The sequence below is a fragment of the Ranitomeya variabilis genome, chromosome 4, assembly GCF_051348905.1.
Source record: "Ranitomeya variabilis isolate aRanVar5 chromosome 4, aRanVar5.hap1, whole genome shotgun sequence".
Taxonomy (NCBI): Eukaryota; Metazoa; Chordata; class Amphibia; order Anura; family Dendrobatidae; genus Ranitomeya; species Ranitomeya variabilis.
Genome location: NC_135235.1, coordinates 462,471,974 through 462,544,062, shown reverse-complemented (window position 1 = coordinate 462,544,062; position 72,089 = coordinate 462,471,974). Strand labels below are relative to the sequence as shown.

The window sequence follows — 72,089 nt, the reverse complement described above, 5'->3', positions numbered from 1 at the left end:
GAACGTCAAACATTTCAGGATTTACTGGCACTACTAGAGGAAAATGAAACGGGGTCCATGAGAAGGAAGTTTCCATACCGGAATAAATCTGTTAAAACACCGTCCTTTTCCCTGGTGCCGGCTATAAAGATATTCTTTGAGGTGGTCAAGCGGGACATTTTGGCCATGCCAACCCAGGTAAGTGGCCCTTCTAATCTAAAAGCAGAAGAAAAACGAGCTTTAACTGCGCTACAAAACAACAGTGGGTTTACCATTAAAGAGGCAGATAAAGGGGGCAATGTGGTGTTGTGGTCTATCCAATTGTATGAGGTCGAAGCCAAACGGCAACTTAATAATGTCTAGTATTATCAAAGGCTTCCCTCTGACCCCACATCCGTGTTCCTCCTAAAATTTGAACGACTCCTTTGCAGGGCCCTACAGCTTGCCATCATTACCCCACAAGAGAAGCAGTACCTGTGGGTGGAAAACCCAGTCACGGCAACATTTTATATGTTGCCGAAGATACACAAAGACAGCACAAGGCCTCCTGGTAGACCTATAGTTTCAAGTGTCGGCAGCATGTGTGAAAGGGCGGGTGAGTACTTGGACTTCTTTCTTCAGCCCATTGCCTCTTCTCTACCTTCATATGTTCGCGATTCCTCACACTTTATTGAATTATGTGATCAGGTTGAACTCCCGGAGGATTTCCTATTAATAACGTGCGATGTAGAATCGTTGTATTCTAACATTGGTCATAAAGATGGGACGGAGGCGGTAGCTTATTTTTTGAACAAGAACAATTCTACAGATAGGGGGCACGACTCTTTTTTACTTGACCTGTTGACATTTGTCCTTCATCACAATTGTTTTCTCTTCGACAGGGTCTATTATTTGCAGCGATCAGGCGTGGCGATGGGCGCGAAATGTGCACCAGCCTATGCTAACATCTTTTGGGGCTGGTGGGAGGAGAAATTTGTCTACCCTTTACCCTCTTTCGTTGCCCACGTACACGCCTGGTTTCGCTTTATTGATGACATTTTTATCCTTTGGAGGGGTACAGAAGAGGAGTGTATTGAATTTTTCAATGTTTTGAATTCTAACCCCTACAACATCTTCCTTACTTATTCTATTTCTGCCAGAGAAATTACCTTTCTGGACCTGAGGATTTTTCCTTATGAGAATCGCCTGGCGACGAATCTATTCCGAAAACCTACGGCAACCAATGCACTTCTGGAGTTCTCTAGTTTCCACCCCTGGCACACCAAGGTGGGTGTGCCCACAGGGCAATTTTTACGTGTGAGACGTAATTGTACCCGTGACTGTGATTTTTCGGTCCAGGCTCGGGACCTGTCGATTCGTTTTAAACAAAGGGGCTACCCCCAACGTGTCATTTCTACAGCTTACCAAAGAGCAAGAGGACAGGATCAGAAGTCACTCTTATCATCTGGAAGACAACGTCAGGAGACACAGACTAGATTCATCACCGATTTCAATAACAGCTGGAAGCAGGTCAGTGATATTTTATCTAAACACTGGCAAATCTTACGAGCAGACCAACAAACGGTGGAAGTTACGAGTGACAGACCTCTTATGACAGCAAGACGGGCACCGAACTTGAGAGATATACTCACGAGGAGCCACTTTAAGAGACCTACGGTTAGGTTGAATAGAGGCATCATTCTTAGAGGTTCATTTCCATGTTGGGGGTGTAACATCTGTCCGCACATGGTCCCGACTCGTGACTTTTTTGTCCATCCTACACTCCTTAGCAGACACCCTTTAAAAGCATATATCAACTGTAGATCTAAGGATGTAATCTATGCCCTCATCTGCCCGTGTAAATTGGTGTACGTTGGGCAGACCTCGCAAGAGCTGAGGAAACGTACACAGAAACATATTTCAACGATACATCTAGCGACCTCAGATCTAAAGAAGGGCAGGACCCTTACCCCAGTGGCGGAGCATTTTTTAACTAAACATGGGGGTTCCTCGACTAATCTTAGGATGGTGGGCTTGCAAAAACTCACCTCCAACGAGAGGGGAGGGGATAGTCGTAAACTTCTCTTACAAATTGAGTCCAGATGGATTTTTGAATTACGATCAGTGGCTCCCTCTGGCTTGAATGAGGAACTTCTCTTCACGGGATTTTTGGGTAGTTGAACATTTACAGGAATGTTCATTGTCTCATTCTTGTTGAAATAATTCTACTCTTCCCTATATTTGTATCATTTTTCAGCTCGCTCTGGAAGGTACACTCGTCATTCGGATTTATAGTTCTGCATGCCGGATATCACGTGCTTTCCTGTACATGACCTGTGGACAATCTTGCTTTTGGACTATTTCATCAGTAAGGAGGATGAATCACGGACCCCTATGAGCCTGAATATGGAAGGACGCGTTTATTGGATGTGTTTTTGCGGGGATAACCCACTTGAAGGGACCAACGGAACAGGGAATTGGAACATCTTTCTATCTTATGGACAGTGGATATATTCCCATGGACTTTTTTATGTGTATTTGTTTGCTCTACCACAAGAGGACTCATTGCACATTTTGTTTAGCTTTATCTGTGCATTCTGTGAGCTCCCTGTCCAAGGGAGACAATATTTTATTTTAATTATTTTGCTGCTCTTTAAAACATATTATATTATCCACCCTTATGCTGTTTCTTCCATATCTCATTTATGAAGAACTATTTGGTGGCCATCCGGCTTATATATGTCTTTGTCTGTTTTTTCATGTATTAATCATATAATTTATTCCTCGGTTATACAGGTAATCTCATGTCTCCCACTCTCAGGGCAACACAACGGTGGGCACTTAAGGTAATTATGCTTCACATATAACGTGGGCAGTTCATCACACAACCTACTTCCCCTGACGAAGCTGCTGCGGCAGCGATACGCGTGGGGCCAGTTCCTCACACCCCATCTGCATTCCATGCTGATTATCTTCGGTATATGGACTTATATGACACGTGCAGCCATATACTTCTGTGGCTCCAGCTTGCTCCTGTTCTAGTTGAGTATCTATGGCGTGATGCCGGACTCTTGTATATTTAGGAGCTTTTTCTTGCCATTTTGAACTTCTTTTCATTTGGACACCATTTGGTGAGCCCTATACAGGATATTCACATCAGAGTTATTTCTCTTTTCTTTTCCTTGTTACAGCAAAGGGACCAATTATATATTGTCTTGGACTTATATTATCATCGTTGGGTTCACTCTGTGGGTCCGTTCGGATTTTGGCAAACAATGCTGGTATATATGTGTTGTTATATACATAATAACTAGTTCCATTTAGCACATTAGTGTTACATATATATATTCAATTTTGCAGTTATATTTGAATAGGGGTGTTGTGCACATAATTGTTGCATTTTAAATGTTTTTATGTTGTCTGTTGTGGTGTTCAATAAACGTTTTATATTTTTCTATATTATGTGGTTGTGCGGGCCTGTTTTAGTCCAATCTTCTTTCTTTGTTGTAGCCATATATCATTGGACCATTGGACTACGCACTGCACCCCTCCCAATATTTGGTATACAGCTAGGGTGCACCCTTTTTCTATATTCTCATGCCAATTGTCTAGCCCTGTGTTCCAGGGCAATTTTCCAAGGGTTGCACACACCGATTTAGGTGGTGCTGTGAGGTATTTATTTATGATTTCGATACATTTGCCTTGTGTGGCTTAATTGTTAGTTGTTGCCATGGATTGGAAGGCTAGAGAGGCGTCTTGGCGGGCTAAATCCTCCAGCATTTTTGAGGGAGCAGGAGTTTCCGTGGCCCATGTGGAAAGTGGTTTTTCTGCACTCTGTTCCGATTTAACCAGGGCTCACAAAATGTGTGTTAGACTCTGGTGGAACATGAGGAGTCTAGAGGAGTACATTAAACCTGGCTATATCCCTAGGGGATTACGTATACCGATTTTTCCGGCCTGGGAACCTTCTGATATGTTCCAACAGCATTGGGAACAGGGACTTACACGTTGCTCCATTATTCTGATGAATCTATTACTTGAACATGACAGAACGCTATTTGCATCCACTAAAACTTTAGTTAAAGATCTGGAAACTAAATTGACAGCGTTTGATGAAGGTCAAATTATGACCTTCAAGAGTAAATTGAAGGACACACTAGATAAATATGAAACTGAAGTGACGCAATGTAAATGTAAAAAATTCCAGAGGGATAAGACAGATTTTGAACAAAAGATGGCATACAAGTGGAGACATACGGGTAATGCCCGTCGTCCAAGGATGAGTAGGGACAATGTTTCATCGCTAGTTACTACGTCCCCTCGCAGGGAGGAGAGTTCTAGTGATTTTTTATCCTCAACCGGAAGCGAGGTAGACCACGGACCAGATGGGGAGGAAAGCATAAGAAACATGCAAAGAAGGTCAACCCGCTACAGGGGTCACAGATCTCCCTATCGTCACAAGTATCCCACCAGGCGGAAGTAGCAGATGTGGCTGTTCCCTGTGGGAATATATCAGAACATGATTCCAGCTCCACGACATTACAGGTAATTAATCTTTCCGATCATGTTCTTACAGCTACTGAGTTGTCTGTTCTCCAGAAGGGCTTATCGTTCGTGCCCACACATTCCGCAGATAAGTTTACTTTTATAAAAGATCTTTATCTCTTCTGCAGAAAACTTACTTTCCAGGTCATGTACAGGAGACACGATATTTTGCAGACAATTTCCATGGATGAACGTCAAACATTTCAGGATTTACTGGCACTACTAGAGGAAAATGAAACGGGGTCCATGAGAAGGAAGTTTCCATACCGGAATAAATCTGTTAAAACACCGTCCTTTTCCCTGGTGCCGGCTATAAAGATATTCTTTGAGGTGGTCAAGCGGGACATTTTGGCCATGCCAACCCAGGTAAGTGGCCCTTCTAATCTAAAAGCAGAAGAAAAACGAGCTTTAACTGCCCTACAAAACAACAGTGGGTTTACCATTAAAGAGGCAGATAAAGGGGGCAATGTGGTGTTGTGGTCTATCCAATTGTATGAGGTCGAAGCCAAACGGCAACTTAATAATGTCCAGTATTATCAAAGGCTTCCCTCTGACCCCACATCCGTGTTCCTCCTAAAATTTGAACGACTCCTTTGCAGGGCCCTACAGCTTGCCATCATTACCCCACAAGAGAAGCAGTACCTGTGGGTGGAAAACCCAGTCACGGCAACATTTTATATGTTGCCGAAGATACACAAAGACAGCACAAGGCCTCCCGGTAGACCTATAGTTTCAAGTGTCGGCAGCATGTGTGAAAGGGCGGGTGAGTACTTGGACTTCTTTCTTCAGCCCATTGCCTCTTCTCTACCTTCATATGTTCGCGATTCCTCACACTTTATTGAATTATGTGATCAGGTTGAACTCCCGGAGGATTTCCTATTAATAACGTGCGATGTAGAATCGTTGTATTCTAACATTGGTCATAAAGATGGGACGGAGGCGGTAGCTTATTTTTTGAACAAGAACAATTCTACAGATAGGGGGCACGACTCTTTTTTACTTGACCTGTTGACATTTGTCCTTCATCACAATTGTTTTCTCTTCGACAGGGTCTATTATTTGCAGCGATCAGGCGTGGCGATGGGCGCGAAATTTGCACCAGCCTATGCTAACATCTTTTGGGGCTGGTGGGAGGAGAAATTTGTCTACCCTTTACCCTCTTTCGTTGCCCACGTACACGCCTGGTTTCGCTTTATTGATGACATTTTTATCCTTTGGAGGGGTACAGAAGAGGAGTGTATTGAATTTTTCAATGTTTTGAATTCTAACCCCTACAACATCTTCCTTACTTATTCTATTTCTGCCAGAGAAATTACCTTTCTGGACCTGAGGATTTTTCCTTATGAGAATCGCCTGGCGACGAATCTATTCCGAAAACCTACGGCAACCAATGCACTTCTGGAGTTCTCTAGTTTCCACCCCTGGCACACCAAGGTGGGTGTGCCCACAGGGCAATTTTTACGTGTGAGACGTAATTGTACCCGTGACTGTGATTTTTCGGTCCAGGCTCGGGACCTGTCGATTCGTTTTAAACAAAGGGGCTACCCCCAACGTGTCATTTCTACAGCTTACCAAAGAGCAAGAGGACAGGATCAGAAGTCACTCTTATCATCTGGAAGACAACGTCAGGAGACACAGACTAGATTAATCACCGATTTCAATAACAGCTGGAAGCAGGTCAGTGATATTTTATCTAAACACTGGCAAATCTTACGAGCAGACCAACAAACGGTGGAAGTTACGAGTGACAGACCTCTTATGACAGCAAGACGGGCACCGAACTTGAGAGATATACTCACGAGGAGCCACTTTAAGAGACCTACGGTTAGGTTGAATAGAGGCATCATTCTTAGAGGTTCATTTCCATGTTGGGGGTGTAACATCTGTCCGCACATGGTCCCGACTCGTGACTTTTTTGTCCATCCTACACTCCTTAGCAGACACCCTTTAAAAGCATATATCAACTGTAGATCTAAGGATGTAATCTATGCCCTCATCTGCCCGTGTAAATTGGTGTACGTTGGGCAGACCTCGCAAGAGCTGAGGAAACGTACACAGAAACATATTTCAACGATACATCTAGCGACCTCAGATCTAAAGAAGGGCAGGACCCTTACCCCAGTGGCGGAGCATTTTTTAACTAAACATGGGGGTTCCTCGACTAATCTTAGGATGGTGGGCTTGCAAAAACTCACCTCCAACGAGAGGGGAGGGGATAGTCGTAAACTTCTCTTACAAATTGAGTCCAGATGGATTTTTGAATTACGATCAGTGGCTCCCTCTGGCTTGAATGAGGAACTTCTCTTCACGGGATTTTTGGGTAGTTGAACATTTACAGGAATGTTCATTGTCTCATTCTTGTTGAAATAATTCTACTCTTCCCTATATTTGTATCATTTTTCAGCTCGCTCTGGAAGGTACACTCGTCATTCGGATTTATAGTTCTGCATGCCGGATATCACGTGCTTTCCTGTACATGACCTGTGGACAATCTTGCTTTTGGACTATTTCATCAGTAAGGAGGATGAATCACGGACCCCTATGAGCCTGAATATGGAAGGACGCGTTTATTGGATGTGTTTTTGCGGGGATAACCCACTTGAAGGGACCAACGGAACAGGGAATTGGAACATCTTTCTATCTTATGGACAGTGGATATATTCCCATGGACTTTTTTATGTGTATTTGTTTGCTCTACCACAAGAGGACTCATTGCACATTTTGTTTAGCTTTATCTGTGCATTCTGTGAGCTCCCTGTCCAAGGGAGACAATATTTTATTTTAATTATTTTGCTGCTCTTTAAAACATATTATATTATCCACCCTTATGCTGTTTCTTCCATATCTCATTTATGAAGAACTATTTGGTGGCCATCCGGCTTATATATGTCTTTGTCTGTTTTTTCATGTATTAATCATATAATTTATTCCTCGGTTATACAGGTAATCTCATGTCTCCCACTCTCAGGGCAACACAACGGTGGGCACTTAAGGTAATTATGCTTCACATATAACGTGGGCAGTTCATCACACAACCTACTTCCCCTGACGAAGCTGCTGCGGCAGCGATACGCGTGGGGCCAGTTCCTCACACCCCATCTGCATTCCATGCTGATTATCTTCGGTATATGGACTTATATGACACGTGCAGCCATATACTTCTGTGGCTCCAGCTTGCTCCTGTTCTAGTTGAGTATCTATGGCGTGATGCCGGACTCTTGTATATTTAGGAGCTTTTTCTTGCCATTTTGAACTTCTTTTCATTTGGACACCATTTGGTGAGCCCTATACAGGATATTCACATCAGAGTTATTTCTCTTTTCTTTTCCTTGTTACAGCAAAGGGACCAATTATATATTGTCTTGGACTTATATTATCATCGTTGGGTTCACTCTGTGGGTCCGTTCGGATTTTGGCAAACAATGCTGGTATATATGTGTTGTTATATACATAATAACTAGTTCCATTTAGCACATTAGTGTTACATATATATATTCAATTTTGCAGTTATATTTGAATAGGGGTGTTGTGCACATAATTGTTGCATTTTAAATGTTTTTATGTTGTCTGTTGTGGTGTTCAATAAACGTTTTATATTTTTCTATATTATGTGGTTGTGCGGGCCTGTTTTAGTCCAATCTTCTTTCTTTGTTGTAGCCATATATCATTGGACCATTGGACTACGCACTGCACCCCTCCCAATATTTGGTATACAGCTAGGGTGCACCCTTTTTCTATATTCTCATGCCAATTGTCTAGCCCTGTGTTCCAGGGCAATTTTCCAAGGGTTGCACACACCGATTTAGGTGGTGCTGTGAGGTATTTATTTATGATTTCGATACATTTGCCTTGTGTGGCTTAATTGTTAGTTGTTGCCATGGATTGGAAGGCTAGAGAGGCGTCTTGGCGGGCTAAATCCTCCAGCATTTTTGAGGGAGCAGGAGTTTCCGTGGCCCATGTGGAAAGTGGTTTTTCTGCACTCTGTTCCGATTTAACCAGGGCTCACAAAATGTGTGTTAGACTCTGGTGGAACATGAGGAGTCTAGAGGAGTACATTAAACCTGGCTATATCCCTAGGGGATTACGTATACCGATTTTTCCGGCCTGGGAACCTTCTGATATGTTCCAACAGCATTGGGAACAGGGACTTACACGTTGCTCCATTATTCTGATGAATCTATTACTTGAACATGACAGAACGCTATTTGCATCCACTAAAACTTTAGTTAAAGATCTGGAAACTAAATTGACAGCGTTTGATGAAGGTCAAATTATGACCTTCAAGAGTAAATTGAAGGACACACTAGATAAATATGAAACTGAAGTGACGCAATGTAAATGTAAAAAATTCCAGAGGGATAAGACAGATTTTGAACAAAAGATGGCATACAAGTGGAGACATACGGGTAATGCCCGTCGTCCAAGGATGAGTAGGGACAATGTTTCATCGCTAGTTACTACGTCCCCTCGCAGGGAGGAGAGTTCTAGTGATTTTTTATCCTCAACCGGAAGCGAGGTAGACCACGGACCAGACGGGGAGGAAAGCATAAGAAACATGCAAAGAAGGTCAACCCGCTACAGGGGTCACAGATCTCCCTATCGTCACAAGTATCCCACCAGGCGGAAGTAGCAGATGTGGCTGTTCCCTGTGGGAATATATCAGAACATGATTCCAGCTCCACGACATTACAGGTAATTAATCTTTCCGATCATGTTCTTACAGCTACTGAGTTGTCTGTTCTCCAGAAGGGCTTATCGTTCGTGCCCACACATTCCGCAGATAAGTTTACTCTTATAAAAGATCTTTATCTCTTCTGCAGAAAACTTACTTTCCAGGTCATGTACAGGAGACACGATATTTTGCAGACAATTTCCATGGATGAACGTCAAACATTTCAGGATTTACTGGCACTACTAGAGGAAAATGAAACGGGGTCCATGAGAAGGAAGTTTCCATACCGGAATAAATCTGTTAAAACACCGTCCTTTTCCCTGGTGCCGGCTATAAAGATATTCTTTGAGGTGGTCAAGCGGGACATTTTGGCCATGCCAACCCAGGTAAGTGGCCCTTCTAATCTAAAAGCAGAAGAAAAACGAGCTTTAACTGCGCTACAAAACAACAGTGGGTTTACCATTAAAGAGGCAGATAAAGGGGGCAATGTGGTGTTGTGGTCTATCCAATTGTATGAGGTCGAAGCCAAACGGCAACTTAATAATGTCTAGTATTATCAAAGGCTTCCCTCTGACCCCACATCCGTGTTCCTCCTAAAATTTGAACGACTCCTTTGCAGGGCCCTACAGCTTGCCATCATTACCCCACAAGAGAAGCAGTACCTGTGGGTGGAAAACCCAGTCACGGCAACATTTTATATGTTGCCGAAGATACACAAAGACAGCACAAGGCCTCCTGGTAGACCTATAGTTTCAAGTGTCGGCAGCATGTGTGAAAGGGCGGGTGAGTACTTGGACTTCTTTCTTCAGCCCATTGCCTCTTCTCTACCTTCATATGTTCGCGATTCCTCACACTTTATTGAATTATGTGATCAGGTTGAACTCCCGGAGGATTTCCTATTAATAACGTGCGATGTAGAATCGTTGTATTCTAACATTGGTCATAAAGATGGGACGGAGGCGGTAGCTTATTTTTTGAACAAGAACAATTCTACAGATAGGGGGCACGACTCTTTTTTACTTGACCTGTTGACATTTGTCCTTCATCACAATTGTTTTCTCTTCGACAGGGTCTATTATTTGCAGCGATCAGGCGTGGCGATGGGCGCGAAATGTGCACCAGCCTATGCTAACATCTTTTGGGGCTGGTGGGAGGAGAAATTTGTCTACCCTTTACCCTCTTTCGTTGCCCACGTACACGCCTGGTTTCGCTTTATTGATGACATTTTTATCCTTTGGAGGGGTACAGAAGAGGAGTGTATTGAATTTTTCAATGTTTTGAATTCTAACCCCTACAACATCTTCCTTACTTATTCTATTTCTGCCAGAGAAATTACCTTTCTGGACCTGAGGATTTTTCCTTATGAGAATCGCCTGGCGACGAATCTATTCCGAAAACCTACGGCAACCAATGCACTTCTGGAGTTCTCTAGTTTCCACCCCTGGCACACCAAGGTGGGTGTGCCCACAGGGCAATTTTTACGTGTGAGACGTAATTGTACCCGTGACTGTGATTTTTCGGTCCAGGCTCGGGACCTGTCGACTCGTTTTAAACAAAGGGGCTACCCCCAACGTGTCATTTCTACAGCTTACCAAAGAGCAAGAGGACAGGATCAGAAGTCACTCTTATCATCTGGAAGACAACGTCAGGAGACACAGACTAGATTCATCACCGATTTCAATAACAGCTGGAAGCAGGTCAGTGATATTTTATCTAAACACTGGCAAATCTTACGAGCAGACCAACAAACGGTGGAAGTTACGAGTGACAGACCTCTTATGACAGCAAGACGGGCACCGAACTTGAGAGATATACTCACGAGGAGCCACTTTAAGAGACCTACGGTTAGGTTGAATAGAGGCATCATTCTTAGAGGTTCATTTCCATGTGGGGGGTGTAACATCTGTCCGCACATGGTCCCGACTCGTGACTTTTTTGTCCATCCTACACTCCTTAGCAGACACCCCTTAAAAGCATATATCAACTGTAGATCTAAGGATGTAATCTATGCCCTCATCTGCCCGTGTAAATTGGTGTACGTTGGGCAGACCTCGCAAGAGCTGAGGAAACGTACACAGAAACATATTTCAACGATACATCTAGCGACCTCAGATCTAAAGAAGGGCAGGACCCTTACCCCAGTGGCGGAGCATTTTTTAACTAAACATGGGGGTTCCTCGACTAATCTTAGGATGGTGGGCTTGCAAAAACTCACCTCCAACGAGAGGGGAGGGGATAGTCGTAAACTTCTCGTACAAATTGAGTCCAGATGGATTTTTGAATTACGATCAGTGGCTCCCTCTGGCTTGAATGAGGAACTTCTCTTCACGGGATTTTTGGGTAGTTGAACATTTACAGGAATGTTCATTGTCTCATTCTTGTTGAAATAATTCTACTCTTCCCTATATTTGTATCATTTTTCAGCTCGCTCTGGAAGGTACACTCGTCATTCGGATTTATAGTTCTGCATGCCGGATATCACGTGCTTTCCTGTACATGACCTGTGGACAATCTTGCTTTTGGACTATTTCATCAGTAAGGAGGATGAATCACGGACCCCTATGAGCCTGAATATGGAAGGACGCGTTTATTGGATGTGTTTTTGTGGGGATAACCCACTTGAAGGGACCAACGGAACAGGGAATTGGAACATCTTTCTATCTTATGGACAGTGGATATATTCCCATGGACTTTTTTATGTGTATTTGTTTGCTCTACCACAAGAGGACTCATTGCACATTTTGTTTAGCTTTATCTGTGCATTCTGTGAGCTCCCTGTCCAAGGGAGACAATATTTTATTTTAATTATTTTGCTGCTCTTTATAACATATTATATTATCCACCCTTATGCTGTTTCTTCCATATCTCATTTATGAAGAACTATTTGGTGGCCATCCGGCTTATATATGTCTTTGTCTGTTTTTTCATGTATTAATCATATAATTTATTCCTCGGTTATACAGGTAATCTCATGTCTCCCACTCTCAGGGCAACACAACGGTGGGCACTTAAGGTAATTATGCTTCACATATAACGTGGGCAGTTCATCACACAACCTACTTCCCCTGACGAAGCTGCTGCGGCAGCGATACGCGTGGGGCCAGTTCCTCACACCCCATCTGCATTCCATGCTGATTATCTTCGGTATATGGACTTATATGACACGTGCAGCCATATACTTCTGTGGCTCCAGCTTGCTCCTGTTCTAGTTGAGTATCTATGGCGTGATGCCGGACTCTTGTATATTTAGGAGCTTTTTCTTGCCATTTTGAACTTCTTTTCATTTGGACACCATTTGGTGAGCCCTATACAGGATATTCACATCAGAGTTATTTCTCTTTTCTTTTCCTTGTTACAGCAAAGGGACCAATTATATATTGTCTTGGACTTATATTATCATCGTTGGGTTCACTCTGTGGGTCCGTTCGGATTTTGGCAAACAATGCTGGTATATATGTGTTGTTATATACATAATAACTAGTTCCATTTAGCACATTAGTGTTACATATATATATTCAATTTTGCAGTTATATTTGAATAGGGGTGTTGTGCACATAATTGTTGCATTTTAAATGTTTTTATGTTGTCTGTTGTGGTGTTCAATAAACGTTTTATATTTTTCTATATTATGTGGTTGTGCGGGCCTGTTTTAGTCCAATCTTCTTTCTTTGTTGTAGCCATATATCATTGGACCATTGGACTACGCACTGCACCCCTCCCAATATTTGGTATACAGCTAGGGTGCACCCTTTTTCTATATTCTCATGCCAATTGTCTAGCCCTGTGTCCCAGGGCAATTTTCCAAGGGTTGCACACACCGATTTAGGTGGTGCTGTGAGGTATTTATTTATGATTTCGATACATTTGCCTTGTGTGGCTTAATTGTTAGTTGTTGCCATGGATTGGAAGGCTAGAGAGGCGTCTTGGCGGGCTAAATCCTCCAGCATTTTTGAGGGAGCAGGAGTTTCCGTGGCCCATGTGGAAAGTGTTTTTTCTGCACTCTGTTCCGATTTAACCAGGGCTCACAAAACGTGTGTTAGACTCTGGTGGAACATGAGGAGTCTAGAGGAGTACATTAAACCTGGCTATATCCCTAGGGGATTACGTATACCGATTTTTCCGGCCTGGGAACCTTCTGATATGTTCCAACAGCATTGGGAACAGGGACTTACACGTTGCTCCATTATTCTGATGAATCTATTACTTGAACATGACAGAACGCTATTTGCATCCACTAAAACTTTAGTTAAAGATCTGGAAACTAAATTGACAGCGTTTGATGAAGGTCAAATTATGACCTTCAAGAGTAAATTGAAGGACACACTAGATAAATATGAAACTGAAGTGACGCAATGTAAATGTAAAAAATTCCAGAGGGATAAGACAGATTTTGAACAAAAGATGGCATACAAGTGGAGACATACGGGTAATGCCCGTCGTCCAAGGATGAGTAGGGACAATGTTTCATCGCTAGTTACTACGTCCCCTCGCAGGGAGGAGAGTTCTAGTGATTTTTTATCCTCAACCGGAAGCGAGGTAGACCACGGACCAGACGGGGAGGAAAGCGTAAGAAACATGCAAAGAAGGTCAACCCGCTACAGGGGTCACAGATCTCCCTATCGTCACAAGTATCCCACCAGGCGGAAGTAGCAGATGTGGCTGTTCCCTGTGGGAATATATCAGAACATGATTCCAGCTCCACGACATTACAGGTAATTAATCTTTCCGATCATGTTCTTACAGCTACTGAGTTGTCTGTTCTCCAGAAGGGCTTATCGTTCGTGCCCACACATTCCGCAGATAAGTTTACTCTTATAAAAGATCTTTATCTCTTCTGCAGAAAACTTACTTTCCAGGTCAAGTACAGGAGACACGATATTTTGCAGACAATTTCCATGGATGAACGTCAAACATTTCAGGATTTACTGGCACTACTAGAGGAAAATGAAACGGGGTCCATGAGAAGGAAGTTTCCATACCGGAATAAATCTGTTAAAACACCGTCCTTTTCCCTGGTGCCGGCTATAAAGATATTCTTTGAGGTGGTCAAGCGGGACATTTTGGCCATGCCAACCCGGGTAAGTGGCCCTTCTAATCTAAAAGCAGAAGAAAAACGAGCTTTAACTGCCCTACAAAACAACAGTGGGTTTACCATTAAAGAGGCAGATAAAGGGGGCAATGTGGTGTTGTGGTCTATCCAATTGTATGAGGTCAAAGCCAAACGGCAACTTAATAATGTCCAGTATTATCAAAGGCTTCCCTCTGACCCCACATCCGTGTTCCTCCTAAAATTTGAACGACTCCTTTGCAGGGCCCTACAGCTTGCCATCATTACCCCACAAGAGAAGCAGTACCTGTGGGTGGAAAACCCAGTCACGGCAACATTTTATGTTGCCGAAGATACACAAAGACAGCACAAGGCCTCCCGGTAGACCTATAGTTTCAAGTGTCGGCAGCATGTGTGAAAGGGCGGGTGAGTACTTGGACTTCTTTCTTCAGCCCATTGCCTCTTCTCTACCTTCATATGTTCGCGATTCCTCACACTTTATTGAATTATGTGATCAGGTTGAACTTCCGGAGGATTTCCTATTAATAACGTGCGATGTAGAATCGTTGTATTCTAACATTGGTCATAAAGATGGGACGGAGGCGGTAGCTTATTTTTTGAACAAGAACAATTCTACAGATAGGGGGCACGACTCTTTTTTACTTGACCTGTTGACATTTGTCCTTCATCACAATTGTTTTCTCTTCGACAGGGTCTATTATTTGCAGCGATCAGGCGTGGCGATGGGCGCGAAATGTGCACCAGCCTATGCTAACATCTTTTGGGGCTGGTGGGAGGAGAAATTTGTCTACCCTTTACCCTCTTTCGTTGCCCACGTACACGCCTGGTTTCGCTTTATTGATGACATTTTTATCCTTTGGAGGGGTACAGAAGAGGAGTGTATTGAATTTTTCAATGTTTTGAATTCTAACCCCTACAACATCTTCCTTACTTATTCTATTTCTGCCAGAGAAATTACCTTTCTGGACCTGAGGATTTTTCCTTATGAGAATCGCCTGGCGACGAATCTATTCCGAAAACCTACGGCAACCAATGCACTTCTGGAGTTCTCTAGTTTCCACCCCTGGCACACCAAGGTGGGTGTGCCCACAGGGCAATTTTTACGTGTGAGACGTAATTGTACCCGTGACTGTGATTTTTCGGTCCAGGCTCGGGACCTGTCGATTCGTTTTAAACAAAGGGGCTACCCCCAACGTGTCATTTCTACAGCTTACCAAAGAGCAAGAGGACAGGATCAGAAGTCACTCTTATCATCTGGAAGACAACGTCAGGAGACACAGACTAGATTAATCACCGATTTCAATAACAGCTGGAAGCAGGTCAGTGATATTTTATCTAAACACTGGCAAATCTTACGAGCAGACCAACAAACGGTGGAAGTTACGAGTGACAGACCTCTTATGACAGCAAGACGGGCACCGAACTTGAGAGATATACTCACGAGGAGCCACTTTAAGAGACCTACGGTTAGGTTGAATAGAGGCATCATTCTTAGAGGTTCATTTCCATGTTGGGGGTGTAACATCTGTCCGCACATGGTCCCGACTCGTGACTTTTTTGTCCATCCTACACTCCTTAGCAGACACCCTTTAAAAGCATATATCAACTGTAGATCTAAGGATGTAATCTATGCCCTCATCTGCCCGTGTAAATTGGTGTACGTTGGGCAGACCTCGCAAGAGCTGAGGAAACGTACACAGAAACATATTTCAACGATACATCTAGCGACCTCAGATCTAAAGAAGGGCAGGACCCTTACCCCAGTGGCGGAGCATTTTTTAACTAAACATGGGGGTTCCTCGACTAATCTTAGGATGGTGGGCTTGCAAAAACTCACCTCCAACGAGAGGGGAGGGGATAGTCGTAAACTTCTCTTACAAATTGAGTCCAGATGGATTTTTGAATTACGATCAGTGGCTCCCTCTGGCTTGAATGAGGAACTTCTCTTCACGGGATTTTTGGGTAGTTGAACATTTACAGGAATGTTCATTGTCTCATTCTTGTTGAAATAATTCTACTCTTCCCTATATTTGTATCATTTTTCAGCTCGCTCTGGAAGGTACACTCGTCATTCGGATTTATAGTTCTGCATGCCGGATATCACGTGCTTTCCTGTACATGACCTGTGGACAATCTTGCTTTTGGACTATTTCATCAGTAAGGAGGATGAATCACGGACCCCTATGAGCCTGAATATGGAAGGACGCGTTTATTGGATGTGTTTTTGCGGGGATAACCCACTTGAAGGGACCAACGGAACAGGGAATTGGAACATCTTTCTATCTTATGGACAGTGGATATATTCCCATGGACTTTTTTATGTGTATTTGTTTGCTCTACCACAAGAGGACTCATTGCACATTTTGTTTAGCTTTATCTGTGCATTCTGTGAGCTCCCTGTCCAAGGGAGACAATATTTTATTTTAATTATTTTGCTGCTCTTTAAAACATATTATATTATCCACCCTTATGCTGTTTCTTCCATATCTCATTTATGAAGAACTATTTGGTGGCCACCCGGCTTATATATGTCTTTGTCTGTTTTTTCATGTATTAATCATATAATTTATTCCTCGGTTATACAGGTAATCTCATGTCTCCCACTCTCAGGGCAACACAACGGTGGGCACTTAAGGTAATTATGCTTCACATATAACGTGGGCAGTTCATCACACAACCTACTTCCCCTGACGAAGCTGCTGCGGCAGCGATACGCGTGGGGCCAGTTCCTCACACCCCATCTGCATTCCATGCTGATTATCTTCGGTATATGGACTTATATGACACGTGCAGCCATATACTTCTGTGGCTCCAGCTTGCTCCTGTTCTAGTTGAGTATCTATGGCGTGATGCCGGACTCTTGTATATTTAGGAGCTTTTTCTTGCCATTTTGAACTTCTTTTCATTTGGACACCATTTGGTGAGCCCTATACAGGATATTCACATCAGAGTTATTTCTCTTTTCTTTTCCTTGTTACAGCAAAGGGACCAATTATATATTGTCTTGGACTTATATTATCATCGTTGGGTTCACTCTGTGGGTCCGTTCGGATTTTGGCAAACAATGCTGGTATATATGTGTTGTTATATACATAATAACTAGTTCCATTTAGCACATTAGTGTTACATATATATATTCAATTTTGCAGTTATATTTGAATAGGGGTGTTGTGCACATAATTGTTGCATTTTAAATGTTTTTATGTTGTCTGTTGTGGTGTTCAATAAACGTTTTATATTTTTCTATATTATGTGGTTGTGCGGGCCTGTTTTAGTCCAATCTTCTTTCTTTGTTGTAGCCATATATCATTGGACCATTGGACTACGCACTGCACCCCTCCCAATATTTGGTATACAGCTAGGGTGCACCCTTTTTCTATATTCTCATGCCAATTGTCTAGCCCTGTGTTCCAGGGCAATTTTCCAAGGGTTGCACACACCGATTTAGGTGGTGCTGTGAGGTATTTATTTATGATTTCGATACATTTGCCTTGTGTGGCTTAATTGTTAGTTGTTGCCATGGATTGGAAGGCTAGAGAGGCGTCTTGGCGGGCTAAATCCTCCAGCATTTTTGAGGGAGCAGGAGTTTCCGTGGCCCATGTGGAAAGTGGTTTTTCTGCACTCTGTTCCGATTTAACCAGGGCTCACAAAATGTGTGTTAGACTCTGGTGGAACATGAGGAGTCTAGAGGAGTACATTAAACCTGGCTATATCCCTAGGGGATTACGTATACCGATTTTTCCGGCCTGGGAACCTTCTGATATGTTCCAACAGCATTGGGAACAGGGACTTACACGTTGCTCCATTATTCTGATGAATCTATTACTTGAACATGACAGAACGCTATTTGCATCCACTAAAACTTTAGTTAAAGATCTGGAAACTAAATTGACAGCGTTTGATGAAGGTCAAATTATGACCTTCAAGAGTAAATTGAAGGACACACTAGATAAATATGAAACTGAAGTGACGCAATGTAAATGTAAAAAATTCCAGAGGGATAAGACAGATTTTGAACAAAAGATGGCATACAAGTGGAGACATACGGGTAATGCCCGTCGTCCAAGGATGAGTAGGGACAATGTTTCATCGCTAGTTACTACGTCCCCTCGCAGGGAGGAGAGTTCTAGTGATTTTTTATCCTCAACCGGAAGCGAGGTAGACCACGGACCAGATGGGGAGGAAAGCATAAGAAACATGCAAAGAAGGTCAACCCGCTACAGGGGTCACAGATCTCCCTATCGTCACAAGTATCCCACCAGGCGGAAGTAGCAGATGTGGCTGTTCCCTGTGGGAATATATCAGAACATGATTCCAGCTCCACGACATTACAGGTAATTAATCTTTCCGATCATGTTCTTACAGCTACTGAGTTGTCTGTTCTCCAGAAGGGCTTATCGTTCGTGCCCACACATTCCGCAGATAAGTTTACTTTTATAAAAGATCTTTATCTCTTCTGCAGAAAACTTACTTTCCAGGTCATGTACAGGAGACACGATATTTTGCAGACAATTTCCATGGATGAACGTCAAACATTTCAGGATTTACTGGCACTACTAGAGGAAAATGAAACGGGGTCCATGAGAAGGAAGTTTCCATACCGGAATAAATCTGTTAAAACACCGTCCTTTTCCCTGGTGCCGGCTATAAAGATATTCTTTGAGGTGGTCAAGCGGGACATTTTGGCCATGCCAACCCAGGTAAGTGGCCCTTCTAATCTAAAAGCAGAAGAAAAACGAGCTTTAACTGCCCTACAAAACAACAGTGGGTTTACCATTAAAGAGGCAGATAAAGGGGGCAATGTGGTGTTGTGGTCTATCCAATTGTATGAGGTCGAAGCCAAACGGCAACTTAATAATGTCCAGTATTATCAAAGGCTTCCCTCTGACCCCACATCCGTGTTCCTCCTAAAATTTGAACGACTCCTTTGCAGGGCCCTACAGCTTGCCATCATTACCCCACAAGAGAAGCAGTACCTGTGGGTGGAAAACCCAGTCACGGCAACATTTTATATGTTGCCGAAGATACACAAAGACAGCACAAGGCCTCCCGGTAGACCTATAGTTTCAAGTGTCGGCAGCATGTGTGAAAGGGCGGGTGAGTACTTGGACTTCTTTCTTCAGCCCATTGCCTCTTCTCTACCTTCATATGTTCGCGATTCCTCACACTTTATTGAATTATGTGATCAGGTTGAACTCCCGGAGGATTTCCTATTAATAACGTGCGATGTAGAATCGTTGTATTCTAACATTGGTCATAAAGATGGGACGGAGGCGGTAGCTTATTTTTTGAACAAGAACAATTCTACAGATAGGGGGCACGACTCTTTTTTACTTGACCTGTTGACATTTGTCCTTCATCACAATTGTTTTCTCTTCGACAGGGTCTATTATTTGCAGCGATCAGGCGTGGCGATGGGCGCGAAATTTGCACCAGCCTATGCTAACATCTTTTGGGGCTGGTGGGAGGAGAAATTTGTCTACCCTTTACCCTCTTTCGTTGCCCACGTACACGCCTGGTTTCGCTTTATTGATGACATTTTTATCCTTTGGAGGGGTACAGAAGAGGAGTGTATTGAATTTTTCAATGTTTTGAATTCTAACCCCTACAACATCTTCCTTACTTATTCTATTTCTGCCAGAGAAATTACCTTTCTGGACCTGAGGATTTTTCCTTATGAGAATCGCCTGGCGACGAATCTATTCCGAAAACCTACGGCAACCAATGCACTTCTGGAGTTCTCTAGTTTCCACCCCTGGCACACCAAGGTGGGTGTGCCCACAGGGCAATTTTTACGTGTGAGACGTAATTGTACCCGTGACTGTGATTTTTCGGTCCAGGCTCGGGACCTGTCGATTCGTTTTAAACAAAGGGGCTACCCCCAACGTGTCATTTCTACAGCTTACCAAAGAGCAAGAGGACAGGATCAGAAGTCACTCTTATCATCTGGAAGACAACGTCAGGAGACACAGACTAGATTAATCACCGATTTCAATAACAGCTGGAAGCAGGTCAGTGATATTTTATCTAAACACTGGCAAATCTTACGAGCAGACCAACAAACGGTGGAAGTTACGAGTGACAGACCTCTTATGACAGCAAGACGGGCACCGAACTTGAGAGATATACTCACGAGGAGCCACTTTAAGAGACCTACGGTTAGGTTGAATAGAGGCATCATTCTTAGAGGTTCATTTCCATGTTGGGGGTGTAACATCTGTCCGCACATGGTCCCGACTCGTGACTTTTTTGTCCATCCTACACTCCTTAGCAGACACCCTTTAAAAGCATATATCAACTGTAGATCTAAGGATGTAATCTATGCCCTCATCTGCCCGTGTAAATTGGTGTACGTTGGGCAGACCTCGCAAGAGCTGAGGAAACGTACACAGAAACATATTTCAACGATACATCTAGCGACCTCAGATCTAAAGAAGGGCAGGACCCTTACCCCAGTGGCGGAGCATTTTTTAACTAAACATGGGGGTTCCTCGACTAATCTTAGGATGGTGGGCTTGCAAAAACTCACCTCCAACGAGAGGGGAGGGGATAGTCGTAAACTTCTCTTACAAATTGAGTCCAGATGGATTTTTGAATTACGATCAGTGGCTCCCTCTGGCTTGAATGAGGAACTTCTCTTCACGGGATTTTTGGGTAGTTGAACATTTACAGGAATGTTCATTGTCTCATTCTTGTTGAAATAATTCTACTCTTCCCTATATTTGTATCATTTTTCAGCTCGCTCTGGAAGGTACACTCGTCATTCGGATTTATAGTTCTGCATGCCGGATATCACGTGCTTTCCTGTACATGACCTGTGGACAATCTTGCTTTTGGACTATTTCATCAGTAAGGAGGATGAATCACGGACCCCTATGAGCCTGAATATGGAAGGACGCGTTTATTGGATGTGTTTTTGCGGGGATAACCCACTTGAAGGGACCAACGGAACAGGGAATTGGAACATCTTTCTATCTTATGGACAGTGGATATATTCCCATGGACTTTTTTATGTGTATTTGTTTGCTCTACCACAAGAGGACTCATTGCACATTTTGTTTAGCTTTATCTGTGCATTCTGTGAGCTCCCTGTCCAAGGGAGACAATATTTTATTTTAATTATTTTGCTGCTCTTTAAAACATATTATATTATCCACCCTTATGCTGTTTCTTCCATATCTCATTTATGAAGAACTATTTGGTGGCCATCCGGCTTATATATGTCTTTGTCTGTTTTTTCATGTATTAATCATATAATTTATTCCTCGGTTATACAGGTAATCTCATGTCTCCCACTCTCAGGGCAACACAACGGTGGGCACTTAAGGTAATTATGCTTCACATATAACGTGGGCAGTTCATCACACAACCTACTTCCCCTGACGAAGCTGCTGCGGCAGCGATACGCGTGGGGCCAGTTCCTCACACCCCATCTGCATTCCATGCTGATTATCTTCGGTATATGGACTTATATGACACGTGCAGCCATATACTTCTGTGGCTCCAGCTTGCTCCTGTTCTAGTTGAGTATCTATGGCGTGATGCCGGACTCTTGTATATTTAGGAGCTTTTTCTTGCCATTTTGAACTTCTTTTCATTTGGACACCATTTGGTGAGCCCTATACAGGATATTCACATCAGAGTTATTTCTCTTTTCTTTTCCTTGTTACAGCAAAGGGACCAATTATATATTGTCTTGGACTTATATTATCATCGTTGGGTTCACTCTGTGGGTCCGTTCGGATTTTGGCAAACAATGCTGGTATATATGTGTTGTTATATACATAATAACTAGTTCCATTTAGCACATTAGTGTTACATATATATATTCAATTTTGCAGTTATATTTGAATAGGGGTGTTGTGCACATAATTGTTGCATTTTAAATGTTTTTATGTTGTCTGTTGTGGTGTTCAATAAACGTTTTATATTTTTCTATATTATGTGGTTGTGCGGGCCTGTTTTAGTCCAATCTTCTTTCTTTGTTGTAGCCATATATCATTGGACCATTGGACTACGCACTGCACCCCTCCCAATATTTGGTATACAGCTAGGGTGCACCCTTTTTCTATATTCTCATGCCAATTGTCTAGCCCTGTGTTCCAGGGCAATTTTCCAAGGGTTGCACACACCGATTTAGGTGGTGCTGTGAGGTATTTATTTATGATTTCGATACATTTGCCTTGTGTGGCTTAATTGTTAGTTGTTGCCATGGATTGGAAGGCTAGAGAGGCGTCTTGGCGGGCTAAATCCTCCAGCATTTTTGAGGGAGCAGGAGTTTCCGTGGCCCATGTGGAAAGTGGTTTTTCTGCACTCTGTTCCGATTTAACCAGGGCTCACAAAATGTGTGTTAGACTCTGGTGGAACATGAGGAGTCTAGAGGAGTACATTAAACCTGGCTATATCCCTAGGGGATTACGTATACCGATTTTTCCGGCCTGGGAACCTTCTGATATGTTCCAACAGCATTGGGAACAGGGACTTACACGTTGCTCCATTATTCTGATGAATCTATTACTTGAACATGACAGAACGCTATTTGCATCCACTAAAACTTTAGTTAAAGATCTGGAAACTAAATTGACAGCGTTTGATGAAGGTCAAATTATGACCTTCAAGAGTAAATTGAAGGACACACTAGATAAATATGAAACTGAAGTGACGCAATGTAAATGTAAAAAATTCCAGAGGGATAAGACAGATTTTGAACAAAAGATGGCATACAAGTGGAGACATACGGGTAATGCCCGTCGTCCAAGGATGAGTAGGGACAATGTTTCATCGCTAGTTACTACGTCCCCTCGCAGGGAGGAGAGTTCTAGTGATTTTTTATCCTCAACCGGAAGCGAGGTAGACCACGGACCAGACGGGGAGGAAAGCATAAGAAACATGCAAAGAAGGTCAACCCGCTACAGGGGTCACAGATCTCCCTATCGTCACAAGTATCCCACCAGGCGGAAGTAGCAGATGTGGCTGTTCCCTGTGGGAATATATCAGAACATGATTCCAGCTCCACGACATTACAGGTAATTAATCTTTCCGATCATGTTCTTACAGCTACTGAGTTGTCTGTTCTCCAGAAGGGCTTATCGTTCGTGCCCACACATTCCGCAGATAAGTTTACTCTTATAAAAGATCTTTATCTCTTCTGCAGAAAACTTACTTTCCAGGTCATGTACAGGAGACACGATATTTTGCAGACAATTTCCATGGATGAACGTCAAACATTTCAGGATTTACTGGCACTACTAGAGGAAAATGAAACGGGGTCCATGAGAAGGAAGTTTCCATACCGGAATAAATCTGTTAAAACACCGTCCTTTTCCCTGGTGCCGGCTATAAAGATATTCTTTGAGGTGGTCAAGCGGGACATTTTGGCCATGCCAACCCAGGTAAGTGGCCCTTCTAATCTAAAAGCAGAAGAAAAACGAGCTTTAACTGCCCTACAAAACAACAGTGGGTTTACCATTAAAGAGGCAGATAAAGGGGGCAATGTGGTGTTGTGGTCTATCCAATTGTATGAGGTCGAAGCCAAACGGCAACTTAATAATGTCCAGTATTATCAAAGGCTTCCCTCTGACCCCACATCCGTGTTCCTCCTAAAATTTGAACGACTCCTTTGCAGGGCCCTACAGCTTGCCATCATTACCCCACAAGAGAAGCAGTACCTGTGGGTGGAAAACCCAGTCACGGCAACATTTTATATGTTGCCGAAGATACACAAAGACAGCACAAGGCCTCCCGGTAGACCTATAGTTTCAAGTGTCGGCAGCATGTGTGAAAGGGCGGGTGAGTACTTGGACTTCTTTCTTCAGCCCATTGCCTCTTCTCTACCTTCATATGTTCGCGATTCCTCACACTTTATTGAATTATGTGATCAGGTTGAACTCCCGGAGGATTTCCTATTAATAACGTGCGATGTAGAATCGTTGTATTCTAACATTGGTCATAAAGATGGGACGGAGGCGGTAGCTTATTTTTTGAACAAGAACAATTCTACAGATAGGGGGCACGACTCTTTTTTACTTGACCTGTTGACATTTGTCCTTCATCACAATTGTTTTCTCTTCGACAGGGTCTATTATTTGCAGCGATCAGGCGTGGCGATGGGCGCGAAATTTGCACCAGCCTATGCTAACATCTTTTGGGGCTGGTGGGAGGAGAAATTTGTCTACCCTTTACCCTCTTTCGTTGCCCACGTACACGCCTGGTTTCGCTTTATTGATGACATTTTTATCCTTTGGAGGGGTACAGAAGAGGAGTGTATTGAATTTTTCAATGTTTTGAATTCTAACCCCTACAACATCTTCCTTACTTATTCTATTTCTGCCAGAGAAATTACCTTTCTGGACCTGAGGATTTTTCCTTATGAGAATCGCCTGGCGACGAATCTATTCCGAAAACCTACGGCAACCAATGCACTTCTGGAGTTCTCTAGTTTCCACCCCTGGCACACCAAGGTGGGTGTGCCCACAGGGCAATTTTTACGTGTGAGACGTAATTGTACCCGTGACTGTGATTTTTCGGTCCAGGCTCGGGACCTGTCGATTCGTTTTAAACAAAGGGGCTACCCCCAACGTGTCATTTCTACAGCTTACCAAAGAGCAAGAGGACAGGATCAGAAGTCACTCTTATCATCTGGAAGACAACGTCAGGAGACACAGACTAGATTAATCACCGATTTCAATAACAGCTGGAAGCAGGTCAGTGATATTTTATCTAAACACTGGCAAATCTTACGAGCAGACCAACAAACGGTGGAAGTTACGAGTGACAGACCTCTTATGACAGCAAGACGGGCACCGAACTTGAGAGATATACTCACGAGGAGCCACTTTAAGAGACCTACGGTTAGGTTGAATAGAGGCATCATTCTTAGAGGTTCATTTCCATGTTGGGGGTGTAACATCTGTCCGCACATGGTCCCGACTCGTGACTTTTTTGTCCATCCTACACTCCTTAGCAGACACCCTTTAAAAGCATATATCAACTGTAGATCTAAGGATGTAATCTATGCCCTCATCTGCCCGTGTAAATTGGTGTACGTTGGGCAGACCTCGCAAGAGCTGAGGAAACGTACACAGAAACATATTTCAACGATACATCTAGCGACCTCAGATCTAAAGAAGGGCAGGACCCTTACCCCAGTGGCGGAGCATTTTTTAACTAAACATGGGGGTTCCTCGACTAATCTTAGGATGGTGGGCTTGCAAAAACTCACCTCCAACGAGAGGGGAGGGGATAGTCGTAAACTTCTCTTACAAATTGAGTCCAGATGGATTTTTGAATTACGATCAGTGGCTCCCTCTGGCTTGAATGAGGAACTTCTCTTCACGGGATTTTTGGGTAGTTGAACATTTACAGGAATGTTCATTGTCTCATTCTTGTTGAAATAATTCTACTCTTCCCTATATTTGTATCATTTTTCAGCTCGCTCTGGAAGGTACACTCGTCATTCGGATTTATAGTTCTGCATGCCGGATATCACGTGCTTTCCTGTACATGACCTGTGGACAATCTTGCTTTTGGACTATTTCATCAGTAAGGAGGATGAATCACGGACCCCTATGAGCCTGAATATGGAAGGACGCGTTTATTGGATGTGTTTTTGCGGGGATAACCCACTTGAAGGGACCAACGGAACAGGGAATTGGAACATCTTTCTATCTTATGGACAGTGGATATATTCCCATGGACTTTTTTATGTGTATTTGTTTGCTCTACCACAAGAGGACTCATTGCACATTTTGTTTAGCTTTATCTGTGCATTCTGTGAGCTCCCTGTCCAAGGGAGACAATATTTTATTTTAATTATTTTGCTGCTCTTTAAAACATATTATATTATCCACCCTTATGCTGTTTCTTCCATATCTCATTTATGAAGAACTATTTGGTGGCCATCCGGCTTATATATGTCTTTGTCTGTTTTTTCATGTATTAATCATATAATTTATTCCTCGGTTATACAGGTAATCTCATGTCTCCCACTCTCAGGGCAACACAACGGTGGGCACTTAAGGTAATTATGCTTCACATATAACGTGGGCAGTTCATCACACAACCTACTTCCCCTGACGAAGCTGCTGCGGCAGCGATACGCGTGGGGCCAGTTCCTCACACCCCATCTGCATTCCATGCTGATTATCTTCGGTATATGGACTTATATGACACGTGCAGCCATATACTTCTGTGGCTCCAGCTTGCTCCTGTTCTAGTTGAGTATCTATGGCGTGATGCCGGACTCTTGTATATTTAGGAGCTTTTTCTTGCCATTTTGAACTTCTTTTCATTTGGACACCATTTGGTGAGCCCTATACAGGATATTCACATCAGAGTTATTTCTCTTTTCTTTTCCTTGTTACAGCAAAGGGACCAATTATATATTGTCTTGGACTTATATTATCATCGTTGGGTTCACTCTGTGGGTCCGTTCGGATTTTGGCAAACAATGCTGGTATATATGTGTTGTTATATACATAATAACTAGTTCCATTTAGCACATTAGTGTTACATATATATATTCAATTTTGCAGTTATATTTGAATAGGGGTGTTGTGCACATAATTGTTGCATTTTAAATGTTTTTATGTTGTCTGTTGTGGTGTTCAATAAACGTTTTATATTTTTCTATATTATGTGGTTGTGCGGGCCTGTTTTAGTCCAATCTTCTTTCTTTGTTGTAGCCATATATCATTGGACCATTGGACTACGCACTGCACCCCTCCCAATATTTGGTATACAGCTAGGGTGCACCCTTTTTCTATATTCTCATGCCAATTGTCTAGCCCTGTGTTCCAGGGCAATTTTCCAAGGGTTGCACACACCGATTTAGGTGGTGCTGTGAGGTATTTATTTATGATTTCGATACATTTGCCTTGTGTGGCTTAATTGTTAGTTGTTGCCATGGATTGGAAGGCTAGAGAGGCGTCTTGGCGGGCTAAATCCTCCAGCATTTTTGAGGGAGCAGGAGTTTCCGTGGCCCATGTGGAAAGTGGTTTTTCTGCACTCTGTTCCGATTTAACCAGGGCTCACAAAATGTGTGTTAGACTCTGGTGGAACATGAGGAGTCTAGAGGAGTACATTAAACCTGGCTATATCCCTAGGGGATTACGTATACCGATTTTTCCGGCCTGGGAACCTTCTGATATGTTCCAACAGCATTGGGAACAGGGACTTACACGTTGCTCCATTATTCTGATGAATCTATTACTTGAACATGACAGAACGCTATTTGCATCCACTAAAACTTTAGTTAAAGATCTGGAAACTAAATTGACAGCGTTTGATGAAGGTCAAATTATGACCTTCAAGAGTAAATTGAAGGACACACTAGATAAATATGAAACTGAAGTGACGCAATGTAAATGTAAAAAATTCCAGAGGGATAAGACAGATTTTGAACAAAAGATGGCATACAAGTGGAGACATACGGGTAATGCCCGTCGTCCAAGGATGAGTAGGGACAATGTTTCATCGCTAGTTACTACGTCCCCTCGCAGGGAGGAGAGTTCTAGTGATTTTTTATCCTCAACCGGAAGCGAGGTAGACCACGGACCAGACGGGGAGGAAAGCATAAGAAACATGCAAAGAAGGTCAACCCGCTACAGGGGTCACAGATCTCCCTATCGTCACAAGTATCCCACCAGGCGGAAGTAGCAGATGTGGCTGTTCCCTGTGGGAATATATCAGAACATGATTCCAGCTCCACGACATTACAGGTAATTAATCTTTCCGATCATGTTCTTACAGCTACTGAGTTGTCTGTTCTCCAGAAGGGCTTATCGTTCGTGCCCACACATTCCGCAGATAAGTTTACTCTTATAAAAGATCTTTATCTCTTCTGCAGAAAACTTACTTTCCAGGTCATGTACAGGAGACACGATATTTTGCAGACAATTTCCATGGATGAACGTCAAACATTTCAGGATTTACTGGCACTACTAGAGGAAAATGAAACGGGGTCCATGAGAAGGAAGTTTCCATACCGGAATAAATCTGTTAAAACACCGTCCTTTTCCCTGGTGCCGGCTATAAAGATATTCTTTGAGGTGGTCAAGCGGGACATTTTGGCCATGCCAACCCAGGTAAGTGGCCCTTCTAATCTAAAAGCAGAAGAAAAACAAGCTTTAACTGCGCTACAAAACAACAGTGGGTTTACCATTAAAGAGGCAGATAAAGGGGGCAATGTGGTGTTGTGGTCTATCCAATTGTATGAGGTCGAAGCCAAACGGCAACTTAATAATGTCTAGTATTATCAAAGGCTTCCCTCTGACCCCACATCCGTGTTCCTCCTAAAATTTGAACGACTCCTTTGCAGGGCCCTACAGCTTGCCATCATTACCCCACAAGAGAAGCAGTACCTGTGGGTGGAAAACCCAGTCACGGCAACATTTTATATGTTGCCGAAGATACACAAAGACAGCACAAGGCCTCCTGGTAGACCTATAGTTTCAAGTGTCGGCAGCATGTGTGAAAGGGCGGGTGAGTACTTGGACTTCTTTCTTCAGCCCATTGCCTCTTCTCTACCTTCATATGTTCGCGATTCCTCACACTTTATTGAATTATGTGATCAGGTTGAACTCCCGGAGGATTTCCTATTAATAACGTGCGATGTAGAATCGTTGTATTCTAACATTGGTCATAAAGATGGGACGGAGGCGGTAGCTTATTTTTTGAACAAGAACAATTCTACAGATAGGGGGCACGACTCTTTTTTACTTGACCTGTTGACATTTGTCCTTCATCACAATTGTTTTCTCTTCGACAGGGTCTATTATTTGCAGCGATCAGGCGTGGCGATGGGCGCGAAATGTGCACCAGCCTATGCTAACATCTTTTGGGGCTGGTGGGAGGAGAAATTTGTCTACCCTTTACCCTCTTTCGTTGCCCACGTACACGCCTGGTTTCGCTTTATTGATGACATTTTTATCCTTTGGAGGGGTACAGAAGAGGAGTGTATTGAATTTTTCAATGTTTTGAATTCTAACCCCTACAACATCTTCCTTACTTATTCTATTTCTGCCAGAGAAATTACCTTTCTGGACCTGAGGATTTTTCCTTATGAGAATCGCCTGGCGACGAATCTATTCCGAAAACCTACGGCAACCAATGCACTTCTGGAGTTCTCTAGTTTCCACCCCTGGCACACCAAGGTGGGTGTGCCCACAGGGCAATTTTTACGTGTGAGACGTAATTGTACCCGTGACTGTGATTTTTCGGTCCAGGCTCGGGACCTGTCGACTCGTTTTAAACAAAGGGGCTACCCCCAACGTGTCATTTCTACAGCTTACCAAAGAGCAAGAGGACAGGATCAGAAGTCACTCTTATCATCTGGAAGACAACGTCAGGAGACACAGACTAGATTCATCACCGATTTCAATAACAGCTGGAAGCAGGTCAGTGATATTTTATCTAAACACTGGCAAATCTTACGAGCAGACCAACAAACGGTGGAAGTTACGAGTGACAGACCTCTTATGACAGCAAGACGGGCACCGAACTTGAGAGATATACTCACGAGGAGCCACTTTAAGAGACCTACGGTTAGGTTGAATAGAGGCATCATTCTTAGAGGTTCATTTCCATGTGGGGGGTGTAACATCTGTCCGCACATGGTCCCGACTCGTGACTTTTTTGTCCATCCTACACTCCTTAGCAGACACCCCTTAAAAGCATATATCAACTGTAGATCTAAGGATGTAATCTATGCCCTCATCTGCCCGTGTAAATTGGTGTACGTTGGGCAGACCTCGCAAGAGCTGAGGAAACGTACACAGAAACATATTTCAACGATACATCTAGCGACCTCAGATCTAAAGAAGGGCAGGACCCTTACCCCAGTGGCGGAGCATTTTTTAACTAAACATGGGGGTTCCTCGACTAATCTTAGGATGGTGGGCTTGCAAAAACTCACCTCCAACGAGAGGGGAGGGGATAGTCGTAAACTTCTCGTACAAATTGAGTCCAGATGGATTTTTGAATTACGATCAGTGGCTCCCTCTGGCTTGAATGAGGAACTTCTCTTCACGGGATTTTTGGGTAGTTGAACATTTACAGGAATGTTCATTGTCTCATTCTTGTTGAAATAATTCTACTCTTCCCTATATTTGTATCATTTTTCAGCTCGCTCTGGAAGGTACACTCGTCATTCGGATTTATAGTTCTGCATGCCGGATATCACGTGCTTTCCTGTACATGACCTGTGGACAATCTTGCTTTTGGACTATTTCATCAGTAAGGAGGATGAATCACGGACCCCTATGAGCCTGAATATGGAAGGACGCGTTTATTGGATGTGTTTTTGTGGGGATAACCCACTTGAAGGGACCAACGGAACAGGGAATTGGAACATCTTTCTATCTTATGGACAGTGGATATATTCCCATGGACTTTTTTATGTGTATTTGTTTGCTCTACCACAAGAGGACTCATTGCACATTTTGTTTAGCTTTATCTGTGCATTCTGTGAGCTCCCTGTCCAAGGGAGACAATATTTTATTTTAATTATTTAGCTGCTCTTTATAACATATTATATTATCCACCCTTATGCTGTTTCTTCCATATCTCATTTATGAAGAACTATTTGGTGGCCATCCGGCTTATATATGTCTTTGTCTGTTTTTTCATGTATTAATCATATAATTTATTCCTCGGTTATACAGGTAATCTCATGTCTCCCACTCTCAGGGCAACACAACGGTGGGCACTTAAGGTAATTATGCTTCACATATAACGTGGGCAGTTCATCACACAACCTACTTCCCCTGACGAAGCTGCTGCGGCAGCGATACGCGTGGGGCCAGTTCCTCACACCCCATCTGCATTCCATGCTGATTATCTTCGGTATATGGACTTATATGACACGTGCAGCCATATACTTCTGTGGCTCCAGCTTGCTCCTGTTCTAGTTGAGTATCTATGGCGTGATGCCGGACTCTTGTATATTTAGGAGCTTTTTCTTGCCATTTTGAACTTCTTTTCATTTGGACACCATTTGGTGAGCCCTATACAGGATATTCACATCAGAGTTATTTCTCTTTTCTTTTCCTTGTTACAGCAAAGGGACCAATTATATATTGTCTTGGACTTATATTATCATCGTTGGGTTCACTCTGTGGGTCCGTTCGGATTTTGGCAAACAATGCTGGTATATATGTGTTGTTATATACATAATAACTAGTTCCATTTAGCACATTAGTGTTACATATATATATTCAATTTTGCAGTTATATTTGAATAGGGGTGTTGTGCACATAATTGTTGCATTTTAAATGTTTTTATGTTGTCTGTTGTGGTGTTCAATAAACGTTTTATATTTTTCTATATTATGTGGTTGTGCGGGCCTGTTTTAGTCCAATCTTCTTTCTTTGTTGTAGCCATATATCATTGGACCATTGGACTACGCACTGCACCCCTCCCAATATTTGGTATACAGCTAGGGTGCACCCTTTTTCTATATTCTCATGCCAATTGTCTAGCCCTGTGTCCCAGGGCAATTTTCCAAGGGTTGCACACACCGATTTAGGTGGTGCTGTGAGGTATTTATTTATGATTTCGATACATTTGCCTTGTGTGGCTTAATTGTTAGTTGTTGCCATGGATTGGAAGGCTAGAGAGGCGTCTTGGCGGGCTAAATCCTCCAGCATTTTTGAGGGAGCAGGAGTTTCCGTGGCCCATGTGGAAAGTGTTTTTTCTGCACTCTGTTCCGATTTAACCAGGGCTCACAAAACGTGTGTTAGACTCTGGTGGAACATGAGGAGTCTAGAGGAGTACATTAAACCTGGCTATATCCCTAGGGGATTACGTATACCGATTTTTCCGGCCTGGGAACCTTCTGATATGTTCCAACAGCATTGGGAACAGGGACTTACACGTTGCTCCATTATTCTGATGAATCTATTACTTGAACATGACAGAACGCTATTTGCATCCACTAAAACTTTAGTTAAAGATCTGGAAACTAAATTGACAGCGTTTGATGAAGGTCAAATTATGACCTTCAAGAGTAAATTGAAGGACACACTAGATAAATATGAAACTGAAGTGACGCAATGTAAATGTAAAAAATTCCAGAGGGATAAGACAGATTTTGAACAAAAGATGGCATACAAGTGGAGACATACGGGTAATGCCCGTCGTCCAAGGATGAGTAGGGACAATGTTTCATCGCTAGTTACTACGTCCCCTCGCAGGGAGGAGAGTTCTAGTGATTTTTTATCCTCAACCGGAAGCGAGGTAGACCACGGACCAGACGGGGAGGAAAGCGTAAGAAACATGCAAAGAAGGTCAACCCGCTACAGGGGTCACAGATCTCCCTATCGTCACAAGTATCCCACCAGGCGGAAGTAGCAGATGTGGCTGTTCCCTGTGGGAATATATCAGAACATGATTCCAGCTCCACGACATTACAGGTAATTAATCTTTCCGATCATGTTCTTACAGCTACTGAGTTGTCTGTTCTCCAGAAGGGCTTATCGTTCGTGCCCACACATTCCGCAGATAAGTTTACTCTTATAAAAGATCTTTATCTCTTCTGCAGAAAACTTACTTTCCAGGTCAAGTACAGGAGACACGATATTTTGCAGACAATTTCCATGGATGAACGTCAAACATTTCAGGATTTACTGGCACTACTAGAGGAAAATGAAACGGGGTCCATGAGAAGGAAGTTTCCATACCGGAATAAATCTGTTAAAACACCGTCCTTTTCCCTGGTGCCGGCTATAAAGATATTCTTTGAGGTGGTCAAGCGGGACATTTTGGCCATGCCAACCCGGGTAAGTGGCCCTTCTAATCTAAAAGCAGAAGAAAAACGAGCTTTAACTGCCCTACAAAACAACAGTGGGTTTACCATTAAAGAGGCAGATAAAGGGGGCAATGTGGTGTTGTGGTCTATCCAATTGTATGAGGTCAAAGCCAAACGGCAACTTAATAATGTCCAGTATTATCAAAGGCTTCCCTCTGACCCCACATCCGTGTTCCTCCTAAAATTTGAACGACTCCTTTGCAGGGCCCTACAGCTTGCCATCATTACCCCACAAGAGAAGCAGTACCTGTGGGTGGAAAACCCAGTCACGGCAACATTTTATGTTGCCGAAGATACACAAAGACAGCACAAGGCCTCCCGGTAGACCTATAGTTTCAAGTGTCGGCAGCATGTGTGAAAGGGCGGGTGAGTACTTGGACTTCTTTCTTCAGCCCATTGCCTCTTCTCTACCTTCATATGTTCGCGATTCCTCACACTTTATTGAATTATGTGATCAGGTTGAACTTCCGGAGGATTTCCTATTAATAACGTGCGATGTAGAATCGTTGTATTCTAACATTGGTCATAAAGATGGGACGGAGGCGGTAGCTTATTTTTTGAACAAGAACAATTCTACAGATAGGGGGCACGACTCTTTTTTACTTGACCTGTTGACATTTGTCCTTCATCACAATTGTTTTCTCTTCGACAGGGTCTATTATTTGCAGCGATCAGGCGTGGCGATGGGCGCGAAATGTGCACCAGCCTATGCTAACATCTTTTGGGGCTGGTGGGAGGAGAAATTTGTCTACCCTTTACCCTCTTTCGTTGCCCACGTACACGCCTGGTTTCGCTTTATTGATGACATTTTTATCCTTTGGAGGGGTACAGAAGAGGAGTGTATTGAATTTTTCAATGTTTTGAATTCTAACCCCTACAACATCTTCCTTACTTATTCTATTTCTGCCAGAGAAATTACCTTTCTGGACCTGAGGATTTTTCCTTATGAGAATCGCCTGGCGACGAATCTATTCCGAAAACCTACGGCAACCAATGCACTTCTGGAGTTCTCTAGTTTCCACCCCTGGCACACCAAGGTGGGTGTGCCCACAGGGCAATTTTTACGTGTGAGACGTAATTGTACCCGTGACTGTGATTTTTCGGTCCAGGCTCGGGACCTGTCGACTCGTTTTAAACAAAGGGGCTACCCCCAACGTGTCATTTCTACAGCTTACCAAAGAGCAAGAGGACAGGATCAGAAGTCACTCTTATCATCTGGAAGACAACGTCAGGAGACACAGACTAGATTCATCACCGATTTCAATAACAGCTGGAAGCAGGTCAGTGATATTTTATCTAAACACTGGCAAATCTTACGAGCAGACCAACAAACGGTGGAAGTTACGAGTGACAGACCTCTTATGACAGCAAGACGGGCACCGAACTTGAGAGATATACTCACGAGGAGCCACTTTAAGAGACCTACGGTTAGGTTGAATAGAGGCATCATTCTTAGAGGTTCATTTCCATGTGGGGGGCTGTAACATCTGTCCGCACATGGTCCCGACTCGTGACTTTTTTGTCCATCCTACACTCCTTAGCAGACACCCCTTAAAAGCATATATTAACTGTAGATCTAAGGATGTAATCTATGCCCTCATCTGCCCGTGTAAATTGGTGTACGTTGGGCAGACCTCGCAAGAGCTGAGGAAACGTACACAGAAACATATTTCAACGATACATCTAGCGACCTCAGATCTAAAGAAGGGCAGGACCCTTACCCCAGTGGCGGAGCATTTTTTAACTAAACATGGGGGTTCCTCGACTAATCTTAGGATGGTGGGCTTGCAAAAACTCACCTCCAACGAGAGGGGAGGGGATAGTCGTAAACTTCTCTTACAAATTGAGTCCAGATGGATTTTTGAATTACGATCAGTGGCTCCCTCTGGCTTGAATGAGGAACTTCTCTTCACGGGATTTTTGGGTAGTTGAACATTTACAGGAATGTTCATTGTCTCATTCTTGTTGAAATAATTCTACTCTTCCCTATATTTGTATCATTTTTCAGCTCGCTCTGGAAGATACACTCGTCATTCGGATTTATAGTTCTGCATGCCGGATATCACGTGCTTTCCTGTACATGACCTGTGGACAATCTTGCTTTTGGACTATTTCATCAGTAAGGAGGATGAATCACGGACCCCTATGAGCCTGAATATGGAAGGACGCGTTTATTGGATGTGTTTTTGTGGGGATAACCCACTTGAAGGGACCAACGGAACAGGGAATTGGAACATCTTTCTATCTTATGGACAGTGGATATATTCCCATGGACTTTTTTATGTGTATTTGTTTGCTCTACCACAAGAGGACTCATTGCACATTTTGTTTAGCTTTATCTGTGCATTCTGTGAGCTCCCTGTCCAAGGGAGACAATATTTTATTTTAATTATTTTGCTGCTCTTTATAACATATTATATTATCCACCCTTATGCTGTTTCTTCCATATCTCATTTATGAAGAACTATTTGGTGGCCATCCGGCTTATATATGTCTTTGTCTGTTTTTTCATGTATTAATCATATAATTTATTCCTCGGTTATACAGGTAATCTCATGTCTCCCACTCTCAGGGCAACACAACGGTGGGCACTTAACCCCTTCACCCCCAAGGGTGGTTTGCACGTTAATGACCGGGCCAATTTTTACAATTCTGACCACTGTCCCTTTATGAGGCTATAACTCTGGAACGCTTTGACGGATCTTGGCGATTCTGACATTGTTTTCTCGTGACATATTGTACTTCATGTTAAAGGTAAAATTTATTCGATATAACTTGCGTTTATTTGTGAAAAAAATGGAAATTTGGCGAAAATTTTGAAAATTTTGCAATTTTCCAACTTTGAATTTTTGTGCCCTTAAATCACAGACATATGTCACGCAAAATACTTAATAAGTAACATTTCCCACATGTCTACTTTACATCAGTACAATTTTGGAACCAAAATTTTTTTTTGTGACGGAGTTATAAGGGTTAAAAGTTGACCAGCAATTTCTCATTTTTACAACACCATTTTTTTTTAGGGACCACATCTCATTTGAAGTCATTTTGAGGGGTCTATATGATAGAAAATACTCAAGTGTGACACCATTCTAAAAACTGCACCCCTGAAGGTGCTCAAAACCACATTCAAGAAGTTTATTAACCCTTCAGGTGTTTCACAGGAATTTTTGGAATGTTTAAATAAAAATGAACATTTAACTTTTTTTCACACAAAATTTATTTCAGCTCCAATTTGTTTTATTTTACCAAGGGTAACAGGAGAAAATGGACCCCCAAAGTTGTTGTACAATTTGTCCTGAGTACGATGATACCCCATATGTGGGTGTAAACCATTGTTTAGGCGCATGGCAGAGCTTGGAAGGGAAGGAGCGCCATTTGACTTTTCAATGCAAAATTGACTGGAATTGAGATGGGACGCCATGTTGCGTTTGGAGAGCCCCTGATGTGCCTAAACATTGAAACTCCCTACAAGTGACACCATTTTGGAAAGTAGACCCCCTAAGGAACTTATCTAGATGTGTGGTGAGCACTTTGACCCACCAAGTGCTTCACAGAAGTTTATAATGCAGAGCCGTAAAAATAAAAAATCATATTTTTTCACAAAAATGATCTTTTCGCCCCCAATTTTTTATTTTCCCAAGGGTAAGAGAAGAAATTGGACCCCAAAAAATGTTGTGCAATTTGTCCTGAGTACGCTGTTACCCCATATGTGGGTGTAAACCATTGTTTGGGCGCATGGCAGAGCTTGGAAGGGAAGGAGCGCCATTTGACTTTTCAATGCAAAATTGACTGGAATTGAGATGGGACGCCATGTTGCGTTTGGAGAGCCCCTGATGTGCCTAAACATTGAAACTCCCTACAAGTGACACCATTTTGGAAAGTAGACCCCCTAAGGAACTTATCTAGATGTGTGGTGAGCACTTTGACCCACCAAGTGCTTCACAGAAGTTTATAATGCAGAGCCGTAAAAATAAAAAATCATATTTTTTCACAAAAATGATCTTTTCGCCCCCAATTTTTTATTTTCCCAAGGGTAAGAGAAGAAATTGGACCCCAAAAAATGTTGTGCAATTTGTCCTGAGTACGCTGATACCCCATATGTGGGTGTAAACCATTGTTTGGGCGCATGGCAGAGCTTGGAAGGGAAGGAGCGCCATTTGACTTTTCAATGCAAAATTGACTGGAATTGAGATGGGACGCCATGTTGCGTTTGGAGAGCCCCTGATGTGCCTAAACATTGAAACTCCCTACAAGTGACACCATTTTGGAAAGTAGACCCCCTAAGGAACTTATCTAGATGTGTGGTGAGCACTTTGACCCACCAAGTGCTTCACAGAAGTTTATAATGCAGAGCCGTAAAAATAAAAAATCATATTTTTTTCACAAAAATGATCTTTTTGCCCCCAATTTTTTATTTTCCCAAGGGTAAGAGAAGAAATTGGACCCCAAAAAATGTTGTGCAATTTGTCCTGAGTACGCTGATACCCCATATGTGGGTGTAAACCATTGTTTGGGCGCATGGCAGAGCTTGGAAGGGAAGGAGTGCCATTTGACTTTTCAATGCAAAATTGACTGGAATTGAGATGGGACGCCATGTTGCGTTTGGAGAGCCCCTGATGTGCCTAAACATTGAAACTCCCTACAAGTGACACCATTTTGGAAAGTAGACCCCCTAAGGAACTTATCTAGATGTGTTTTGAGAGCTTTGAACCCCCAAGTGTTTCACTACAGATTATAAGGCAGAGCCGTGAAAATAATTTTTTTTTTTTTTCTCAAAAATGATTTTTTTAGCCCCCAGCTTTGTATTTTTACAAGGGTAACAGAATAAATTGGACCCCAAAATTTGTTTTCCAATTTGTCCTGAGTACGCTGATACCCCATATGTGGGGGGGAACCACTGTTTGGGCGCATGACAGAGCTCGGAAGGGAAGGAGCGCCATTTGGAATGCAGACTTAAATGGATTGGTCAGCAGCCGTCACGTTGCATTTGCAGAGCCCCTGATGTACCCAAACAGTACAAACCCCCCACAAGTGACCCCATATTGGAAACTAGACCTCCCAAGGAACTTATCTAGATGTGTTTTGAGAACTTTGAACCCCCAAGTGTTTCACTAAAGTTTATAGCGCAAAGCCGTGAAAATAAAAATTCTTTTTTTTTTTTCACAAAAATGATTTTTTAGCCCCCAGTTTTGTATTTTCACAAGGGTAACAGGATAAATTAGACCCCAAAAGTTGTTGTCCAATTTGTCCTGAGTACGCTGATACCCCATATGTCGGGGGGAACCACTGTTTGGGCGCATGACAGAGCTCGGAAGGGAAGGAGCGCCATTTGGAATGCAGCCTTAAATGGATTGGTCTGCAGGCGTCACGTTGCATTTGCAGAGCCCCTGATGTACCCAAACAGTACAAACCCCCCACAAGTGACCCCATATTGGAAACTAGACCTCCCAAGGAACTTATCTAGATGTGTTGTGAGAACTTTGAACCCCCAAGTGTTTCACTACAGTTTATAATGCAGAGCCGTGAAAATAAAACATCTTTTTTTTCCCACAAAAATGATTTTTAGCCCCCCAAATTTTTATTTTCCTAAGGATAACAAGAGAACTTGGACCCCAGAAGTTGTTGTTCAATTTGTCCCGAGTACGCTGATAACACATATGTTGGGGTAAACCCCTTTTTGGGCGCACGGGAGAGCTCGGAAGGGAAGGAGCACTGTTTTACTTTTTCAACGCAGAATTGGCTGGAATTGAGATTGGACGCCATGTCGCGCTTGGAGAGCCCCTGATGTGCCTGGACAGTGGAAACCCCCCAATTCTACCTGAAACCCTAACCCAAACACACCCCTAACCCTAATCCCAACGGTAACCCTAACCACACCCCTAGCCCTGACACACCCATAATTCTAATCCCAACCCTAATCCAAACGTAAATGTAATCCAAACCCTAACCCTAACTTTAGCCCCAACCCTAACTTTAGCCCCAACCCTAACTTTACCTCCAACCCTAGCCCTAACCCTAACCCTAAACGTGACTGAAATACGTGGCACTGAAATACGTGGCACTGAAATACGTGGCACTGAAATACGTGGCACTTAAATAAGTGGCACTGAAATATGTGATATGTGGCACTTAAATACGTGGCACTGAAATACGTGGCACTGAAATATGTGATACGTGGCACTTAAATACGTGGCACTGAAACACGTGGCACTGAAATACGTGATACGTGGCACTGAAATACGTGGCACTGAAATACGTGGCACTGAAATACGTGGCACTGAAATACGTGCAACTGAAATACGTGGTACTAAAATATGTGGCACTGAAATACGTGATACGTGGCACTGAAATACGTGGCACTGAAACACGTGCCACTGAAATACGTGATACGTGGCACTGAAATACATGGCACTGAAATACGTGGCACTGAAATACGTGGCACTGAAATACGTGGCACTGAAATACGTGGCACTATGACTGTCAGAAAATGTTCATTAAACGGTTAGGGGTGAGGTTAGGGGTAGAGTTAGGGTTAGGGTTTGGATCCCTTTATCACCTTGATGGTGGTGGGTGGCTTTTCAGTGTGTTTTCTGTTTTTTTTCGATAAAAATGCATGCGTTTTTAACGCAAACAAACGCATGTGCTTAAAAACGCAAGAAAATACTGCAGGTTGTATTTCTGAAAATGAACGCATGCAGAAAAAAACCGCATGCGTTTGAAAACGCGACCAAACGCGTACAAAAAAACCGCATGCGTTTTCAATGTTAAATATAGGGAAAAAACGCATGCGTTTTTTTGTGCAAAAAACGCTGCAGACAAAAACGGAAGTGTGAAACCAGCGACGCTTTTTATAGCAAAAAAGTTTTTGCGTCTCCACATTTTGAGACCTATAATTTTTCCACATTTGCTCCACAGAGTCATGTGAGGTCTTGTTTTTTGCGGGACGAGTTGACGTTTTTATTGGTAACATTTTCGGACACGTGACCGTTTTTGATCGCTTTTTATTCCGATTTTTGTGAGGCAGAATGACCAAAAACCTGCTATTCATGAATTTCTTTTGGGAGAGGCGTTTATACCGTTCCGGGTTTGGTAAAATTGATAAAGCAGTTTTATTCGTCGGGTCAGTACGATTACAGCGATATCTCATTTATATCATTTTTTTATGTTTTGGCGCTTTTATACGATAAAAACTATTTTATAGAAAAAATAATTATTTTGGTATCGCTTTATTCTCAGGACTATAACTTTTTTATTTTTTTGCTGATGATGCTGTATGGCGGCTTGTTTTTTGCGGGACAAGATGACGTTTTCAGCGGTACCATGGATATTTATATCAGTCTTTTTGGTCGCGTGTTATTCCACTTTTTGTTCGGCGGTATGGTAATAAAGCGTTGTTTTTTGCCTCGTTTTTTTTTTTTTTTCTTACGGTGTTTACTGAAGGGGTTAACTAGTGTGGCAGTTTTATAGGTTGGGTCGTTACGGACGTGGCGATACTAAATATGTGTACTTTTATTGTTTTTTTTTTTTTAATTTAGATAAAGAAATGTATTTATGGGAATAATATTTTTTTTTTTTTTTCATTATTTTGGAATATTTTTTTTTATTTTTTTTTACATATTTGGAAATTTTTTTTTTTACTTTTTTACTTTGCCCCAGGGGGGGACAATACAGATCGGTGATCTGTCAGTTTGCATAGCACTCTGACAGATCACCGATCTGATTGAAGTGCAGGCTGCTTCACAGTGCCTGCTCTGAGCAGGCGTCTGTGAAGCCACCTCCCTCCCTGCAGGACCCGGATCCGCGGCCATCTTGGATCCGGGTCTGGAGCAGGCAGGGAGGGAGGTAAGACCCTCGCAGCAACGCGATCACATCGCGTTGCTGCGGGGGGCTCAGGGAAGCCCGCAGGGAGCCCTCTCCCTGCGCGATGCTTCCCTGCATCGCCGGCACATCGCGATCATGTTTGATCGCGGTGTGCCGGGGGTTAATGTGCCGGGGGCGGTCCGTGACCGCTCCTGGCACATAGTGCCGGATGTCAGCTGCGATATGCAGCCGACACCCGGCCGCGATCGGCCGCGCTCCCCCCGTGAGCGCGGCCGATCGGCTATGACGTACTATCCCGTCGGCGGTCATACGGGCCCACCCCACCTCGACGGGATAGTACGTCAAATGTCGGGAAGGGGTTAAGGTAATTATGCTTCACATATAACGTGGGCAGTTCATCACACAACCTACTTCCCCTGACGAAGCTGCTGCGGCAGCGATACGCGTGGGGCCAGTTCCTCACACCCCATCTGCATTCCATGCTGATTATCTTCGGTATATGGACTTATATGACGCGTGCAGCCATATACTTCTGTGGCTCCAGCTTGCTCCTGTTCTAGTTGAGTATCTATGGCGTGATGCCGGACTCTTGTATATTTAGGAGCTTTTTCTTGCCATTTTGAACTTCTTTTCATTTGGACACCATTTGGTGAGCCCTATACAGGATATTCACATCAGAGTTATTTCTCTTTTCTTTTCCTTGTTACAGCAAAGGGACCAATTATATATTGTCTTGGACTTATATTATCATCGTTGGGTTCACTCTGTGGGTCCGTTCGGATTTTGGCAAACAATGCTGGTATATATGTGTTGTTATATACATAATAACTAGTTCCATTTAGCACATTAGTGTTACATATATATATTCAATTTTGCAGTTATATTTGAATAGGGGTGTTGTGCACATAATTGTTGCATTTTAAATGTTTTTATGTTGTCTGTTGTGGTGTTCAATAAACGTTTTATATTTTTCTATATTATGTGGTTGTGCGGGCCTGTTTTAGTCCAATCTTCTTTCTTTGTTGTAGCCATATATCATTGGACTAGGCACTGCACCCCTCCCAATATTTGGTATACAGCTAGGGTGCACCCTTTTTCTATATTCTCATATGAAAAAGTTTGGGCACCCCTATTAATCTTAAGCTTAATGTTTTATAAAAATGGTTTATTTTGCAACAGCTATTTCAGTTTCATACATCTAATAACTGTTGGACACAGTAATGTTTCTGCCTTGAAATGAGGTTTATTGTACTAACAGAAAATGTGCAATCTGCATTCAAACAAAATTTGAAAGGTGCATAAGTATGGGCACCCTTATCATTTTCTTGTTTTAAATACTCCTACCTGCTTTTTACTGACTTACTAAAGCACTTTTTTTGGTTTTGTAACCTCATTGAGTTTTGAACTTCATAGCTAGGTGTATGCAATCATGAGAAAAGCTACTTAAAGTGGCCACTTGCAAGTTGTTCTCTTGTTTGAATTTCCTATGAAGAGTGGCATCATGGGCTCCTCAAAACAACTGTCAAATGATCTGAAAACAAAGATTATTCAACATAGTTGTTCAGGGGAAGGATACAAAAAGCTGTCTCAGAGATTTAACCTGTCAATTTCCACTGTGAGGAACATAGTAAGGAAATGGAAGAACACAGGTACAGTTCTTGTTAAGGCCAGAAGTGGCAGGCCAAGAAAAACATCAGAAAGGCAGAGAAGAAGAATGGTGAGATCAGTCAAGGACAATCCTCAGACCATCTCCAGAGAGCTGCAGCATCAACTTGCTGCAGATGGTGTCACTGTGCATCGGTCAACTATGTCAAAAAACATCCATGCAGGTCTGCAGTAATCCATTGAATCCGATGTAGTCCAGAAATGGATACCTGAAAAACATTAAATAGAAATAAACACAAGAGACAGTCCTCGTTCACCAATTTGTAAAAATGTTCCCACGAAGCTTTGATGTGGTCCACGTTCCTCGAATTAGCTTTACCCACACCAGGTTGGATTATATACCGACCATATACCTATGGCTCATCCCTAATCTGCATTGTATTGTCAAAAAACAATTTTACAGCATCAGGTCCCTACTCTGAGGAGCAAATTGCTACAGAGTGTGTATTGCTGACTGCCAACATCTATGTTTGTTTCAATTAACTTTATTAAAAGTAAAACAGAACCCCTTGTCTGTTACCACGGAAACAAAGCATTCTATGTAGAAGCAACAATCTACATTCTGTGGTGTTCTAATATATTCCAGGAAGGTTCAGAACTTCACTAGCCAAAAACTTTACTTGTGTTCGGCCTATTTCACAGCTACTCCAAGCAAGCTCGGAAATCAGATCCACATAATGTTGCCACAGTCCCCCATGGAACCAGAGATATCTAATCAAGGAAGCTCCTACATGGTACAAAGTCAGCCAGTTGCAAGAAATTATGAGAATAATATGTTTCACAACATACCAAGCACCGAGCATGGGGATCAACGAAGACCGGAACTTCCACCATCGCCCAATATCTGTATGCTGGCTCTGGCCATGACGATTGCAGGTATACCCACCATTACTGTTCCTGGAGTCAGACAAGAGGATATGATCCAGGCAGCACAAGAGTTTTTGGAAAATAATCCAAATCTCAGTTCAGAGTAGACAAGAAGCAATCATAGACTTAACACCAGGGGGGGGAGCAATACACCCCCACAGATTCACAACATGGCTGACTCAAATACATTTCTTTGCCTGTATTTTCATTTTAGATTCACAGCGATGATAGCATACATACATTACCAGTGTGCCAATAGCAAAAAGTGTCAAAGTCTGCTGTCAGCTCTGCTTGTTGTGGAAGGACAGCCAACTAAGGGTTTACTGGGGAGGGCATGGATACACCATACTATAATGGAAGGGAAATATGTGGTAATGGTCACTGCTACCTGGATAGAGGACAATGTTTTAGTTATAAAAATAAAAGCGATTGGCACTTCCAAATCAGAAAACTGGTGTGTACGGGTGTGAACTAAGAGTAACCATCTCTAGATATAAATAAAATTGCATTCTGTACACACTGTTGCACCTGTACACACCAGTTTTCTGATTTTTAAGTGCCAGCCAGTCTTTTGTTATTTGTATATTGGCTCGCTGACCGAGCACTCCACCCTCCAGGAGGTGGCAGGTTTAATGGCAGCAGGATCCTACCTACCCAGAAATTAGCTTAGGCTTTAGCCTAAGAGAGGTATTGACACTAGACATGTAGGTTCCCAGCAAACCGGAGATCGCCTTGTCGTTTGCTGCTGGGCACGCATGTATCTCCAATTTTTTCTTATTATCTAGAGCAGCAATGCTATTCATATTTCATATTCACATACTTTAGCACTACAAAGTGAACTTTGTTATGTTGTAGTTACCATAGTTATGCTTACTGCACATGGCTGTATTAGAACCTTCATATTATCCAGAGCTATAAAGAGTTTAAGGAAAAAATATTGATGTCACTGTAAACTGTGAGCTACATAACTTCCCAGTAGAATTCTATTAGACCAAGTGCCCTAATCTGCCAGTAGCTGCTCTATCCCATGTGCCACCAGCTTGGCTTCCAGTGCCGTGCTGGACACAGGACAGTATGTCTTGTCATATGACCAAAGCAGTGTAGGCAGCCGATTGCTTATTTCAATAGCTAAGCCAGTCCTGGTGTCAGTATGTGACAAGGAAGGAGACTGGTTTCTCCAATAAAACAAGCAGTTGTGGTGCAGCGGTAGCACTCTGTGCAGTGATGAGGCAATGACCCAGGAAAGTTCAAAGCAAAACGTCTCTTTAACCCCTTAATGACTCCAGCTTTTTTTGGTCTTGCGTTTGTTTTTTTGCCCCCCTTCTTCCCAGAGCCATAACTTTATTTTTCCGTCAATATGGCCATGTGAGGGCTTATTTTTTGCAGGACGAGTTGTGGTTTTGAACGATATCATTGGTTTTAGCATGTCGTGTACTAGAAAACGGGAAAAAATTCCAAGTGCGGTGAAATTGCAAAAAAAAAGTGCAATCCCACGCTTGTTTTTTGTTTGGCTTTTTTGCTAGGTTCACTAAATGCCAAAACTGCCATTATGATTCTCCAGGTCATTACAAGTTCATAGACACCTAACATGTCTAGCTTATTTTTTATCTAAGTTCCCCGTCTCACATAGCGAGATCGCTAGCGAGATCGCTGCTGAGTCACAAGTTTTGTGACGCAACAGCGACCTCCATAGCGATCTCGCTATGTGTGACACGTACCAGCGATCAGGCCCCTGCTGCGAGATCGCTGGTCGTGTCGGAATGGCCTGGACCTTTTTTTGGTCGTTGAGGCCCCGCTGACATTGCTGAATCGGTGTGTGTGACACCGATCCAGCGATGTCTTCACTGGTAACCAGGGTAAACATCGGGTTACTAAGCGCAGGGCCGCGCTTAGTAACCCGATGTTTACCCTGGTTACCAGCGTAAATGTAAAAAAAAACAAACAATACATACTCGCCTTCTGATGTCCGTCAGGTCCCTTGCCGTCTGCTTCCTGCTCTCACTGACTGCCGGCCGTACAGTGAGAAGTGAGAGCACAGCAGTGACGTCACCGCTGCGCTCTGCTCTCGCTGTACGGCGGCTCAGTCAGAGCAGGAAGCAGACGGCAAGGGACCTGGACACCGAAAGGCGAGTATGTACTGTTTGTTTTTTTTGGTAACCAGGGTAAACATCGGGTTACTAAGCGCGGCCCTGCGCTTAGTAACCCGATGTTTACCCTGGTTACCCGGGTGCTGCAGGGGGACTTCGGCATCGTTGAAGACAGTTTCAACGATGCCGAAGTCGTTCCCCTGATCGTTGGTCGCTGGGGAGAGCGGTCTGTGTGACAGCTCCCCAGCGACCACACAGCGACTTACCAACGATCACGGCCAGGTAGTATCGCTGGTCGTGATCGTTGGTAAATCGATAAGTGAGACGGGGCTTTAAGGCTGCCGTCACACTAGCAGTATTTGGTCAGTATTTTACATCAGTATTTGTCAGCCAAAACCAGGAGTGGGTGATAAATACAGATGTAAAATACTGACCAAATACTGCTAGTGTGACAGCAGCCTAAGTGGTAAGAAAAAAAAACGCGCAATTTTCAGATACCCGTAGCGTCTCAATTTTTCGTGATCTCGGGTTGGGTGAAGGCTTATTTTTTGTGTGTCGAGCTGACGTTTTTAGTGATACCATTTCAGTGCAGATACGTTGCTTTGATTGCCCGTTATTGCATTTTAACCCCTTAATCCCATTGGACGTACTATCCCGTCAAGGTGACCTGGGACTTAATTCCCAGTGACAGGATAGTACGTCCAGCGCGATCGGCAGCATGGCCGATCGCGGCCAGGTGTCAGCTGATTATCGCAGCTGACATCCGGCACTAAGTGCCAGGAGCGGTCACGGACCGCCCCCGGCACATTAACCCCCGGCACACTGCGATCAAACATGATCGCAGTGTTCAGGCGGTATAGGGAAGCATCGCGTAGGGAGGGGGCTCCCTGCGTGCTTCCCTGAGACTCCCGGAGCAGCGCGATGTGATCGCGTTGCTCCGAGGGTCTCTTACCTCCTATCCCTGCAGGCCCCGGATCCAAAATGGCCGCGGGGCTGCATCTGGGTCCTGCAGGGAGTACTTCCGGGTGCAGACCAGGCTCTGGTAAGCCTGCAGCACTGTAAGTCAGATCGCCGATCTGTGCAAACTCTCAGATCAGCGATCTGTGATGTCCCCCCCTGGGACAAAGTAAAAAAAAAAAAAAAAAAAAAAAAAAAATTCCACATGTGTAAAAAAAATAAAAAATAAAAAAATAAAATTCCTAAATAAATAAAAAATATATATTATTCCCATAAATACATTTCTTTATCTAAATAATAAAAAAAACAAACAATAAAAGTACACATTTAGTATCACCGCGTCCGTAACGACCCAACCTATAAAACTGTCCCACTAGTTAACCCCTTCAGTGGACATCGTAAGGAAAAAAAAAAAAAAAAAACACGAGCCAAAAAACAACGCTTTATTATTATACCGCCGAACAAAAAGTGGAATAACACGCGATCAAAAAGACGGATATTAATAACCATGGTACCGCTGAAAACTTCATCTTGTCCCGCAAAAAACGAGCCGCCATGCAGCATCATAAGCAAAAAAATAAAAAAGTTATAGTCCTCAGAATAAAGCGATGCCAAAATAATAATTTTTTCTATAAAATAGCTTTTATCGTATAAAAGCGCCAAAACATAAAAAATGATATAAATGAGGTATCGCTGTAATCGTACTGACCCGACGAATAAAATTGCTTTAACAATTTTACCAAACGTGGAACGTTATAAACGCCTCCCCCAAAAGAAATTCATGAATAGCTGGTTTTTGGTCATTGTGCCTCACAAAAATCGGAATAAAAAGTGATCAAAAACTGTCACGTGTCCGAAAATTTTACCAATAAAAACGTCAACTCGTCCCGCAAAAAACAAGACCTCGCATGACTTTTGGACTAAAATATGGAAAAAATAAAGCTCTCAAAATGTGGAGACGCAAAAACTTTTTTGCTATAAAAAAGCATCTTTTAGTGTGTGACAGCTGCCAATCATAAAAATCCGATATAAAAAAACGCTATAAAAGTAAATCAAACCCCCCTTCATCACCCCCTTAGTAAGGGAAAAATAATAAAATTAAAAAAAATGTATTTATTTCCATTTTCCCATTAGGGTTGGGGCTAAAGTTAGGGTTTGGATTACATTTACGGTTGGGATTAGAGTTAGGGGTGTGTCAGGGTTAAGGGTGTGGTTAGGGTTACCGTTGGGATTAGGGTTGTGTTTGGATTAGGGTTTCAGGTAGAATTGGGGAGTTTCCACTGTTCAGGCACATCAGGGCTCTCCAAACGCGACATGGCGTCCGATCTCAATTCCAGCCAATTCTGCGTTTAAAAAGTAAAACAGTGCCCCTTCCCTTCCGAGCTCTCCCGTGCGCCCAAACAGGGGTTTACCCCAACATATGGGGTATCAGCGTACTCGGGACAAATTGGACAACAACTTTTGGGGTCCAAGTTCTCTTATTATCCTTGAGAAAATAAAAATTTGGGGGGCTAAAAATCATTTTTCTGTTTGGGTACATCAGGGGCTCTGCAAATGCAACATGACGCCTGCAGACCGATCTATCTAAGTCTGCATTCCAAATGGCGCTCCTTCCCTTCCGAGCTCTGCCATGCACCCAAACAGTGGTTCCCCCCCACAAATGGGGTATCAGCGTACTCAGGACAAATTGGACAACAACTTTTGGGGTCCAATTTATCCTGTTACCCTTGTGAAAATACAAAACTGGGGGCTAAAAAATCATTTTTGTGAGAAAAAAAAAAGAATTTTTATTTTCACGGCTCTGCGTTATAAACTGTAGTGAAACACTTGGGGGTTCAAAGCTCTCAAAACACATCTAGATAAGTTACTTAGGGGGTCTACTTTCCAAAATGGTGTCACTTGTGGGGGTTTTTAATGTTTAGGCATATCAGGGGCTCTCCAAACGCAACATGGCGTCCCATCTTAATTCCAGTCAATTTTGCATTGAAAAGTAAAATTGCGCTCCTTCCCTTCCGAGCTCTGCTATGCGCCCAAACAGTGGTTTACCCCCACATATGGGGTATCGTTGTACTCAGGACAAATTGCACAACAACTTTTGTGGTTAATTTCTTCTCTTACCCTTGGGAAAATAAAACAAATTGGAGCTGAAATAAATTTTATGTGAAAAAAAGTTAAATGTTCATTTTTATTTAAACATTCCAAAAATTCCTGTGAAACACCTGAAGGGTTAATAAACTTCTTGAATGTGGTTTTGAGCACCTTGAGGGGTGCAGTTTTTAGAATGGTGTCACACTTGGGTATTTTCTATCATATAGACCCCTCAAAATGACTTCTAATAAGATGTGGTCCCTAAAAAAAAAATGGTGTTGTAAAAATGAGAAATTTCTGGTCAACTTTTAACCCTTATAACTCCCTAACAAAAAAAAATGTTGGTTCCAAAATTGTGCTGAAGTAAAGTAGACATGTGGGAAATGTTACTTATTAAGTATTTTGCGTGACATATCTCTGTGATTTAAGGGCATAAAAACTCAAGTTGGAAAATTGCGAAATTTTCTACTTTTTTGACCAAATTTCCATTTTTTTCACAAACAAAGGCAAGTTATATCGAAGAAATTTTACCACTATCATGAAGTACAATATGTCTCGAGAAAACAATGTCAGAATCGCTAAGATCCATTAAAGCGTTCCAGAGTTATAACCTTATAAAGGGACAGTGGTCAGAATTGTAAAAATTGGCCCGGTCAAACGTGCAAACCACCCTCAGGGCTTAAGGGGTTAATGCAATGTCGCAGCGACCAAAAAACGTAATTCTGGCGTTTAGAATTTTTTTCTAGCTTCGCCATTTAGCAATCAGGTTAATCTTTTTTTTATTGATAGATTGGGCGATTCTGAACACGGCAATACCAAATATGTCTATGTTTGATTTTTTTTTATTGATTTATTTTGAATGGGGCGAAAGGGGGGGGTGATTTGAACTTTTATATATATTTTTTTAAATATTTTTTAAAACATTTTTTTTCTTTTGCCATGCTTCAATAGCCTCCATGGGAGGCTAGGAGCTGGCATAGCCTGATCGGCTCTGCTACATAGGAGCAATGCTCAGATCGCTCCTATGTAGCTGAATTACAGCACTGCTATGAGCGCCGACCACAGGGTGGCGCTCACAGCAATCTGGTATCAACAACCACAGGAGTCTTCAGGAGACCTCTGGTTGTCATGCCGACACATCGCTGACCCCCGATCACGTAACATGGGTCAGCGATGCACACATTTCCGGCCTGATGGCCAGAAGCGCAAGTTAAATGCTGCTGTCAGAGGCATTTATCTAGTTAATAGGAGCGAGCAGATCGCTATTCCGCCCACGCCTACTGCGGGCACATGTCGGCTGTTCAAAACAGCTGACATGTCCCGGCTTTTACATACAGTGACCCTCACAAGTACCACCAGTCACTACCTCACACAGTTAATTGTCCCTCCAGCAAACATTGCTCCTTCACTGTCCTTTGCCACACATGGGAGTGGGAGCCAAGCTGCTAGGACCTGGATTGGTATGGTTATTGGAGGATAGGGCACCTGACCCAAGAGAACTGTTAGTACGTTATAGAACTTGCTATGTGAACTGTACCTACATCTTTCAACTACCTTTGCTTGCCAGGGATACGCAGCTGCCCTGTTCTAATGCATCGGACAGGTGGACAATACCTGACACGCGCTCGTCCTGGTGTCCTTGGCCCCGGCTCCGCACATGCTGTGGAAGTGAATGGACTCAAGGTACCCATTTAAAGGGGTTGTCTCAAGTTCCTAGAATCTGCGCTATTGCCTTCCAACTTCCTGCTTGCAGAGGAGTTGTGCATTCTTGAAGGTTGACAGTTATCGCTGACGGCATTGCTGAAGAACAAGGGCTTTGAACCTGATCACACTGCTGCCTGTGAAAGACAGACAGCATTTGGACTAATGTTATTCAATGAGGAGATGGATTCTTTTTTATCAGTGACCGAAACTGCACGTGAAAAAAATAAATAAATCACAGCTCGCCTCGCACAAGTCTCTTTCTTATGCATGGTCAATCTCATCCATTCAAATCTATGAGTGTGCATAAAAAAGGTCCCATATGGAACTTTTTTTTAACAAATACATTGAAATTCTTTATCAGAACCTGTAAATGGTCTTGTAACAACTGCTGTAAAATGGAAAAAAAACAAACAAAAAAAACCATGCATACAAATTACATAGGAGAAAACAAGGACAATATTTTAATATGCTCATGTGAACCCGGCCTTAAAGAAATAATTTGCAACAGGTCAATTTGCCCATTTACACACAGCACTAAGGATGCAATCAGTTACTGCAGCAAATGTTGTAATCGTTAATTGCAAACGTATGGCAGGAGTACGCTGGAGTCTTAGTGTAATTCCTAGGCTCCATTCTAAAGCTTGACTTCTTCGTAGGGCCCGATCCATGTATCTGCCAGTTCTCTTAGAGTATTATAGCGGTGCTGAAATACCTCATCACTACATTCTGCCAATAGCGTCGTTATCTGGCTCGTCATGGTTTTAGCAAGTAGGTGTTTTTCAGACACTTTTCTCCCTTGGGCCTCCATGATTTCCAGGGTTTCTGGTGTTACAGGGAGCATTGGTGTGGGTCCATCATCAGCTTGCCTCTGCCAGGCTGTGTGAAGCATATCTGACTGTAAAGTCTTCTTACTGGCATTGAGCACTGCCAGGATGTGGCGGCAGGGAAGCTTTGTGCATTGGTAAAAGCTGCAGGTACAGGTCTTACATATATCACCACTAATTTCATTTGGCTTCTCAAGAATCTGAACACACACTTGATCTTCGCTGGCACCTACAAGTTCTATTGATTTCTCGGCAACTTCAAGTTCATGCTCAGAGAGTCTGAAGGCTGCAGGGTTACAAATGTTGTTTAGTGATTCAGACATGGAAGCTACAGCTTCAGCCTCCATCTTGGGTTCCTCAAATGACCCTTCACATATCTCACTTTTGCATTTTAATATTGCCAATTCTTCTGGACTGCAGTCTCGTGCCTCCGGCTTGCTTTTCTCTGCAGCCTGCATCCAAAATAGAACAAAACTATTCATAGTCTTTATCAAACAAGGTGATATTTTGAAGACTGCACTCAACCCGTGGCTCAATGCTTCCATCATTTCAACATACTGCAAACAATCTTTCCAGCTTCTCCAGCGGTGCAGAGCCCAGATCCTATCTATTAGAAGCCAGTCAGCTTTTATCTGTGTGAACGTACTGGGAGTTGCGAACTTTTGCAGAATCTTGTACATACCCTTTAAATTTCTGTCTGTGGCTGAACACATTGTATTCTTCAGAGCATTCAGTAGGATGTTCTCCGCCTTGTGTGGCAAAACAAGCTCACGGATACGTTGCTGAATGTAAGTGTAGACATGGGAAGCGGAAAGAACCACTTCGGCTGATGGAAATGCCTCATGGATAGCATTAACATCTGTGAAATCGGGATCCACCAAAAATACTTGAATTGAAGTCCAATGGGGGTTTAGTTCTTTAAAAATGTGAAACATTCGTGCAAGTCCCATTGAGGTCTCATCAGCTGGTACTGCTACATGGACCATTCTTGTCATTTCATATGGGGCACCAACACGAGGCCCATCTGCCAACAAAGTGTAGAGCGCTCTTTGGTCAGCATTGTGGCAGCGGATCACCAGTAGAACTTCAGGGAATTTGCTGAATACTTCGTCCATCGTGCTGGTCTGCAGACTGACATAGTCTAAACTGAATGTTTTACTGACTTGACAGACAACTTTTGCTTTGGGGTCTTCACTCAGAAGCTTTTGCAAAAATTCAGGATTCATTTTTGCAGCACCACAATAAGCTCCGGCTTCTAGTCCTTGAATGTACTAGAAGGAAAAAAAAAAAATGCTTAAGAGGTCAAAAAGAAACCAAAATGTACTAGAATTATCTTCTGGACTGTACCCGTTACTGCATACAGCAGTATGCAATGTCATATCGCATGACTATAGCAGTTAATTAAAGGGGTTGTCCTGCCCTAGGGTACAAGTCTGCAATCACTGACTGCAGACTTGTGAATTTTCTAATGATGAGCGCTGTGCGGATTCTCTGGTACCAGCGCTGGGATCGGACAGTTATATGATTGCAAGTATGTGGTTTGCACACATGCAGTAAAATGACCGCCCGCTCCCAACGCCAGAGAATCCTCAGTGTGCAGTGTAAGGAGTGACTGCAGACTAGTACCCTTAAGGCTATGTGCACACTTTGCGGGTGACCTCTGCGGGTTCTCCCGCAGCGGATTTGATAAATCTGCAGGGCAAAACCGCTGCGGTTATCCCTGCAGATTTATCGCGGTTTGTTCCGCGGTTTCCGCTGCGGGTTTCCGCCTATACTATTGATGCTGCATATGCAGCATCAATAGTAATGTTAAAATAAAAAAAAAGTTTATATACTCTCCCTCTGACGTCCCGATCTCCTCGGCGCTGCACCCGGCGGTCTGGTTCCAAAGATGATGTGCGAGAAGGACCCTTCGTGACGTCACGGTCATGTGACCGCGACGTCACCGTAGGTCCTGTTCGCACAGCAACTCTGACCGGCCGGCCACGTGCAGCGCTGAGAGGTGAGTATAACATGATTTTTTATTTTAATTTTTTTTTTTTTACACACAAATATGGTTCCCAGGGCCTGGAGGAGAGTCTCCTCTCCTCCACCCCGGGTACCACCCGCACATTATCCGCTTACTTCCCAGAACATGGGCATAGCCCTATGCGGGAAGTAAGCGGTTCAATGCATTCCTATGGGTGCAGAATCGCAGCGATTCTGCACAAAGAAGTGACATGCTGCGGAATGTAAACCGCTGCGTTTCTGCGCGGTTTTTCCCGCAGCATGTGCACAGCAGTTTGCGGTTTCCATAGGTTTACATGTAACTGTAAACGCAATAGAAACTGCAGCGGACCCGCAGCGGCAAAATCGCAAAGTGTGAACATGGCCTAAGGCTGAACAACCCCTTGAAGGCCCATTCACAGATGATTACTTTAATCTATGATGACATCATGTGGCATGCGATGTCATTAGGGATTGCCTACTGCCCTAAACAACAAGGACCTAGAACCAGTTGGTCTTTATGTATGCATTTCCAATAATGAAAAAGAAACTTGAGTTTCCCCATTCTCGCAACACCTTCCCGTTATTAAAGGGAACCTGTCACCCCCAAAATCAAAGATGAGGTAAGCCCACCAGCATCAGGGGCTTATCTACAGCATTCTGTAATGCTGTAGATAAGCCCCCGATGTATCCTGAAAGATGAGAAAAAGAGGTTAGATTATACTCACCTGGGCGGTCCGATCCGATGGGCGTCACGGTCCGGGGCCTCCTATCATCATAGGATTACGTCCTCTTCTTGTCTTCACGCTGCGGCTCCGGCGCATTCGTACTTTGTCTGCCCTGTTGAGGGCAGAACAAAGTACTGCAGTGCGCAGGTGCCGGGAAAGGTCAGAGAGGCCCAGCGCCTGCGCACTGCAGTACTTTACGCTGCCCTAAACAGGGCAGACAAAGTACGCATGCGCAGGAGCCACAGCGTGAAGACTAGAAGAGGACGTCATCGTAAGAAGATGGGAGGCCCCGGACCAGACCATGATGCCCATCGGGACCGCCCCTGGGTAATCTAACCTCTTTTTCTCATCTTTCTGGATACATCGGGGGCTTATCTCATCTTCGATTTTGGGGGTGACAGGTTCCCTTTAAATCTATACACGAGCCATTTATTGTCCTAGTAATCAGGATCACAATCAGCGGGGGGGGACAGATACGATTTACCAGGAGAAACAATGCTTTAGCCCTTTAAAACACTGATTATTGCATAGTGAAAAACCTAAACCAATTCATATGGATATATATGTGGACAATCCCCCTTACACAATAAATCTCATATTGAATAAAGGAGAGTAGAGAGTATAATGTCCTAAAGCAGCAGTAATGGCATTGTAAATAAAAAAAATATTTTATTTGAGTAAAGTGGCTGTGGTGCTTACAAATATTGGAGGAGACTGTTGTGCACCCAAGGGACACAGACCCACAGAAAGCAATGAGTGCAAAAATACAGCAAAAACACATCTATCAGTTTCCCAAATGTACACCATAATGTCTTGGTATCATGGCACAAGCATGGATGCTAGTATGCTTTTTTAATGTACCGTGCATAACCGAGTATCAGCCGACCAGAGTATAAGCCGAGACCCCTAATTTTGCCATAAAAAAACTGGGAAAACGTAATGACTCAAGTATAAGCTTAGGGTGGGAAATGCAGCAGCTACTGGTAAATTTCAAAAATAAAAATAGATAGCAATAAAAGTAATTGAGACATCAGTAGGTTAAGTGTTTTTGAATATCCATATTGAATCAGGAGCCCCATATAATGCTCCATAAAGTTCATGATGGGCCCCATAAGATGCTCCATAATAAAATATGCCCCATATAATGCTCTATAAAGTTTATGATGGGTCTTATAAGATGCTTCATACAAAAATATGCCCCATATAATGCTGCATAAAGGTTGATTATGGCCCCATAAGATGCTCCATAGAAACATTTGCCCCATATGCTGCTGCTATTAAAAAAAATGACATACTCACCTCTTGTCCCGAGCAGGCGGGGACACGGGCACTTGCGATATTCACCTGTCCCCGTTCCACCGCCGCGCGCCACTCTGTCTTTCGTCTCTCTGCAGTGACTGTTCAGGCAGAGGGCGGCATGAACACTAAACACGTCATCGTGCCCTCTGACCTGAACGTCACAGTCAGAGGACGCGGAAGATGGAGCAGCGCACGGCGGTGGAATGGGGACAGGTGAATATCGCATACTCACCCTCCCGGCGCAGTCCCTGCTTCTCCGATGCGATGGTCTCCGACGCCAGCAGCTGGTTTCTGTGTTCAGCAGTCACATGGGACCGCTCACTAAAGTAATGAATATGCACTCCGCAACTATGGGAGTGGAGTCGCGTCCATATTCATTACTTTAATGAGCGGTACAACGTGACCGCTGAACACAAGAAGAGCTGCGGGCGCTGGAGAAGCAGGGACATGCAGAGACGTGCCGGGAGCAGGCGAGTATGATGTGTCAGCTGCCGCTCCCCCTCCGACCCCCTGGGAAAATGACTCGAGTACAAGCCGAGAAAGGAACTTTCAGCCTAAAAAAAAAAAAATGGGCTGAAAATCTCAGCTTATACTCGAGTATATACAGTAATTTACCTTTTTTTTTCTAACGTAATCCATGTTTCTCCTTACTCCAAGCATAATTTGGTTACTGATAGTGTTAGGGCAGTGTCAGACTGCTGTGAGATCGAAACGTAATACACACTGACCAGCTGCTTTCCCTATCCGAGGGTGACAAGTTTCATATATTTCTATACAGCTGTCACACTGAGGACTGGAGAGCCGTGGCGGGTCCATATACTGCGTTCTGATCTTGGTCCAATTTTTACTTCCGTCTAACTGAACCCTTGGGCCACATTCACGTGTTGCGTATTTGGTGAGATTTTTACCTAAGTATCTGTAAGCCAAAACCAGGAGTGGAACAGTCAGAGGTGCAATAGAAACATGTCCACCACTTCTGTATTTCTCACCCACTGCTAGTTTTGGCTGACAAATACTGAGGTAAAAAAACTCAAATACGAAACGTGTGAACGTGGCCTAAAGATAAATAATACCTGACCAATCCAACTTACCCGCTGTCATACATGAATCCAACTATTTTGTTCAGATTAGTCATAACTGTAAAGGGAATCTATCACCCCCTGGGACACTTTTAAGCTATTACAATGGGCATACAGGTAAAAGAAATGTTAAAACAGTCCTACCTGTATGCCTCATAGCTGCTGTCTTGTTGCTGAGAAATAGACTTTTAATCCTTTATGCTAACTAGTTTTTCCAGACTTTGGGGCGTGTGGTGGCTGGAAGAAAACTCTGCCTCTGGTGTTAATTTGCGCACAACCACCCTCTCATGCAGGAATCCCACACCTGCGCCCTGCACTAGCGCAATTATACTTGCCATTTCAGCCCTTCTATAGGCAGTGTCTTCACTGTTCTTCTGAACAGGCAAGTCACGCAATATTCAGTAGCAGTGACTCACCAGTGCCTCTGAAGAAGAACAATCCAGCCAATGCCCATAGCAGGGCAGAAAAGGCAAGTATAATCATGTGACTGCAGGATTCTCTAAATCGTCTCAGACAGATGTCTATCCACTCTCTGTTTGAAGCCTTCCACTGAAGGAGAACTCACTACCTCTCGTGGCAGCCTACTTCACTCATTGATCCCCCTCACTGTAAAAAAAAGTTTTTTCCTAATATTAATCTTATAGACACAAAAAGGCGACAAAAACACATGTAAATAACCAGATTCAAAAACACAAAGAAAAACACAAGTAACCTAATCGGTGCAGAAAATCTGCAACATCACATACTGCAGGGTATATTCACATGTTGCGTTTTATGACTGTTTTCCCGCCTAAGAAGCCTATCAAAATAAAGCCAAAGAAAAATACCCCAAAAAGCACCAATGTAAAATAGCTCCATAAAATTAGTAGTGTAATTAAAAGGGTTGTCTGCAGTCTGCCAAATCAGGACAGCAAATGAGGCTGGACAAGCCCTTTAATTTTTGTGGATAGATTTTTCCCACTATTCAGAAATGTTTTAGGACCTGTCAGACATGAATTCATCCCATATTAACAGCTTCCTGACCGTCAACTGTAGATGAACGGCGGCACTTGCTGGACTCCAACGCTTGCTAACCCTTTGTTATCTTCTAGATGTCACCATCAATAGCGATGGCAGCATTTAGAAGATTGGGAGAGGACTCCTTCTCTTACCTCTCGGCCACACCAAACCTGATCACCGGAGAACCAAGGGTTGAGGGTCATCATGGCAGCCGGAGGTCACATGATTGCCTCGGGGGTCAGACTACAGCAAGACTGTTTGACCCAGCCAATCTCTAAAACTGTCACATTAGTTAACCCTTTCAATGAACACCGCAAAAAAAGTAGCAAAACACTATGCTTTTTAATCATACCGCCGAACAAAAAGTGGAATAAAACGCATTGAAAAATTCCAATGGAAATAAAATTGATATACCGTATATACTCGAGTATAAGTCGAGATTTTCAGCCCACTTTTTTGGGCTGAAAGTGACCCTCTCGGCTTATACTCGAGTCATTGTCGGCAGGGGGGTCGGCGGGTGAGGAGGAGCGGCGCGGTGACATTCTCACCTGCTCCTGGCGCTTTCCCTGCATGTCCCATGGTCTCCGGGCAGCTCTTCCTGTGTTCAGCGGTCACGTGGTACCGCTCATTAAAGTAATGACTATGCACGCATATTCATTACTGTAATGAGCGGTACGTGACCGCTGAACACAGGAAGATGCCGCGGGCTCCCGGAGACCATCTGACAGTAAGACGCTGCCAGGGACCGCGCCGGGAGCAGGTGAGTATATCGGGGGAGGTGAGCATTGCGCGATAGTCACCTTCCTCGTTCCACCGCTGCGCGCTGCTCTGTCTTCCGTCCTCTGGCTGTGACTGTTCAGGTCAGAGGGCGTGATGACGCGATTAGAGTGCGTGCCGCCCTCTGCCTGAACAGTCAGTGCGGAGGATGGAAGACAGAGCAGCACGCAGCAGTGGAACGTGGAAGGTGACTATCACAAGTGCCGGGGGCCTGAGCGAAGAGAGGCGAGTGAGTATGTGATTTTTTTTTTTATTATTTTAATCGCAGCAAAAGCAAATGGGGCAAATGTGTGGAGCATCTTATGGGGCCACAATGTATGGGGCCACAATGTATGGGGCATCTCATGGGGCCATAATGTATGGAGCATCTCATGGGGCCATAATGTATGGAGCATCTCATGGGGCCATAATGTATGGAGCATCTCATGGGGCCATAATGTGTGGAGCATCTTATGGGGCCATAATGTGTGGAGCATCTTATGGGGCCATAATGTATGGAGCATCTTATGGGGCCATCAACCTTTATGCAGCATTGTATGGGGCAAATGTTTCTATGGAGCATCTTATGGGGCCATTATTAACTTTTGTGCAGCATTATATGGGGCATATTTTAATATGGAGCATTATATGGGGCGTATTTTGTATGGAGCATCTTATGGGGCCCATCATGAACTGTATGGAGCATTATATGGGGCTCCTGATTCAATATGGATATTCAAAAACACTTAACCAATTGATGTCTCAATTAATTTTACTTTTATTGGTATCTATTTTTATTTTTGACATTTACCAGTAGCTGCTGCATTTTCTACCCTAGGCTTATATTCGAGTCAATTAAGTTTTCCCAGTTTTTTGTGGCAAAATTAGGGGGGGGGGGGGGGGGTCGGCTTAAACTCGAGTATTTACGGTAGCTGAAAACATCTTGCCCCGTAAAAAAAACAATACAGCTCCATCAGTGGAGAAATACAAAGTTATAGCTCTCAAAATAAAGCGATGCAAAAATAATTATTTCTTCAATAACAGTTTTTAACCCCTTCATGAAGGAGCTCTTTTTCGGTTTTGCGTTTTTCGCTCCCCTTCTTCCCAGAGCCATAACTTTTTTATTTTTCTGTTAATATGGCCATGTGAAGGCTTGTTTTTTTTATGGGACGGGTTGTACTTTTGAACACCACCATTGGTTTTACCGTGTCGTGTACTAGAAAATGGGAAAAAAAATTCCAAGTGCTGTGAAATTGCAAAAAAGTGCAATCCCACACTTGTTTTTTGTTTGGATTTTTTACTAGGTTCACTAAATGCTAAAACTGACCTGCCAATAGGATTCTCCAGGTCATTACGAGTTCATAGAAACCAAACAGGTCTAGATTTTTTTTTTTTTTTTTATTTAAGGGGGGGAAACTAAAACTTGTTAAAAAAAAAATAAAAATGGGCCATTCTTTGATACCTGTAGCGTCTCCAGCTTTCGTTATCTCAAGTTGGGTGAGGGCTTTTTTTTTGCGCGCCGAGCTGTTTTTAATGATACCATTTTGGTGCAGGTGGGCGATCAAAAGATCCTGTTTCTGCATTTTAATGCAATGTCGTGGCAACCCAAAAAAATGTAATTCTGGCGTTTTTACTTTTTTTCTCACTATGCCATTTAGCGATCAGGTTAATCCTTTTCTTATATTGATAGATCGGGTGATTATGAACACGATGATACCAAATATGTGTATGTTTGATTTTTTTTATCGTTTTATTTGAAAAGGGCAAAAGGGGGGCGATTTGAATTTTTTTTTTTTTTTTACTTTTGGCATGCTTCAATAGTCTCCATGGAAGACTAGAAGTTGCCATAATCCTATCGGCTCTGCTACATAGAGGTGATGATTAGACCGCCTCTATATAGCAGACTTACTCACTTGCTATGAGCGCCGACCACTGGGCTGCACCCACAGCAAGCCGGCAGTCACAACCATAGAGGTCTCCAAGAGACCTCTGGTTGTCATGCCAACCCACCGGTGACCCGTGATCATGTGATGGGGTCACATGTCCGGAAACGCACATTAAATACCGCTATCAAGAGATTTACATCAACATTCAAAGGGTTAATAGTCGCGAGTGGAACGCGATTCAACCCGCGGATATTCCAGGCACAAGTCAGCCCACAACAAAGGGGAGGGGGACACAACATGCTTAGTACTAGTACAGCGTATGTAGTGAAGGGTTTAAAAAGTGTCAAAACATTAAAAAAAAAAAAAAAAACTACCGTATTTTTCGGACTATAAGACGCACCGGACCATAAGGCGCACCCCAAATTTGGGGTGAAAATTGCAGAAAAAAAGATTTTTTATAAGATGGGGGTCCGTCTTATTGTCCGAATTTACAGTATCTTACCTGAGGGCTGGCGGTGGCAGAGCAGGGTCACAGGAGGCATGGTGTCGGCAGAGGTGGGGTGATGCGGTACGGCGTGCACCTGAGCAGGGTCCCTTCCTGCTTAGGTGGGCAACGCCACGGCCTGGTGTCCATGGGAGGGTTGCAGCAGTGGTTACCGGCAGAGGTGCTGGGATGAGGAGGTGCTGGGATGAGGAGGTGCTGGGATGAGGAGGTGCTGGGATGAGGAGGTGCTGGGATGAGGAGGTGCAGTGAGAGGTATGGCGTCAGAGGGGTCCCTTTCCCCGGTGAGGTGATGCAGCAGCCCGGTAAGCAGCAGAGCCGGGTGAATACTGTTGTTAGCGGTGGTGGCGGCCATCTTCCCGAGGCCGCGGGTGCGCAGATGAAGCGCTCTGCTTCTCGGGGCTTCAGGAAAATGGCCGCGGGATGCCGCGCGTGCGCAAATGGAGATCGCGGCGGCCATTTTCCTGAAGCCACGAACTTCAGGAAAATAGCCGCCGCGATCCCCATCTGCGCACGCGCGGCATCCCGCGGCCATTTTCCTGAAGCCCCGGGAAGCAGAGCGCTCCATCTGCGCACGCGCGGCCTCCGGAAGATGGCCGCCACCATCGCTAACAACAGGATTCACCCGGCTCTGCTGCTTACCGGGCTGCTGCATCACCTCACCGGGGAAAGGGACCCCGCTCACTGCGCCTCCTCATCCCCGCACGTCTGCCGCCGCACCTCTGCCACCGTACCTCTGCCGCCACGGTAAGCCTGCATTGCGACTATTAGACGCACCCCCCATTTTCCCCCCTTTTTTGGGGGGGAAAAAGTGTGTCTTGTAGTCCGAAAAATACGGTATATAAATTTGGTATCACTAATTGTACTGACCCGAAAAATAAAACTGACTGATCAAGTTTACCACATGCGTAACGGCATAAAAAAAATAAAAAAAAACAATTCCACAGTTGCTGGTTTTTGTTCATTCTGCCTCCCAAAAATCAGAATTGAAAATGATTTAAAAAAAAATAAAATGTCATGTGACCAAAAATGGTACCAATAAAAACGTCAACTCGTCCCGCAAAAAACAAGACCTCACATGACTGTCAGCAGAAATGTACAAAAACTATAGCTCTCAAAATATGAGGATGCAAAAACTTTTTTGTTGTGTATAAAAAGCGTCTTTTAGTGTGTGACAGCAGCCAAACAATCTACATAAACCTGGTATTGCTGTAATTGCACTGACCCGAAGATTAAAGTCGCCTAATCATTTACGCTGTGTGAACACGATGCGGAATTAGTGGGGATCAGCAGCGGATTTTTCCGCGCAGAAATGCTGAAGTTCCACAAAGTGATTTACACTACAATGTAAATCAATAGAATAAAAAAAAGGCTGTGCTAATGGTGCGGAAAAATCCACATGAAAACCGCTGCGGATCAAAAGAAGTAGCATGCTACTTATTTTGTGCGGATCTGCAGCGTTTCTGACCCCTTCCATTATAAAAATCCGCAGGGGTAAAAAACGCAGAAAATCCGCATCAATTCCGCACAAAATCCGCGGCAAATCTGCACCTGCGTTTTCTGCCAGGAGATGCAGATTTTGTGCGGAAAATTCTGCACCCCAATCCGCAACGTGTGCACACAGCCTTATACCGCACGAGGAACAGCGGAAAAAATAGAATCAATTCTTCACATGCGGTTTTTTTTTTTGTTTTTTTTTCATTCTGCCTCCCAAGGATCGCAGTAAGGCTCGGCACACATTTATCCTGCACTCTACACTGAGCACTTACACCGGGGTTTCCATGTAAGGGTATGCGTCCACGGGCCGGATTACATCAGGATTAGCTGCGGATTGAATGCTGCGTACAACCGCCGCATCCAGATGTTACAGCATAGTGGAGGGGATTTTATGAAATCCAGTCTCCACTATGCGTGTGAACACGCATCCGCCGGCCCTGCGTTTCCGGACATGCGGCGCGTCTTTTTAGAACGCAGCATGTCTGTTTAGGTAAATCACAGGGCCCTATGTGTAGGGTGCAGAGATTCCGGATGTGTGCAATGAACACATCCGGAATCACAGCACGTTCAAAAGGGGGCGGCGCTTTGGGCAGAGCAAGTTTTCAGCTCCGTCCAAAGCACCGGCAATCCGCAATGTGGAACTCTACCCTAAATCTCTGAAATACGTGAATGAGACGGAACCTCTGGCGTAAGATTCCCTACAATGAGGCAGATGGAGGCACTGTGGACGTCGTCTGATCTGTGATCCGGCGGTGTCCATCATTTTAGGCGTGCATAGAAGTGCAGTCGGCCACAGTTTTGTGCATTTTTTTTAGAAGGACAACGCTGAACAGAGGCCAGACGGAGTTCAGAGTAACTCTGCTGCCTCATTATAGTGAACGGATCCATCAGGGGTTTTGATCTGAATCACCTCAATCAGAGATTTTGATGGAAGTGCTCAGCATAGAGTGCACCTAATTTACGGGTGTGTATCTCCAGAAACATGAGCTAAGCACAATGTATGGGTACTACCATGGAAGATTTGCAATTTTCAGTCTGCAAAATCCACTGCTGCTTTTTTTCTGGAAAACACCCATGGAGTCCAAATAGTTACTGCACCTGTAGCTAAATTCCCAGAGGGGTGCAATTCCCAAATTGCCAAACATAAACAAATGGGGGCACCACGGTCACTGGGACTCTAACCAAGGCCTGAAAAAAGCCATGTATATACTAAGAGAAAAAGGTAGGCCTTATAAACGGGAGTCACCACTAGTAAAAATAAATAAATACAGCTTTATTAAACATATATGCAGGAAACAAAACACACTAAAAGCATTTAAAACAACAGAGGGATAAACAATACCCCCATGTTAACACAAAGCCTGTAATAAGGCAAAAAACCGCACCTCCCTATGCAGGGTATGATTCACATGTCAGTAGTACAATAATACCTGAATGGCACAAATATATAATTGCACCCTGGCCAGTCTCAGAAGATAATCCTATAAAGCACCATAAATAAACAATACCATCAATGCCACAAGGGACATATTAATATGCAGAGCAGATAAATACCCGTGTGGGGCGTAAAGGGCAAAATCACAGGTTTAGTGCAAACTAATATAAACTAATATACCGGTGGGTATACTAACCCATATACATCTGGCATGCAACAAAACGCCTGGAATAGAAAACAGCCAAAGACTGTCATGTCCCCGGAGTGCCTATGTGATGCAGGGTCAGGCCAGGTAGCTACGACATGTGTGCCCTGTAAGAGAAAGAGGTGCGGACAGAGGCACCCACTAGTGGTGACTCCCGTTTATAAGGCCTACCTTTTTCTCTTAGTATATACAATTCCCAAATTGGGGTCACTTGAGGGGTGAATCTGCTCTTCTAGCATTTAGGGGCTCTGTATGTGGAGTCCGCAAACTCTTCTACCATAATTTGTTCTCCTAGTGTCAAATAGCGCTCCGTCCCTCCCGAGTCTCGCTGTGTGGCTAAGCAGTACTGTACAGCCACATATGGGGTATTTCTGGCGTGCGCCCAGACAGTAGTTTTCCCCCACGTACGGGGCATCGGCATGCATTGCTAAGGAGATTGTATGGTTAATTTTCTCCTGCTACCTTTGTGAAAACAAAAAATTTGGGGCTAAATGAACATTTTTTGTGGGCAAAATTAAAATGTTTATCTTTTTCCTTTCACATAGCTTCAGAAGAAAAAAAAAATGGTTTTGTAAACTTTGTTGGAAAAATGAGAAATCGCTGGGTAACGTTTAACCCTTATAACATCCTAACAAAAAAAAAAAAATGTTTAAAAAAAAAAATTGTGCTGATGTAGATATGTGGGAAATGTTATTTATTAACTATTTTGTGTGACATATGTCTCTGATTTAAGGGCATGAAAAGTTTAAAAATTGCAAAATTGTCACCAAATAGTTTCACATATAAAAGAAAAAATATATATTTTACCACTAGCATGAAATAGAAAATCTCAGAATCAGTGGGATTCGTTGAAGCGACCCACAGTTATTACCTCATAAAGTGCACAGAATTGGAGAATTTGGCCGGGTCAGGAAGGTGAAAACAGGCTCTGGCTCGAAAGGGTTAAAGGGGGGGGCCAAGTATTGTAGAGAACTAGACAGCCATACCTGCTGGCTCCCAGCACCGCTGCCTCCAGTCTGCAGTGATGACGTGCTATATGCGCGCACCTGACGGCGGTCACCAAGCCCAGGCCTGAGCGATGGAGCGGGCCGGTACCGCGCAGCATCACAGCAGCGGCAGCCCGGGAGCAGTCATGGCAGAAGCTCCAATGCATGGGCTCCTACCCGGTATGACGTCATTTCCCCCACGTGTTGTGGGCGTGTTCTGTGGCCTCAGCGCGCCATTAATCGTATCGTAGCCCAAAGCTGTGACGCTCCGACTCCATCACCAGTGCTCGTTTCTGCGCCATCAATGAGACGTCGCAGATGAAAAGGGGCGGAGTGTGGTGTCTTTAAAGAGTGGAAAGACTTGTGGGGGTGGGGTGCATGCTTAATACAGTGCGCGCACACATCTCCATAGCCCAGGACACTGTAACACCCCTCCCGGTCAGGATGGACTGAGCCAAAGGACCTTTCCTGATGTCATCCCTGTGATCAGTCACGTGTGTGGGAGGAGTCACACTAGGCTGTGCTCATGTGCTGCTGTGTGCTCAGTGCGCTGTGCTGTGTACTAACTGTGCTGTACACTATCTGTGCTGTACGAGGGTTATGTAGAGCGCAGTATGTACCGATGTAGGAGTGTACATGAGAATGTTCTGGTAAGAAGATCGGCTAGGTGTTTGTTATAGGGGAACCTCGCTCTGTGCCGTCAGCTGTGTACACGGGGCTCTGCGCCTTCTGCCATATACGCGGGGCTCTGCGCCTTAGGCTACATTTCCACTGGCAAGAGACAAATCGGTCCGTAATCTGGACCGAAAAAAGGGATGTAGCGTATGCGATTGTCATGCGAGTGTAATGCGAGTTCAATGCGATTTTTAATCGCACCATCCGTTTGACATCCGTATGCAATCCGTTTTATTTCTCTGCAACTATTTTTCTACAGTCATTTACAAGACCATGCACAGTGTTCTAGGTCACAGAATGGTGATGTATCCGTAAAAAACGGACGGAATACGGATGGTCCGTATTCCGTCCGTTTTTTTTCTCGCACCCATTGACTTGCATTGGCGAGTCTCGTCCGAGACTCGCAGCAAATCGCAGCAGGCTGCGATTTTTTTCTCAGTCCGATTTCGGCTGAGAAAAAAATCGCAAATGAAAAGACACCTATTGAATAACATTGGTCCGAGTGCAATCCGATTTTTTATCGGATTGCACTCGTCCGTTTTCCTCGCCAGTGGAAATGTACCCTTAGGCCGGAGACACACTGGTGCGAGATACGGCCGAGTCTCGCTGGTTAAAAGCAAGCTGTGGCACCTGCACTCCGGAGCGGAGCGTGCAGCTGCATAGCAATACATGGAGCCGCACGCTCCGCTCCGGAGTGCAGGTGCCACAGCTTGCTTTTAACCAGCGAGACTCGGCCGTATCTCGCGTATGTGTGATCCCGGCCTTAGGGCTTGTTTCCACATGCGAGAATCACGTCCGTGTCTCGCATGTAGAAACCAAACTCTGGCGCCAGCACTCAGGAGCGGAGCTGTGCGGCTCCATGTGTTCCTATGCGGCCGCACGCTGTGCTCCGGAGTGCAGACACCAGAGCTTGGTTTCTACATGCGAGACACGGACGTGATTCTCGCATGTGGAAACAAGCCCTAAGGGTACATTTCCACTGCCGAGAGACAAATCGGTCCGTAATCTGCACCGAAAAAACGGATGTAGCGTATGCGATTGTCATGCGAGTGCAATGCGATTTTTAATCGCATCATCCGTATGACATCAGTATGACATCCGTATTGCTGTCCGATTTTTACGCACCAGTGTCCTTTGAAAAGCCGGCAATTCAGCGCCGTGTACAGTAAAATCACACTGACAGGTTAGAATAGAGTAGATATATGCACATAGAATAGGTATATATACATATATATATGTCAGTGAGACACCTATATATGTATATTTATATTTAATGCAGCGCTAGATAGCATAAAAGCCGCTAATTCAATTGCCGGCTTTTTCCTTCTCCTTCACAAACCCGACAGGATATGAGACATGGTTTACATACAGTAAACCATCTCATATCCCCTTTTTTTTTTGCATATTCCACACTACTAATGTTAGTAGTGTGTATGTGCAAAATTTCAGCGCTGTAGCTGCTAAAATAAAGGGTTAAATGGCGGAAAAAATTGACGTGGGCTCCCGCGCAATTTTCTCCGCCAGAATGGTAAAGCCAGTGACTGAAGGCAGATATTAATAGCCAGGAGAGGGTCCATGGTTATTGGCCCCCCCCTGGCTAAAAACATCTGCCCCCAGCCACCCCAGAAAAGGCACATCTGGAAGATGCGCCTGTTCTGGCACTTGGCCACTCTCTTCCCACTCCCTGTAGCGGTGGGATATGGGGTAATGAAGGGTTAATGCCACCTTGCTATTGTAAGGTGACATTAAGCCAGATTAATAATGGACAGGCGTCAATTATGACACCTATCCATTATTAATCCAATTGTTTGAAAGGGTTAAAAAACACACACACACATGATTTAAAAGTATTTTAATGAAAGAAACAAACAGGTTGTTTTAGTATTTTATTGCTCTCTCATTCCATCAGGAACACCCTCGCTTGGCAAAACAATAAACACACAATATACATACCCTCTCTGATGAACTGTCACGTCCCACGAGGTAATCCATCTGAAGGGGTTAACTAATATTACAGGCACGAGCTGCGATAAACCACTCGCTCGTGCCTGTAATCCCCGGGTGCTGAAAGGAAAGCAGAGTGATCTGTACTTACATTGAGTCGCGGTGATGCGCCCCTGCTGGATGTTCTCATGAACTGCAGCCTGGGAACTTTTTCCCACGCTCCAGGTCATATGAGGACATCCACCAGGGGGCGCCTCACCGCGACTGAAGGAAATGTAGGTCAATGACCTACATTTCCTTCATTCGCCGGGGCTTACAAGCACGAGCATAGCTGCTTTTGCAGGGCTCCTGCTTGTAAATTATTTTAACCCCTTCAGATGGATTACTTCGTGGGACGTGACAGGTCAGCAGAAGGTATGTATCTTGTGTGTTTATTGTTTTTCCAAGCGAGGGTGTTCCTGATGGATTGAGAGAACAATAAATTATTACAACAACCGCTGTGTTTATTTCATTAAAATACTTTTAAATCATGTGTGTGTGTGTTTTAACCCTTTCAAACAATTGGATTAATAATGGATAGGTGTCATAATTGACGCCTCTCCATTATTAATCTGGCTTAATGTCACCTTACAATAGCAAGGTGGCATTAACCCTTCATTACCCCATATCCCACCGCTACACGGGAGTGGGAAGAGAGTGGCCAAGTGCCAGAATAGGCGCATCTTCCAGATGTGCCTTTTCTGGGGTGGCTGGGGGCAGATGTTTGTAGCCACGGGGGGGCCAATAACCATGGACCCTCTCCTGGCTATTAATATCTGCCCTCAGTCACTGGCTTTACCACTCTGGCGGAGAAAATTGCGCGGGAGCCCACGCCAATTTTTTCCGCCATTTAACCCTTTATTTGAGCAGCTACAGCGGCCAAATTTTGCACATACACACTACTAACATTAGTAGTGTGGAATATGCCAAAAAAAAAGGGGATATGAGATGGTTTACTATATGTAAACCATGTCTCATATCATGTCGGGTTTGTGAAGGAGAGAGGAAAAGCCGGCAATTTAATTAGCGGCTTTTATGCTATCTAGCGCTGCATTAAATATAAATATACATATATAGGTGTCTCACTGACATATATATGTATATATACCTATTCTATGTGTATATATCTACTCTATTCTAACCTGTCAGTGTGATTTTACTGTACACCGCGCTGAATTACCGGCTTTTCAAAGGACACCGGTGCGTAAAAATCGGACAGAACTCACATGGTGCGAGTGCTGTGCGATTTTTTTTCTCGCACCCATTGACTTGCATTGGCGAGTCTCGTCCGAGACTCGCAGCAAATCGCAGCAAGCTGCGATTTTTTTCTCAGTCCGATTTCGGCCGAGAAAAAAATCGCAAATGAAAAGACACCTATTGAATAACATTGGTCCGAGTGCAATCCGATTTTTTATCGGATTGCACTCGTCCGTTTTCCTCGCCAGTGGAAATGTACCCTTAGGGCTCATTTCCACTGGCGAGAGACAAACCGGTCCGTAATCTGGACCGAAAAAAGGGATGTAGCGTATACGAGTGCAATGCGATTTTTAATCGCACCATCCGTTTTACATCCGTATGACATCCGTTGCAATGCAATTTTTTTCTCGCCAACTATTTTTAGACAGTCATTTACAGGACCATGGACAGTGTTCTAGGCCACAGAATGGTGATGTATCCGTAAAAAACAGACGGAATACGGATGGTCCGTATTCCGTCCGTTTGTTTTCTCGCACCCATTGACTTGCATTGGCGAGTCTCGTCCGAGACTCGCAGCAAATCGCAGCATGCTGCGATTTTTTTCTCAGTCCGATTTCGGCAGAGAAAAAAATCGCAAATGAAAAGACACCATTGAATAACATTGGTCCGAGTGCAATCCGATTTTTTATTGGATTGCACTCGTCCGTTTTCCTCGCCAGTGGAAATGAGCCCTTATGCTGTATACGCGGGGCTCTGTGCCTTCTGCCATGTACACTGGGCTCTGCGCCTTCTCCCGTATACGTGGGGCTCTGTGCTTTCTGCCGTATACACGGGGCTCTGCGCCGTCAGCCATATACGCGGGGCTCTGCGCCGTCAGCCATATACGCGGGGCTCTGCTCCTGCTGTGTATGCGGGGCTCTGCGCCGTCTGCCATATACACCGGGCTCTGCGCCGTCTGCCATATACGCGGGGCTCTGCGCCTTCTGCCGTATACGCGGGGCTCTGCACCTTCTGCCGTATACACGGGCTCTGCGCCTTCTGCCATGTATGCGGGGCTCTGCGCCTTCTGCCGTGTATGCGGGGCTCTGCGCCGTCTGCCGTGTATGCGGGGCTCTGCGCCTTCTGCTGTATACACTGGGTACTGCGCCTTCTGCTGTATACACTGGGTACTGTGCCTTCTGCTGTATACGTGGGGCTCTGCTCCTCCTGCCGTGTATGTGGGGCTCTGCGCCGTCTGCCGTATATACGGGGCTCTGCACCTTCTGCTGTATACGCGGGGCTCTGCGCCTTCTGCTGTATACGCGGGGCTCTGCGCCTTCTGCCATATACGCGGGGCTCTGCGCCTTCTGCTGTATACACTATGTTCCAAATTATTATGCAAGTTAGATTTTTCTCTGATTGTCCTAAATGGTTGGTGCAAATGACAGTCAGACTAATAAAAGTCATCACCCGTTAGAGTATACATCGAATTTTATAGAAGAAACCTCCCAATGATAACAGTATAATCTCCAAAATGAATAAAAACTCAAAATGCACTGTTCCAAATTATTAGGCACAGTAGTATTTCTAAACATTTGATATGTTTTAAAGAACTGAAAATGCTCATTTGTGGAATTTGCAGCATTAGGAGGTCACATTCACTGAACAAAAAAGCTATTTAACTCCAAAACATCCTAACGGACCAAGTTACATGTTAACATAGGAGCCCTTCCTTGATATCACCTTCACAATTCTTGCATCCATTGAACTTGTGAGCTTTTGGAGAGTTTCTGCTTGTATTTCTTTGCATGAAGTCAGAATAGCCTCCCAGAGCTGCTGTTTTGATGTGAACTGCCTCCCACCCTCATAGATCTTTAGCTTGATGATACTCCAAAGGTTCTCTATAGGGTTGAGGTCAGGGGAAGATGGTGGCCACACCATGCAGCGTCGGACTGGAGCACCTTGGGCCCACCAGAGAAAATCATTCTTGGGGCCTACTATGCAGCTACCTAGAAATACAAGACCACCAATTGTGTGGTAAAACACGCTAATATCGGTATAATATAAGGTAGTACACATCTTAATTATGTAGCAGGTGTTGGGGTAGAATCATAGAGGGGTAGCCCCCTCATAGAATATAATGTCACCCCCTGAGAGAATAATTCAGCCCCCCATAGTGTACACTGTAGACCCCTCATATAGTAATATGGAGCCCCCCAGAATATAATGTAGTCCCCTGAGAGAATAATGCAGCCCCACCACAGAATATAATGCAGCCCCCATAAAGTATACTGTAGCCCCCTCATATAGTATGATGTAGGCCCTCAGAATATAATGTAGTCCCCTAAGAATAATGCAGTCCCCCCACAGAATATAATGTAGCCCCCCTCACAAAGTATAATTCAGCCCCTCTCTACCCCCATCATTGTCCTCATCACCACCTCCATCATTGCCTTCTTCTCCCCCACCACCCCATCACTGCCCATTCCACCATCTCCATCATTGCCTCCTCCCCCACCATCATTGCCCATTTCATCACCTCCATCGTTGCCTCCCCCCACCGCCATCATTGCCCATCACCTCCATCATTGCCTCCCCACCATCGTTGCTTATCGCCACCATCATTGCCTCCCCCACCACCATCATTGCCCATCACCTCCATCATTGCCCATCACCTCCATCATTGCCTAATCACCTCCATCATTGCCCATCACCTCCATCGTTGTCTCCCCCACCATCATTGCCCAATCGCCTCCATCATTGCCTCCTCTCACCTTCATTGCCCATCACCTCCAACATTGCCCATCACTTCCATCGTTGCCTCTCCTCACCATCATTGCCCCCCCACCATCATTGCCCATCACCTCCATCATTGCCCATCACCTCCATCACTGTTCCCCCCCACCGCCATCATTGCCCATCGCCTGCACTATTGCGTCCCCCACCAATATCATTGTGCTTCCCCACCAACACACAGACACAGGCACACTCACGCATGCACACACACGCAGGCACACACACACGCAGGCACACAGACACGCAGGCACACACACACAGGCACACTCACACACAGGCACACTCGCACACAGACACGCAGGCACACACAGACACGCAGGCACACTCACAGACACACACACAGGCACACATACACAGGCACACTCACGCAGGCACACACACACAGACACACTCACACACAGACACGCAGGCACACGCACACACAGGCACACTGACACGCAGGCACACACACACACAGACACACTCACACACAGGCACACACACAGACACACACACAGGCACACTCACACACAGACACACTCACACACAGGCACACACACAGGCACACTCACACACAGGCACACTCACACAGGCACACACACACACAGGCACACTCACACACAGGCACACTCACACACAGACACGCAGGCACACTCACACAGCACAGCTCACCTCCCTGCAGCCTCTTCTTTGCCGGCAGCGTGCTGGATGATGACGACGTCATCCAGCTGGGCTGTCTCAGATAGGAAGCAGGACGCCGGGATGTGCTGCTGCTGCCAGGAGATGAACTGCGCTGTGTCTGTGTCTTACTCTGTGTGCCTGTGTGTATGTGGTGTCACTGCCGACGGTGCTTGTGTGTGGTGCGATGGTGGAACTTTTCATGCAGGCAGCGTTAGCCTCACTCTGCGGCTAACGCTGCCCGCTATTAAGGAGAAATGGTATTCACGCCTCTCCACGCCCATAGGGGCGTGGAGAAGCGTGAATATTCATTTTGCTTTAGCAGCGGGGACAGGATCCTGTCTCCAGCTGCTGCTAGGCTGGCACAGGGCGGGCCCCCT

General features: G+C 44.0%; 1 protein-coding gene across 4 annotated transcripts; it reads right to left on the bottom strand.

Annotated features, from left to right (window-relative positions):
* Positions 1 to 42,202: 42,202 nt before the first annotated feature.
* ZSWIM1 (zinc finger SWIM-type containing 1) lies at positions 42,203 to 64,914 on the bottom strand. Of its 4 annotated transcripts, none has more exons than XR_013213347.1 (2): positions 64,423 to 64,859; positions 42,203 to 42,746 (listed from the first exon to the last, which is right to left on the bottom strand). XR_013213347.1 is itself a non-coding variant. In XM_077251684.1 (2 exons), exon 2 carries the CDS (start codon positions 52,288 to 52,290, stop codon positions 50,875 to 50,877), a length of 1,416 nt encoding a protein of 471 aa, XP_077107799.1. In that variant the 5' UTR covers positions 52,291 to 52,335; positions 64,308 to 64,914; the 3' UTR covers positions 50,679 to 50,874. The 4 variants fall into 4 exon arrangements, 3 of the variants coding, with proteins under 3 accessions (XP_077107799.1, XP_077107797.1, XP_077107796.1); XM_077251684.1 differs by lacking the exon at positions 42,203 to 42,746 and adding an exon at positions 50,679 to 52,335 and having other exon boundaries at positions 64,308 to 64,914; XM_077251682.1 differs by lacking the exon at positions 42,203 to 42,746 and adding an exon at positions 50,679 to 52,335 and having other exon boundaries at positions 64,423 to 64,886.
* Positions 64,915 to 72,089: the final 7,175 nt, after the last annotated feature.